A 72,089-nucleotide genomic window follows, 5' to 3' on the forward strand; every position below is an offset into this window, starting at 1 on the left:
AATAATGTACAAAAACTCTTACTTTCAGGACATGAATCAGTATTCATTAATAACAGGAATCAGTATTCAGAAATCAGAACTTCAAATTTAACAAGCAAGTACTGAGCACGTTCGTGAGTTTCATGGCTAAACTGATATCAGTCCCCTGTATGTTCTTTCCTCTAAGGGGTGAGGCCAGTAATCAGGAATCAGTAATGTTTCAGAATATATATTCTTACCATTAGTTTACTAGGTTTCAGTGCTGCAAAAATCAGATATCAGAACTCAAAAATACATATAATTTGCTTCAAAAAAGGAATTATCAAACTGATTTCAGGATATTTATACATAAGCCCACTTACTGTAATTTTCTAGGGAGTTTCGGTTGAAGTCTGAAAATTGACTTGTTCTCGCTATTGGATTTTTTTGCTCGAAAAAGACACTCTCCTAGCTCGAATTTCAAGTGTTAACTCAAGATTTGTGTAACACCAATTCAGAGATTTGAGGGTGTTATTTATAGGCAAAATTCTGACTGTTAGCTTCCCAATTAATAGTCATAATCTGTCATTAACAGCCTTTATTCCATGTTAAATGCTTCAGTTACAAGTCATAAGCAGAATCAGTAGTTATTTGCTGGAATCTCGCTACTGAACTCTTCTGTTGCTGGAAAAATATCATCTTCTGAAATATTAACTTTTTCTGAAAATTTTTCAATGCTGTCGAATATTGTTAGCTTCCAAATGATAGCTAGTTACCTGCTGGAATTTTAGGTTCGGTATGTTAGGTATAAAATCCGGAGTTTGTACATTAATTAAGTAATAATGTGATTTGATGCAGACAGCAATGCTGAAAATGACATGTGAGCTTTAATTTGTTTCTTACAATTAATTGTGGAATTTAATTATTTCACATAGCTACAACTAGGATTGCAGCTGCAATCAAGATTTATGTGGGTGAGCCTCCCTAGAATAATTGTTGCTCTAAGGTTGTTCATAAAACATGATTTTTTTTATATGTTGTCATCTTCATCTGGTCCGTTTCAGTCTAAGTACTGAATCATAGCTAACTCGGAACAGATTTTAAACATAATTTAATTTCTACTAAAGAAATTGTAAAATTCTTCGTATAGTTCCAGTCTTAATTCAATAAACTTAATTTTTTAGAATTTTAGTTATTTTGTCAACTATAATTGTATCAGCACTTCGGTAAAAAAAATTTGTTAAAAAAGAAAAATTATTCGACCAATATTGAAAATTGAAATTGACTAGTTAGACGACTGAAATCGCAATTATATCCAATTAATTATACGTCCAATTTTTGTTATTTTCCTGAATATTTGTATTTAGTTTAATGAATAAGAATGAAATACATTTATAATTATTTATGTGTTAGAAACCATTAATCCAGACGTTACAACACATGGGAGCTATAAGTGGAGCAGATGATTTCGCCCCGAGAGCTGAGAGGTTGGATGATAATAAAAATGTTTAGGAATTGTATTGCAAGGGTGAGATCTAGCGTGTTGGTACCAACGAGATACTGAAAACATTTTTAACAAAGCTTTCAGGTCATCGGAGATTCCTCAATTTATGATATTTATAAATTTATCACGCTCCTATCTGTATAATAATTATCATATTCACTTAATAATTTGGAATAATCAAATATTCTAACTACATGAAATAATGAAATATGTTGGAGATAGTCATTCAAATATTATAATTTTGGTCTTGTAACTCAATCGTTTTTTTTGTTTTTAGTCTTGTAAATCGTCGTAGTTTAGTCTTAATCTAATAAATAGCTTCTTGTTTTCATTAATTTAGTCCCTTATATGGGAGTGACAGCGTGGTTTTCAAAATTGATGAAGTAACATCGAAAATTGATTATGTGATATAGGAACATTGTTGATCTGTTCGACACCATACATGTACTCCAAAGAAAGAGTAAAATTTGAAACTATGACAATTTATTAGACTAAGATGAACTTTGACAACATATCTTGTGATACCCTTGTCCCACATCTTAAAAATGAAAGATTTAAAATGAGTTTATAATGGCTTACAGTGGACTTCTATAGCAACTTGGGTTAATCATTTTCGTAAAGCGAGGACGAATACGAAGTAGTTGCTATAGGGGCTCATTTTGCAGTCACACAGCCGCGGGCCCGGACATGGGGCGTGACAGATATGTATTACTCATATCAAAAAAGTGCATCGCTCATCACATAAGAACTCCAAAAATTAAGGGAGCTTGACTTGAGACAATTTTGGGATGGGTGACCTCCTGGGAAGTTTCCCAGGATGCGTGTGAGTGAGGACATAAGCATGCTGGAAAGACCCGTTTTGATACAGTGTGGAGTCGTCAAATCTGGGGCGTTATTAAACCAAAAATGGCGAGATCGTATGACCAAAATTATAACTTTTTCACATGTACGAACAGTGTGATTATTTAGATTTAAAAAACTTTTATAGATTATTTTGTTAAAATAAAAAAAGGTACCAAGAATAATTTTCAAAAGTAAACTTTCCTTCTAACGTCGTGTTTCGTTCTAATTGCCCGTATAATTCTCCATCTTTATGGAACATATTCCTTTGGTTGATTATTTATTGATTATATTTATATTATTTCTAAAGATTAAGCGCTTAATCTATGATTAAATAATTTATAATAAGCTAAGAATCGTGCACGCGACACCTCATAATTGATCCTTTATGTAAAGATTCATTCTCAAATCTCAACGATCTCCTCCAATCTGTATCATTAATACATAAACAAATAAATAATGATGTACCAAAATAAGTTAAACTTCGTTGCAAAACGCCATTCTTTATCCTTCCCACTTTCAAAAATTAATCATTAATATTTAAAAAATCACAAACATATTTACATCTTTGGTTTAGTTGAGGAATGAGTATGTCTCGAGCTCGATCGAGATCTCATCTCAAACGTTGGATCTATATGTCAGATGAGTTATAACTCGTAAGTCATTGGTTGATTGATGTTAGTATATGTTAGCAGTAGCAGAGCCAGGAATCTGATTTTATCCGGGCTAGAATTTTAAACTCTAAAATTCTTTAATATTTTAAATTGGTCAACCTGAGCTAATATCAAATTTATCCAAAATTATACAAAAAATTTGCATATAAATTTTTTAAAAAAAATTTGGACCAAACAAGCTAAGTACGGTGGCTCCGCCCCTGTATGCTAGATCGATAAAATTAAACTAATACAGTATCAAAGTTAGATATAAGAAATCAATTGCCCAACCACACCATGCCAACCCATGATATATAATAATTAAAATCAAGAACATAATAATGCTAATAATATTAATAATGATCAGCATCATCATATATAATAATGATGACAAAAAGGGAAAATGGCACTAATTAAATTAAAATAATGAAATTCGAAGGCGGCGCAACACGATTCAATATGTACTTGAAGATATATTGATGATTTTGGGATATTATACTTCAAATGTGAATGTATGAAAAGTTAGAATAATACACGTCTTCGCACAACTCGGCCTTAATCAATTATTTATTTATAGATTCTTAGTATAACTGTATTAAAATATAATATAAAAAAGTACGTCTAATATACTTGAAATAAAAAATTCAAAAACAAACTGTTAAAATTGAAAGTTGGATCTAACTCAACCTCAAAAATTAGCTTAAGGGAGGAGGATTATCCAAAACCATATATACAACTCTCAGGTGAGCGTGAAGTTTACAAATGACTTAAATATGGGTAGAACGGGTGACTCAACTATGGGCAGTCCAACACATAACGGTGGAACTTGAGCTCTTATACTATGTTAGTATTGGAACTTGAACCTAACTCAACCCCAAAAACTAGCTCAATGGAGGAGGATTGTCCAAGACCATATATACAACTCTCAGGTATTTTATCCAATTGATGTGGTACAACTAACAATATTGTTGGTTTGTTTCCAAAATTCGAAATTATATATAAAATGTAAATGATTATATAATATATATGAATTCATCATTTCCGATCGCATGGACAAATTTGTATTTCCATATTTATGCTTGTCCACGACACCACATGCCTTCGACAATTTAAGCACATATTTTATCAACATTAATATTTTCTAGATATATTTTATCCTTATTAAAAGAAATATATATATTTTGCAATTATTTTGTCGTTTAATTCCTCGAAATTAAATTTTGAAAAGGCAAAACAATTCGCTCCTAAATTTTTTTCAGTATTCATTAAATTCTAGCAGCGCCGAAATTAATGTCGGGATATCAATTAAATGTTTCTAATTTTATCCATTTTCAATTCAAGAATCAAATAGGATGTGATAGTATTTTTTTGTCTCGCAATTAATATATTTCGCATATCAAAATTTATTGCCACATTAATTTACTGGTATTAAGTGAATTGCATATCTAATTAAAGTTTACTTTGTTTATTTTTCTTGCTAAATTAAACAATGGTCATGTAAGAGCTAGCTCCAAATTAAATTTCCAATTTTGTCTAACCAAAAGCACAAAGAACAATAATATATGAACAACATATGCGGTTGAGACAAGTTGAGAAGGTGGAGACGATCTACGTGATGGAGAAAAAAATTACGTTGAAGGATCGAACCAACGACGAACATGGAAAAAAAATGGAAACGATAGAAAATATCATATAATCGCGGCGGCGGAGGGGGGAACCACCAGAGATGAAATCACATAATGACTAAGATGTCGCCACAAGCTCACCGCGAAGGAACACATATATCCGTCAAGGACAATTTAAGCTAAAGAAATGTTAATTTGTCATAAGAAAAGCCGGATATTGACTCTATGAATATAATACCCCATGACAAAACCCTAATATACCAATTCTTGTTTTTGGTTTGTATCATATTTCAATTTTTCACGCGATCCGCGAGACTGTCTCATATGAATTTTTGTATTAAATATATAATGTAACTTTCCACTAACCCTTGAATGATAAATTCTATACATGTTATCTTTCTCGCATCACAACACACACACAGATATATATACATATATGAGTAGATCTATTATAAGACGGTCTCACGAATCTTTATCTGTGAGACATGTCAACACTATCGATATTCACGATAAAAAGTAATAATCTATCATAAAAATAATATTTTTTTATGGATGAGCCAAATAAGATATATATCTCACAAAATACGACCCGTGTGACAGTCTCACACAAATTTTTGCGTATATATATAAAATTAAGTTTGTGTAATGTAATGTATTCATGTTGACCCTAGCTGTACACAGATAGGAAACCCTAATATCTGCCTCTGGTGTGTGTGTGTATATATATATAATATAAATCGTGGTCCTTGGAAACAGTAACAGTGTTGACAGAAAGGGGTGATAGGCCTCAGCCAGCTAGCTGATTTATTATTATGATTATATGTTATAATTATAGCTTGTAGAGTGGTCCTCTGCACGTTATATGTTGCTGTGCGATCGAGCTCTAAATTAATGTACGATTAATGCTACTTTTAAATATTGTACAATATTATGTTTTGTTATTTGGTTTATATATGTAATTAATTACTCATTTTTCTTATATTTGCAGGCAACATTGGGCTTCAAACCCTCTTGCCTTGATATTTTGGAAAAACTAATTTATTGTTGGATATGGTAAAAATTCTAGATTTCTACCACAAAATTATAAAATGCAACGATTGTAATTTTATGATACAACTCAGATCTTTAAAATAAGACGATATACTTAGTTCATTTTTCTATCATTCTCTTAGTTAATATTAATTATTCTTCTTCGACAATTTCTTACTAAAACTTCTAATTTGCGTCAACGGTGAGGTGTAGTCATATAATTCAATGAAAAATTTTGATCATTTTCCGTCTCCACCATTCATCTCCTAATAATTTCACAAACTTATAATTTACAGAAAAATTTGACATTGATTATTGCAAAAATAAATAAATAAATAAATAAAAATTCTTGATATGACCCGTGTGTAAAACTATATCCCATTTGTCATTTCTTTTTCTTTTTTTTTTCTACTTTTATAAAACCTCTTCTGTGTTTGATTAGTAGGAAAATAGGCTATTATTACAACAATTTAATAAAGGTAGTTGGGGAATAAAATTTCAATAATGAAGCAACATTTTGGCAGTTACTGTTAACACTGAAAGACTTTTATGATGGTGGTGAAAATAAGGGCATCAATATGCCTATCTACCGACAATTTTAATTTTGTTCGATTTATTGACTTTAATTTTAGAGTTTTTTTTTTTTAAGTATTCATCTTTGTAAAATGTTCGTATACAATTTTTTTCATAGTTGTCCAATATATTACATTAGATATTTAAAAAAAAAACACAATGACAACTTTCGTAATCATTGAATTTATCATTAGAGTAATATCACAAAAGTGGGGTCGAACTAATCTCCATACATAGTGTTAAGATTGGAATTTGAATCTAACTCAACCTCAAAAGCTAGCTCAAGGGGGAGGATTGTCCAAAACCATATATACAACTCTCAGATATTTTATCCAACCGATGTGGGACAACTAACACACCTCCTGGAACGTGAAGTTTACAAATGACCCAATTATGGACAGAACGGGTGACCCAAATATGGGTATTCTAACACATAACGGTGAAACCTGAGCTTTGATAACATGTTAAGATTGGAACTTAGAGCTAACTAAACCCTAAAAGCTAGCTCAAGGGGAGAGGATTGTTCAAGAACATATATACAACTCTCAAGTATTTTATCCAACTAATGTGGGACAACTAACACACAGAGCCACAACTTTGTTTTATATAACATTTTCATGTCAAAAATGTGTCGATTATGATTTTGACAGCAAAGGAGTGCGAGAAACCACCTGACCTTGATCAAGATCAGTCTTGGTCTTCTCGTACAAACTCCCGAGTCAACCCCCATATTTCATCTTTTATTATATATTACAAAGATAAGTAAATGTTATGTATATTAAGTGTTTGCGTTCTGAGAAAGAAAGAAACTAGACAAGAAAAAATAAATTGGAGAATGATTTGGGATATAGAAGAACAAAAATTTAGGTTTGGTCACGGAAGTCATTGTCTAAAATTCAGTTTAATAAGCTTGAATTTTCTTAAATATTGTAATAAATAAATAATGTAACAAATAAATAAAAAAGATTTTAATGTTCGGATGCACTGGCTAGTTAAAAACCCGAAACCACATTTTTCGGCTTAAGAAAAAGGTGTGCAATAGAATAGGTGAATTATGTTATTATTTAATGTTCGGATGCACTAGGCAGTCTACTTAGAGTGTGTGGCAACCTCTAAAAAATTGATTATTTACTTTTAAAAAATTTAGTCTTTTTTGTGTTTCTTAACCCTAAATTTGGTGAAAAGATTTTTCTTTTATTATTTTATTTAGTTTTTAATCAGTATAAATAAATTTTGTTTATAATTCTCTCACTTGCATTTTTTCCAACCAATTGAACGCACCGGGACGTACGAGCAACAAGCTTTCCAAATTGGAACATTATTGATCGATCAACTGCAGTTTATCTACCGGCGTTGAATTTCTTTGGGACTAGAAGAAGCAAACGTTGGGCTTTGGACTCAAGCACACCGGAGGATCGCTCCGTCGACGGACGAGCAAGTATCCGGGGCTGGGCATTCATGCTTGGATGACTTGTTCAAATATCGATTTCTCCATTTTCATGTAAAAATATATTACAGATTTGCAATCAAGAGATACATTAACTCAAAGACATTATATATATTTTTACTTCATTAATCTCCATTATAATGATTTCGAGACTTGTATACACTTCCCTCCATGCAAACATTATATTTTTAAAAGAAAATAAAACCATTTTCAAAACTACGCCCGATTTTCAAATTCATAAAGAAGTTCATTTCATCCGAACACATAGGAATTGATTTATTACAATTAGATCTCTCTATCTTAAACCTTTTAAGTCGGATGGACTACAAATGATAAAAAAAAACAACCCTTTGCTGGTTCATGAACATTATGAAATCAAGGATCCAACAAAATAAATTGAAACCCCAACCCGATGAATTTGTAATTTAACATTCATATTTCAAGAATAAATTGCATTAATCACTGAATGGCACAGTACAATACGTTCAGACACCTAACCCTGTGCAAGAATGAAATAACGAATTCTTGTACTCTGTATTTTGCAATAAAGATAAATATTCGTCATTTTCACGTGTGTGGCCTAGTTAAAAAATCAAACATATACTAAACCTAATGTCACAGTGAGAACTTTCAATGTCCCAAATTTCTTGAATCAAAGTGTATAAATACCAGCAGGAAAGAATACTACTCTTGTTCTGGGTTTCTTGATCTAATTGAGCTTATGCGATCGAGTAACATATTATAGATGTCCTCAGCTGATGGACGATCAGCTGGATCATTTTTGGTGCATCGGCGGTACAGTTTCACAAGAAACCAAAGGGTTTGAGACTTGGTCTCGAGTTCCTTATCAGATGGAGCCAATTCCTCGAGTTCATCTGTTAATCTAGGCCGTTCTCCCATCTGCACATGATAACCGATGCAAACTATTTGGTCAGTCAAGGGAAACTGTTGCGGGAAAGAAATGTGCCCGGTCTCATAGAGATAGAGATGTATTGGTGGTGCAGGCCTGCAGCCAGCCAGCCAGCCACCGCCCACCGATACAAAACGAAAAAGAATTGGAAAAAAATTCACTATATATCTGTTTCCCCTGCCAAAAGTGTTTTCATTTCCAAGAATATATCCAAGAATACCCCAATATTAATTTGAAATTTTTTTCCAAAATTATTTCCTAACATGCCTTTCATACACCCTCGTATAATCTTCATTTTAAATTAACTTTTCCTTCGCTAAAAAAAAAATTGCGTTATCATGGCGCCTCTTGGCTCGTGGCATGAGGGAGAGACCAGGGACCGGAGAAAAGAATATTCCTCCCCAAATTGTAATAAAAAAGTTACATTATTACATTATATACGAAATAACGAATAATATTTCAAAATTTTAAAATACATATTTACTTCTGAAATGACATGGCACAACATGGTTTAATAATTTACCGTTCTTTCTGCCATGTGTCGCGAAAGATAAGGACGTCTCTAAGACTAGTCAAGTTCTAAATAAATAAAGATTTAAAAAGCTTTACATATTCATCAAGAAGGTTTCTACTTTCTAGTAAGCGCTAAAATGGATTAAGCATAAAAAATTAGTTTTATAAGTTTTATAATGGTACTTGGCAAACTTTCGAAATCAAGTGGAAGCAAGTGTAGTTATCACGACAATTTTCACCCCCTTGAATATACATGCATCAATTGAACATAAAAACAGCAATTTACCTGCAGAAAATTATGAATTTCAGATTCTGATAATCCAGAATACGGGACCTGTAATGTTAACAATTCCAGAAGCAGACAGCCAAATGACCAGATATCCACCTCCTGTCAAGATACGAGGGAAAAAATTGTAAAGACAAAGAACAAACTTGAGTGACTGATAGAAGATAACAAGATACTTAATCAACTTGGTCTGACCAAGTAAATAATATGTGATGCGTGTGAATGACTGCAGTGAGAAACAGCAATACTAACGTTCCGACTTACGGGAGACCAAGAGAACGGGAATAAATTATAGTGGTAAACGACTATGTTTTAGTGACGCAATTGTGCATCTGAAAAGAAGTTCGGGATTAATGTTCTAGCACCCTCCTGTCCCAAGACTAGCCAAACAACATAGATATTTTCGCATGTGCAAATAGTTTATGGAGACATAAAAACCAATTCAATCCATTCAGGTAAATTTTCATAATACCTCTACAAAGCCAACAAGTAGAGAACAATGACAATGTACACCGACTGACAATTCAATAAAGCAAGAATTACAACTTATATATGCTTCAATTCAATCACCACAAGCCAGACATCAAAACCATGTCATGAACAGTAACTCACCAATCCATACATGTTTTGTTCATGCATCGAGCGTAACACCTCAGGAGCCATCCACCGAGGAGTACCAACACAGATATTAGGTCGAGGTACTCCAACATGAGCAATGCAGCATGTATGCAGGTAAGAATGAAGAGGAATTGCCATGTCAAAATCACATATCTTCACAATAGGTGAGCCATCATGCTTCCTTTGCTCAAGATCAACCAATACATTCTCACTTTTTATGTCACGGTGAATAATGTGTTTAGAATGAAGTTCAGTTAGTGCAAAAGCGACATCCCTGGCAATAGACAATGCCAAGTCGACAGCAACATGCTTCTCACCAGAACTTGATAGTTTCCCCAGATAGCTCTGTGATTTCAGACAGCACAGAAGATTAGGAATAAAAATGCATGAAAACAAGCAACGGCTGTGCGCAAAAATGATTCGACTAAAACAGTCACCTTCAAGGAGCCTCCTTTTATGTACTCCGTCAATATAGCAGACTGTAATGAACGATCTACAGAATTTTCTGCTGTCACGGACCACTTGGAAGATATCTGATGACCATAAAATTCTACTATGCAAGAATGCTTCAAGACACGCAACAATCTGACTTCCCCTAAACAAGAAAGCTCAAAATTTCTGACTTCGTCAGCAGAAGCCCCACTTACTTCCATGGTCCGTACCTGCATAATGAATAACTTAAGAAATGCCATATGCCCAAAAGACATTTGTTTTTATAAATCAGGTCATATTCTCATCGCCAAAAACATATTGAAGATATTCAAATCATGCAAAAGGCTACCGTCAAGTGCAAAACCTGATAAAAGTCACTGGCAAAAAAAAGAACAATATGCTAAAACCTTGTAGGTTAATAAATACCACATAAAGACCAAAAAGATGAAGTTTCTGAAATGTATGTAGTCAAGATAATGAAAATCCGTCATAAGAACAAATAGAAAAATATACCTTCATTGCAGCCTCAAGTGATCCAAAATTACAGCGCATCAAAGTAGTGGATGGCAGTTTCCCAATTTCATCAGATACAGATACAGATGGAAATGAATTATCAGGGCTAGCACCTTCGTCAGCAACAAGAGGAGTATAGACATGGTTTAAAGGAATATACCTAAAATGAAAAGCATGTTAATTTTAACTTCAAATATTTCGTTCGACAGAGAAATTGAATACTTTAAAAGTACAATGCCACAAAACTCAAAGTCCTTTATGCATACCTAGTACCACAAATAGATAATTTCACATGTATCACCAAACTATTCAAAGATGCTATTGCAGACTGAAACATTTGAAACAAAATCAAGCATGTATATGGAAAATATCTGAACTACTCAGAATAAGTGACAAGCTAAAATATCATCTAAAATTGGCTTCGGAGTTAGAGTTTGCTTTAAAAATCATTATCTTCTAAAAGTATGAAACAGGTAGAGTATTTCAAGGTGAACCACTCATCTAGTTACATAATTCCATGTCACTACGACTTTAATCAAATTAACAAAATCTCACCATGGCTTGAACCCAACGAAAACATTAGTGAAATTCTTTTAGTGAAATTTTTCCCTCAATCACATCTTAAACAAAGAAGTCATTTCAGGTGGGCATTTCTATAACTACCACACTAATATACATATGCAGGCTAATAAAACTATAGAAAACTCAATTGCATACCTGCAGGTATACTCTGGGTCACTTTCTATACGGATGTCATGTGGATGGCATGCATCGACTATCATGCGAACCAGTGACTTGCCCTTTTTTACGACAACTACATTCCAGGCATGCGGTAAAAAATCCAAGTAGCCCCTGACAAGTTCACAAGGGATTTGAGGCTTCATCCGATCACATAGATACTACAGCAGATGACAAAGACATCCTTTCAGTTATTATACTTCAAGGTGTTGACGCGTGCATTCGTTCTTTTTAAAAAAAAAAAAAAAAAAACAAGCTCTAAGAATTACCTTCAGGAGCAACGCCCTATGTCTACAAACACCAAATTGTAGATCCCCAATAGGAACTACAGAAGAATCACGTCTTCCTTTAATAAATTGAAGAGATTTTTCACAGATATCATGGAAAACAATATCATCTACAGAGTCCGCACATTGCCTGGAGGTTTTATTGCTGGCGTCACACATTCCAGTTGCGCAGGTACAAATAAAAGGTTTCTTGTAGTTTGAACCAGAAACAGCTTTTCGTGTCCTCTGAACAACAGCACGTTTGTCACTTCCACCAAAATGATCGGATACAAAAAGAGCAAGCAATGACGCAATTTGCATACTATCAATTACAACTCCTCTATGTTCGTCGATGGAATGGTTCATCTGCTTAAATTTATACACCAATTGTCGAGCACGAAACAATATGCAATCTAACTCCTCATCCCTTTCCCTGGATCAGCAATTTAACATTATTACAACATTAAGAGCTACTAACCTAATATGAATCTGCTTTAAATCAGATTAGATGAGAACATCCAATAAGTGACAGGTTGATATTATTCAAAACAAATCACGATTATAGAGGACAGAAAAATAAAAATTAAGTTCAATAACTACCTATCAAGAAGAATCACTTCCCGAGAGTTCACATGGAGATTTTTTTCATAGCTATCAAGCGGCATAAATGGTCGATCTCGCCCTGCATCATAAAATCCATCAGGTAGGTAGTCCCCAACCCCACAAAATGATCTTTCACTGTATTGGCAAGATACGAAAGAAGGATCATTGGTTGGTCTACGTGATTTAGTGGGCTTGGGATTGTCAATATCCTTCTCATAATGCCTTTTTGACTTCTTTACACAATTAGATGTTTCAGAAGAGGAATCTTCACCCACCACCTTAGCAGCATCTGAAACAGGGTCCAAAATTGTATCATATCTCAAACAATCAGGTTCCGCTTCCTTATGCATCCCATCAGAGTCAACTGCTGAACATAAACATCCATCTGCAGACTCTTTCGTAACACTTAAATCCTCATCTCTTAAACATCCATCTGCAGGCTCTTTTGTAACACTTAAATCCTCATCCCTTAAACAACCATCTGCAGACTCTTTTGTAACAATTAGATCCTCATCCCCAGTAATGATAAGTGAACCTCCATGCATTTCACCATTTATTATTAGATCTTTGCAATCAAGCTCTGCATCTGCGACAACAGATAAATCTTTTGACAACGCATCATCGCCATGAACAGAGACTCTGCACATCATGCATTTCTCTGACGATCTTTGAATTGTAGCATCAAATTTCCACTTCTTGCAGTTGTCCAATCTCTCTTGTCGAGCTTTTGTTTGCAAATTATACCTACGCTTCCATCCTTTGGACCTTCGAGCAGCTAAACATCTATTATTAGGAGATAATCCAACTGATTGACTTGATGGCACAGTAGAAGAGCCTGCAACAAGTCAAACTACTAACATTAACCTAATACAAGATTAAATGAAAACCAACATACAAGCACTTTTTTTTGTGTGTTTGACGGGGTGGGGCAGCACACAAACACCCACACAATGAGAGAGATAGAGATGCCTCTTCATTACAAGGACTATTATGAATCTCCTGGATGACACCTTCATATACATCCATCTCAGCAGATTCATCAGTGGATAGGTCTTTGACATTCCCTTCCAACTTGCAGCATATCCAAGAAGGTATTTGACAACCATAGAGTCGATTGTGCTTTAATAAGTATTGAGAAAAAAATTAACCAATTTTGTAAAACATTAGGAATTAAGGCTAAAAAGAAAGGCAGTTTAACATCTGGAAATGTGGAATTGACAAGGATTTCTCCACGGAAGATTGAGATCACATGAAGAAAAATATATGTATCCACTGTTCATATATGGGTACGTACCTGAAGATTTAGAATTTTAAGGGTACACATTGATTCAAGTTCAAGGGACCCCAAAGATGTCAACCGGTTATTTGATAGGTCAAGGTTTTCCAATCTATGCAGATATGAAAGTCCTGATGGAAGCTGGGTTAATTTATTATGAGCGACTTTAAGTGATACCAATAGGTTCAAGGAAGCAATTTCATCCGGTAAATTCCTCATCTTGTTAAACGAGGTATCCAAGTACTCTAAATTCTTAAGGTAGCCAATTTCTGGAGGAAGGTATCTGCAGGAAAATGACATGCGCATGAAACATAAAACATCACCAGCATTAGCACAACTGACAGCACAGCTTAAAGAACTTTTGATGCATAATGATGAATTTACAATTATAATAATCACCCATCGTCAAAATACATAAATATAATCTATATAGACGAGGTTGCACGTATCGACCAACAACATAAGAAACAAAACTATCATATGAGATTTTAAAGCTTCCATCTGTTGCAAGCTATTTACCAACAAAAGCTTAATTGACAGCATGACTTCGTTAAATATTTGTTCATCCACAGGAATAATCACTGATATTACACTTACAAAGGGAAACTACATAAATAGCAAGTCTATCTATTGAAAGTTTTAAAGATTGTATCAGCTGTAAACTATATATGTCCAAAAAACAGTGGTTCAAGCCTCAAGGAAGTAAAAGAAAGAGGAGAAAGGGGGAAGAGGGAAGAGGGAAAAAGAGGAGAAAGGGGGAAGAGGGAAGAGGGAAATGAAGAATACATTGTGATCACCAAGATGCTAAAGATTTTTCTACAGAAAGAGGAATGAAAATAATTGTCGATACACAGAGAACATGGAATTTTGTGGAACATGGCAGACATAGAAATTAAATCTCCTCTGTAAATCACCCAAATTATCAGTCTAAAACCTTATAAATTATGCAAACCATGATTGATCCCTCGAGTGTTGTAAAATATGTGAAATAGATACTGATAATCCTCATTAGGATGTTATAAAATCGAAAAAGCACTTGGATATTCCCTACCCCTGTCCAAGCCTCCTATTCCCAACAACTGCATATGAAATTTGCATTAGGCGTCATACCACATAGTCACATAGAATTCCATGTTCGTGTTTGATTAATTAGACATGGCAGTAATTAAAAAACAAGAACATAAATTGTACCCCACTAGAACTGAGGTACCTAGCAACTCAGATATGCATGCTTAATAAAAGCCACCTACAGGGTTTACACAAAGCTAAAATTAAAATGCAGTAAAGGTGATCTCAATTCTCAAGTAACATACTTTTTCACGTATTTTATCACTATCAACTTGCCTTAAAGTTCATTGCACCTATTGAAGGCAAAATCGCTCACTTTCTCTTGCACGTGTACTATATAATTGAGTGGCAATAAGCCATTGTTTAATTCTTTTTCAAAGAACTAGCAGGTATTAATCACAAAGTTCTATCATATAAGGGTTTAAATCAAAATGAATTTTACAGGCATACAGCAACCAACTTAGTCACTTATATGGAATACAGTTGGTATATAAATATAAAACACATCAAAATTTGAAATTGGCAGAAAAAAACATAAAGTTCACATACAAAACATCCTTTCAACAATAATGAGGATCTTTATTACCTTATCGAAAAATGACAAACAGAGAGCCTGGTCAAGCACTTAAGCCCGGCAATCTCGCTCAAAATTGGATAAGCTGACGGCCTAGGTGGCACTCTACAAAGCTCCAATTCTTTCAAGTTCTTCAATTTACTCAACTCAAACCCACTCAATCCCGGAATAGAAACTTTCACTTGCAAGCGTTCCAGCTCAACCAAGTTCTTAAACTCCCGGGGAAACAAACTCATCTCATTCGCGAAAAACTTCAGAGTCTTCAACCCCTGAAGACTCCCCACAGCTCTAGGTATTAAATTCAACTCATTCTTATACATAAACACCTCCTCCACCTCATTTTCGCCGACATTAATAAAGGGAAAATCCAATATTTTCCCAGAAACATCTATAGCTGAACCCACAATCAAATCACTCTTGCCACAATCTTCTTCCAGGGTCTCCGTTTCCTTTACTATTCGGGAATTCTCATGCCCCTCCAAAGCGGGAGTTTCAATCGTATCCAATTCATTAACCTGCATTATTCCTCCACACAAATACTTCAATAGAAATGCATCAATTCAGACAAAAACTGCTCAAAATTGGTGGCTCTTCCCGGAAGAAAGGAAACAAAACTATACACTAAGCTACGAAAGGAAGAAAAGGGACAGATTGAAATATCAGTTAAGACTGATACGCCCATACACGTAAGTAGAGGTGCTTGTATAGGCGTAAGGGTACAAAATTTCCGTAGTTTGTGGAGGAGCGGGAAGAGGAGTGCAGAGCAGAAGGAAACCCTAGAATCTAGTCTAGATGAAGGATGGCCATGTAAAGGAAGGATATTTAAAGGTGGTGATTATTTTGAAATTTTGGGGTAATCTGGGGGGTGAAGGATAATTTTTCAAATCCCGTGTTCTTGAATTCCCAAAGGGTCACATTGATTATATTCCCACGAAAAATAAAAAGATAAGTGAAGATCATAACTAATATTCATATTAACAAACGAAGAAATATATTAAATACTAGTGCAGCGACGCATACATTGCGTGCTTGTATAATATTTTTTATAATTTATTTGATTTATATTTAAATGAGGATCAAAATATAATTATAAGAAATAGTGATGGAATACACTGTAATTTTGATATATAAATTAAAAAATAAATTGAAAAATAAAAGAATAAAAAAATGACCTCAATTAGAATTGAACCTATAACCTAAACCCAAAAAACAATGACTCTATACGCTGAACTATATATAACTTGCATTAAAATTTTAACATTTTATTAATATATATAATTATTAAAACAGACTATGACACCAAAGTTAGTTACTCTAAATGTCTCAAACTTAATAAAATAATATAGATAGATGAGTAACTCAGTCGACCTCAATAAAAAGACAAGTATGTTGTTGTAGATTAAAATGAGTTAATATAAGGGGAAAATATAAATTTGTTTGGAGTATATTTGAGAAATTGAATCTAATGCAAGGACGGAACATGTTATAATCTGAGATCAGGGTTAGTCGACACCGACGTTGTTTAGTAATCCACACAATTGAAAAACAATCAAACTCGTAGTACAGTATAAACCAAAGCCAGTTTATATCATAAATTCCAAAGAAATAACATTATCTTTACTACCCAATAACTGAAAATGACAGAATTCATATGGAAGCGTTACAATTAAAATTGAATTTCAACTCAAACTAAAATTTCGAAATTTCACTAGCCTCAATACTGGTCCGACTCCTCTTCCTCGAGTTGTTCATCGGGTTTATCTGGGAAATGATGGTAAGGGGTGGGTAATATAGTCGTCACTCAGCAAGTGGTGGCAGTTCGAGCACAACATAACAACATGCATATAATTTCGAAACACAAATCGTGTACAACAAGACTCATATTGTCACGCCCCGAAACTCGGGATTGACACCGACGTCGTTTAGCAATCACATAATTGAAAACAACAAGCCTTTCGTAGCACAGTATAAACCGAACCAGTTTATATATCATAATTTCCACGAAATAAACATTGTCTTTACAATAACGAAATCCAACGAAATAGTAAATAATGCGGAAGCGTCTTACAATTATTAAATCATAAATTTGAATATAACTACTACTGGTCTCGTGAATCACCATCCCCGGAACTGTTCGGACTCCTCTTCCTCAACCTGTTCTTCGGACTTATCTGGGAAGGGTTGTAAGGGGGGTGAGTATTTTGGGAATACTCAGTAAATGGGGGACTTTGAACACAACATAACCAATTTAATAACATTTTCAAAACATATCATAAACGTACATCATGCTTTTCATAAACGTAACGTTAATAACACTGCGATTTTTCACCTTTAACGGTTTACTTACGTCAGTCCCTAAGTTTTAATCCTCTAAGGGGGCGAGGCCATAAAACAGTTCTATCCCACTGTTAAGGACCATATGTTGGAATTCCACCCATTTTCAGGGAATCCTCACAGTGTCAAACATAAACGTAATAACTTTTGTAAAAACGTATAGACAAAACGACGGTACTCGACCGTATTTTTAAACCACAAAACCGAAATTTTCATGTGCATAAAACAAAATTTAAAACAGCCCACTTACAGTGTTTGGATGTACTTAAAAAAACGTGGAGTGAACGGCTTGGTTTGGATCACTTCGCGCTCCTCGTCCGGGTAGCGCTCCGGCTCGATTTCTTTGACGATTTTCGAGACGATTTTTGTGCAGTATTTTGTCTAGGGAGAGTTGCTGAATTTTCGAGTTTTTCAGCTCTAGGATTTTGAAATTATGTGTGTTGAATGAGTGGGGTTGATGCACTATTTATAGGGGAGGAGGGTGAAGCTAAATTTGGCACTAAAATCATACCAAAAATTCATGTCAAATCTCCTAATATTGACTCCAAATATCCTTGTCATTGCTGATGATTTCTCTTCCTAATTCGTGAGATATAAATCCTTGATTTATATGAATATCCGAGATTTTCTTTATCTTGTTTCCTTGCATCTTGTATGATATACTAATTTGTAATATTTCATACCCCAAAATTCGAAATTTGCTTGGCAATAATGATTTCAACATGGCCATCTTATTCTAATACAATAAAAAGAATCTTATGCTAATAAAATTTCCTTCCAAATTTTAATTACATTATTGCAAGATTTTCGGTTCTCACACATATCACATGGATAACATTGACCAGACACTGAGATTCTTCTACTTTCTATGGTTTACTGATATCAATCCCTAATTTTTACTCCTCTAAGGGGGCGATGTCGTATAACGATTATAATGCCACCGCATAAGGGCCATAAACATGTCATATTGGGATTCTCACTCATATACAGTCGATTACTCACAGTGCCCAAAACCATATGACAACAAACACAAGAACAGAGTAGAAGAAGAATTTGCACTCGACCGATTTTTTTTTAAAAAAGAAAAATGTATAACCGAAATTTAATCTTTAAAACAAGCTCACTTACAGTATTTCTTGAAGGAAACGAAAAGGTTCGAAAAAACTCGGATGACTTCTTACTTCTTGCTCGGACGAAACTTCGGCTCACGTTCTAACCTATTCTTGGACGATTTTTAAGCAAAGTTTCGGCTAGGATATGCTGCTGAAATTTTCGAATTTTGCAGCTATAGATTTCGAAAATTTGGGTGTAGGGAAAGCTAGGAATGATGGACTATTTATAAGTGAGGGGATGAAGCTAAATTAGCTACTCAAATCATGCCTAATTTGTATCAAATCTCTCAAGTTTTCACTCCAACCATTCCCTTCCATGGCTGATGATTTGCTACTTAATTTAAGCTATTTATTCCCTAATCTAATACCATGATTGGCTCGAAAAATTGGTGGGAGGATTTGCTTCCATTCTTTTAACTCAAGTTACATATAATTCAATATTTAAGCACCCCCATAATTAGGCAAAATTCTAGCAGAATTCGAATTTTAGCAATATCTATGCCTTAATTCCTTATATGATATCTTCCAATCTTACAATATTTTCTACCTAATTTCGAAAATATGCCTGCATAAGTGTATATATTATTAACTTGACATTAAGGATTTCTAATATATAAAAATCTCCAATATATCTCATTCTAATACAAGAATCCAAAATCCCAAGCTCTTAATATTTCCTTGGAGTAATACCAATATTTATTTACAAAGATTTACATATATTTTAGTTTTTTTCCCCCGGATGAATTGAGCAACAGAGCTGAAGAGCAGAGCCAGCTGCAGCTCGTCCAAAGGAAAAGAAATCGATGATGAAGAATATCTGTTTGAAGCAATCAACAATAAATTTATAGGTTGTTTTGTTTATGAAAATAATAATTTGATGAAAATTTTATTGAAAATTTATCTATTATATTATATTATATTATATTATATATATATATAAATACGTGACTTTAAATGTGAATTTCCATTTATGTCCTTATTAATTACTTGTTTTACATTAATTTTTTAATTTAAATATGTCTTTTTTAAATTAAATGTGTCTTTTTTTATCTCCTTATTAATTATTTGTTTTACATTAATTTAAATGTGTCTTTTTTTAATTAAATGTGTCTTTTTTTATCTTCTTATTAATTACTTGTTTTACATTAATTTAAATGTGTCTTTTTCTATCTCCTTATTAATTACTTGTTTTACATTAATTAATTTTTTTTTAAATGTGTCTTTTTCACCTTTTTATTCATATTTTAAATATGTGTGATTATTAGTATTTAATTTTTTTATGTCTACACACATTATAATATATTATTTTTTTTATGTAAATTAGTATTTGGTTTTTTTGTGTCTACCCACATTATAATATGTTATTTTTAATCCAATGATTTAGATTTTTTATTTATCTTTTCGTTATGTAAATTAAATTAATTAAAGTCTAGAAATAATCCATTATCGAATCGTGGATTTTCTTTGGTGTATTATTAATTTTTTTTTGCATATCCTCGTTAATTTGTCTTTGTGACGTGAATTATAACATATGTGTTTAAAAAAATATTTTTTGCAAAGGTTTATATTAAAAAATACTTTAATAAAATATGATCAAAAAATTTATTGTAATATAATTATTTTACAAAAATATTTTTAAATTTTTAAATCTATTTACTTGTGACCGTTTGCTAGAATTTATGTGTTTAAATTAAAGTTTTTTGCAACCGAAATTTTTTTGCGGTTTATATTTATAAATTATTTAAATAAAACACGGTAAAAGATCGTTGTGATTTGAGCCGTCGATTTGGGTTGGGTCTGTCGATTTGGCCTGCATCGCCGAACATTTTAAGTGAGTTGGGTTGAAATTTTGTCAACTCATTTAAAGGTGAGCCTAAATGAGCTCGCACGAATTTATATTAAATATCTATATATCTAATATTATCTATTTTCGATCATGAATTCTTGATATAAAATGAAAAATATTATTTTGATTTTAAAATTGTGATTTTACTGTATTGTCCAAAAATTGTGGGTTGTTGAGACATTTTGGCAGTCACTCAAAATTGAGTGCCAAAGTTGACATTTGAGTTGTATTTTTGGATTCCTGACAATATGTTCGTCAACATATTATTTTTAAGTTAGTTTTATCAGTATCGTTGGGGTAAATTTGTTTATTAAAATATATAAATATTATCATCTCTTTAAATTAATATTCACTTTCATGTTTGACATGTTATGAGTCTTGGTAAAATGAGGAACAATAAATTCAAGCAAACGAATACACAAAAATCTGGGGCGAAACCAGAATTATATGGTAGCGGGAACTAATATATAAATTTTTTGTGAATTTCTCGATGTTAAGATGCATAACAAATCTTATATCATAATATATAAAATTTCAACCTTATAAATGAAATAAATCAAACATATATGAAATATACAAAATTTCATCACATATACAATCAAATAATTTATTATAATTGTATTTTATTATACAATAATTCTTGTCAAACTCAGTGATTGTGGATCTAACATCTATTAAATCAGCAAACTAAAGAGCGTGTCAATGAAACTAATTGAGTAACCATATATTCTTGAATTTCCTAATTAATTTTTTATCTTGATAATTTGTTTCATTTAATATTTTAAATTATAAGACAACGTTACTATAACTAAAGATACATTTTTTTAAAATATTCATAAGGACTCAACCACTAACTCATATGGAAAAACATTTATCTACATACTATATTGAAAATTCTAATTAATTCAGCGCATGTGCCGAAAATTTTATAATTAATTAAGAAAAATTCATTTACAATAATCATATTTAATCCTTTTGGACTAACATAATTTATTTCATAAGATATTCATCGTAATTATTTATTTGTATGTTAATATTTCAATCTGAATTATGGTGTATATAGTTTTTCTAAAAGTTCTTAAATAATGACTTAATACATTTATTCGATACTTCAATAGTAACATTTTAAAATATATTAATTTTATTGTATGTGTGCAACACTTCTAATCATGATTATAAAATTTCAATAAAAATTCTAAAAATGAATTAGGTAGAAGATAAAAAATTACACAATTAATCAAAAGACAGAAATTAAAAACTAATATAAACTACTAATATCGACTTCTAAAGATTGAAGTCGGTGAGAGTGGAGGCACTATGTACTAAAAAAATAAAAAGATAATGCTTGAATGAGTTATACTGCAAAGTTAGTGAAGTAAAAACGAAGGACAAAATGTGTTAATAAAAATATTATAACGGGCTAAGTTGAATGAGGCCCATATATATAAATATCTCACTTGGTCTCACCTTATGTTTTGTCACTGTACAAAACGAAATTTAATGCACTGTAGTGTTCTACATTTTCTTAATTTTCCTCTTGATTTCAAATTTAATTTCATCTTCTATTGATCTTTAAAGATATATTAGAATTTTTTCTAAACATCTAATCTTAAATGTGATCAATTAAACAAATAATTATTATACTTTGTATACAATAATAAATAGATTAATATATTTTAAGATAGAAAAAGTAATGTATTGAGAAGAATAAAAAAAGAATGTTAGAATTAATACTATAATTATCTAATGTCAATATTAAATTTAACATCCGACATTCGAAAATGTGTTTATTGAGGTAAAGACTATGATGATAAAATAAAAATAATAATTTATTTATCATTGTAACATAATCATAATGTGATCGTTATTCGGAATCAGAAACTGATGTACTTTGACTTTTTAATTAAATTGTATAAACAATTATTTCGTTATTTTATTGGATAAACATGTTAAATTTATTAAAATTAAATAGTAGAATTTAATGATGAATATGAATGAATTAATTCAACTTTCAATTTGGGTTTCAGGATTTTGTCAACATGCTATATATTTTTTTCTGATTTTTCTTTTATTTTAAAATATAAATTTTCAAATAGATGAAAAATGATTTTTTTCTCTACTACTTATGTAGAATATCAAGTATATATTCTACTCAAATGTCTTATAAATTCATATGATTTAGTAAAAGGTTATTTGCATAAACTTATTTGTTGGGTACAATAATTGATCATGTTGGGTAGAGTAATTGAAATGTTGCGCTTGAGCTGTTGTACTATTTAAATGATTTGATTTGCACCGTTACCATAATCTATAGGTTTTGATAAAACAGTAAACACTTGAGCCTACAATTGATATGAGAGCGAAGATCGCGACTTTGATTTTCATTGATTGCAATTGGTGCAATTATTAGGAGATAGATTGTTGGGTACGATAATTGTCCACGATGGATAGGCGCTTGAGCTGTTGTACGATTTAAAGATTTGACTTGCATCGATAGTATCAGTTATAACTTTTGGTAAAGCGACAAACGCTCGATTCTACATTATTCGATTGTAAAGCTAGAAGAAACATGTTGCATCAACTTTTAGTTTTGAATTGGTCCCTTACATGTTACTCGATTTTTAAATTTAGAAGCATTCTATAGTTTTCAAATATTATTATAGATTGAATTATAATTAATCCATTTCAAATTGGATAAATATAGAATAAAAGTCATGTAAAATATTAACAAAAACATTTAAATGAAATATTGGATTTGTCGATAATCAAAATAAGAAATAAACAAATTTTGATCCTTGAGTGAGAAATAAAATATTTAAAGAAAGTTATAATTGACACAATGAAATAGTGCACCTACATGCATTTATCACTGTATTTTGCAACAAAAAATCAAAAAAAGTTTCCACATATTATTTTTATATCATATTTAAAATAATAATGAATCTTAATTTTTATTATTTTGAGTTGGCCTTTGTTATGAAAAATCATTGTGAATAAATTGAATTTGAAAATTCTTATATCTATGCATATCATATATTAATATATCAACCTAAGTTCAGATAATAAAAAACTACAAAATGAACTTATATGTACACAAATTATATAGTAAATATATATGACAATTAAGTCAATGAAGTAGAATATATGTTCACATATAACAAGATATATAGAAAAGAAAAACAATAATTAAAAATATTTTTCTAGATATAAATATTTTTTTAATAACTTTTTACAGTGAGTTGGAGAAGATAAAAGAGAATTTTTTTTTAATTCTTTTGGGTTACACAAAAAGTAGAAATGAAAGAAGCGTTTGTCATACAATGAATTCATTTTCCACATTACTATAAAGTTATATTTAATATTCAAACTTTATAAATGCAATGAATTTTTCTCAAGATAAGGGTACAGAAATGATCTCGTGAAGATATTTAAACAATTAGAAAAATTAAATATATTATTTTTCTGGAGGTAATACCAATATGACATTAGTAATTTAATTGTGCTAATTATAATTATGAGTTAAAATGAAATATTAAAATAAGTATAATAAGAGTTAGTAAAAAGATGATTTATTGTCAAAAATATTATTATTATAAATTACAAATAAATGACAACATTTAATCAATATTTTTTTAAATCAGTCCATCAGTACTTTTTATGTGATGATAGATTGTTATAATAATGTGTAGTTTATATGTTATCAAGTATAATCGTCTAATAAATTAAAGGTAACTAGGAAAGTAAAAGCATCCGGTAGAAATTGTTGTCAATTTACATGAAAGAGAATAATAATCAAATAACATTGTAAATAAAAATTACAGATCATTGATTGTCAAAAAAGATTGTAATAATTGAATATTGTAATAAAATATATGTATTATTGAGAGAATATGGCAAATAACAGAAGAAAACAATATGATAAAAAATATATGAGAAAAATTTTAGTAGTCCAAATCTTTTTTTAAATTAAAAATATATGTTTTTTTCCTAAATAGTTATATATGCTAATTAACACGAATTGTAAAAATTTACAATACTATTATCATTATCTTTTGTTGAGTAAACTAATTTTATTTCAAATTCTAATTACTTTAACATATGTTTCCCACGTGCAACGCACGTACATTATTTCTAGTTAATTTAAAAAAGCAAAGATCGAACTTTAAGCTATAAAACATTACCAAATAAAAACAAAAAAATTAAAAAGAAATACCAATTTGGTTTTTAAAGCCAAAATTTTAAAATATAACGATAGACCAAATTGCCATTTAAAACAAAAACTTATAAAAATAAAATAAAATAAAAGATGGTCAACTGCTTCTGGCATGGGGAGACATTTTGAGGGTATTTTTTTAACTTGATATATTCAAGGATGTCATTTTTTTTAAAAAAAATAGTTGATCGAGAATACTAAGTTCAAAATAAGATTCTGGAAACACACCCACAATATGTTTGGTTTTTTCTATTACTGAGTATATCACATGTATGATACATAAAAATATTATTATATATAACTAACGTTCGACACATACGCAACATGTGTTATGCATGGTTTATGTGTTAAACACATTTTTACTTTAAAAATGTTTGGCTTAGAATATTTCATGTGTCGTTGACATTTTCATACACAAATAGATGACAAATTTTTCATAGCAAACACTTGTATAAGACGGTCTCACAGGTCGTGAGACGGATCTCTTATTTGAATATATCATCCATAAAAAATTTAATTTTTATACTAAGAGTATTATTTTTTATTGTGAATATCGGTAGGGTTGACCCGTCTCACAGATAAAGATTCGTGAGACCGTCTCATAAAAGACCTACTCATTTTTCATAAGATGATTATTGAATGAATTAATTTCATTTCTATTGTGCAAACACAAAAATAAAAGTTCAATTAAAAAACCATTGAAGTACTCTACTTTCCCTTTCCTATCTGCCATCAAATACATGCACACGGTTTGAGGGTTTTGAATAACTAGATTTAAGTGAAAACATTTGATCCCAGATTGAATATCTAAATAAACGAAGAACAAACAAACTGTATTCAAATAATTTGTTAATTGATGTTGTTGGATTTGAGTTTCTAAAAAATTATTAAATGGCCATACTTGACCACATAAGTAAACAGTCGAGAAATTTCAATCAATTTTAACGAAATAAGAATTTCATTAAATTGGGTAAAAAGTACGTGTTACAAATACATTGGGCATCCCCAGGAGATAGACAAATGACATATCACAAACTAAGGATTACAGCAAATAAAGAAAACAAGAACTACCACTACACATACACTAGATCGTTGGAGTTCTGTATGCACCTGAAAGTGTGAATCTGAATCTTCTTGATTATATCATCCGTCGTCCTGTCGATATGGTCAAACATGACTCTGTTACGCAGGTTCCAAATGTGATAGACCGTAGCTGCAAGTGCAGTAATTTTCATCCTCGCTATCGTCGAGTTACCATCCATTGTGCCGATTGCTGTGTATGTAAGCGAATTTTAAGATACTTACATATTGTACCCTGTTTTAGTCAAGTTTTCATGCCCCTAAACAACTTGGGCAACCAAAAATGAGAACCCTTTGTTCACAGGTTGTTGCATGGACCTACTTCACCGTATCACCTTTTTACCGACCTCGATAAAAACATGAGCAGCTAGAACATGTCGATTTAAGCCATATACCGTGCGAGAAACTCAAAAGTACTTTACCTTGTTCGATTAGATTAAGGATCTTTAGTGACCAATTCAAGTCATCAAGGATGAAATCGAGGAGATGGTCCGGACCTTAACAAAATCAAGAAGATTGCTAATTGAAGGAAGATCATACTTTCTGAAACCGAATACAAACTTTCAAAATGAGAAAATAATAAAGTACTATAAAAAAAATTTCTAATTAGCGACGAAACTTAAAACCGTCCGCAAAGTCTTAATTTTTTTTAAAAAAATTAGTTTTATAATTTAATTAAAAAATTTTAGTTTTATAATTATTTGTATATGTTTTTAAATAATCTTCTCAACTCATCTAAATTAATCAGTGTCAAATTTGTAAATAATCTATAAAACGATTAAACATTACGATAAAATAAGCGAACAACAAAATTAAATAATGTCATAAAACTAAAAAAACAAATCATTCATAAGCCTGAATAAATACAGAAGTAGCTAAAATAAAAAAAACTAGGGAGACTGAGTTTCATCATTGTCGCATGCATCGTTGCTATCGCCATCACCGTCGTCGTGATCAGAGTCTTGTGATGGTGGAATGTACTCAGGTGAGTACCTCAGGACCTTGCCCGAACGTCGATGATGTGATGATCCAGCTGCGTATGGGTCATCAAAATATGATGACCCTGATAAAGCGCGTCCTCTGCTAGATGAGCCTCGACCATACAGAAATCGTCGGGGCGTATGTGGTTGTGGCTGTGGCTGCGGTAATCCAGCGATGAGTCGACGGACCTGGTCCTCCAGACTCGTCATCCTATCCTTCAACGACGCATTCTCCTGCTGGGTCGCCTCCAAAGTGGTCTGCGTCGCCTGCAGGTCGATACGGAGATGCTCATTAATGCTTTTTTGTGCCTCCCACTCTGCTCGCACCTTCTCTGTATCCTGCGACCCTCTGCTGGAACTGCTCGAACCTCCACGTGGACGTCGAGCCATCTCATCCGGATAGATCGTGGAGGCCATGGAACCACAGCCATACATTCGTCCCTTTTTCGGTCCACCAACAACCATGCTGAACATGCTGTTGACCTCTCCCGAAGTAGGCGGACTAGGAATCGTCCCATCGTCGAGAGGTGTCAAAGACTCGTTCATGTAAGCCTGCATGGCTTGCTGTTTAAAAAAAAATAAAGTTATATAGAAACAATATTTCCCAACACATTTTAAAATGATATATTTATAATTAAACATAATACTTACATCAACAAGTCGTGAACGCTCGTCGACAAACGATCCGTCGTCGTGTCGATGTGTGTGAACATGTAACTCCCACGATGTCGGATCTCTATGATGCTGTTTTCGCTGCATTATTAATTCGATTGTATGTAATTAGAGACGCTAAAATCATATATTTTAATAATAACCACAATGTTTAATAATGAAATATTAACATACTTACCCATTTCTGACAATGTCCGCTGTAAGTCTTCGAGCCAGCAATGTGCTTTGAAGTCCCAGTCCCAGGTCCTGCTGGCTCGCTATTCCTGTTATCCTTGTTTTTGGCTGCCCTAGCCAGCCACCTCTCGTCACTCCATGCCAACATCCATGAAGCCCAGCGTTCGTTGCTGACTGTTTGCGGATAACGATCAGCACTCCTCCACAAGTGAATAGTGCGACGATACTGTGTAGCTATGTTCTTGTACCATAGCTGTCTGATGGTATCGTCGAGATGATCTGGCCACCTATATTTTTTCTGTCAATAAAATGCAAGACAATAGTAATGAGATTTATTGTTACTATGACATAAAATTAATTTTAAAACCATAAATCAAAATGTTAAGCAATTATAATAAAAATCTATATACCAAAACTTACAATGAAATTCTCCCAATACCACTGTCGCTGGTCTTTAGTAACATGCTTCCATGAATAGCCTTCGTCGCATGTCTGTAACGAAAATTGAGCAGTAATGAACCGGATAACCTTGTTGTGATCCGGCTGAAATCTGTTATCAAAATTTTTAAAATTAGTGACAACAATTATATATTTTTTTACCAAAAAATGAGACTAAATAAACAAAAAATAATTTTATAACTTACATGCCATCTGCGACCCATATCGGAGTACGACCATCATCCGGAGGTGATCCGTGTTGCTGCTCTGCCATATATACGTACAAAATCTATGTATGCAAACGATTCAATAATTATGTGCACAACATAAAATATATTTTATCCAAATTACAATTCAATCATAAATAAATTCAACCCTATTGTTATCCATTTTATCATACAAAAGAATAAATAATATGTATTTTACTGAATCGCTATCATTTATTCATCAATTAAAAAGATTAATATATGAACTCCTTAGTTCTCATTCAACAACATAAGTAGGCAGATTTAATAATTTTAATGTTGACAATTAATTGAACATTTAAATTATATAATATTTTAATAACAAACATGTAATATATATTATTTAATTTCTAAATAACATGCAATAATAACAAACTTACAATCTGACCGTAGAAGACGCCAGAGCACCGTGCACGCGCAAAAAAATCACCATGAAAAACGACCTGCACTACAAGCTAACAAAATTCATAATCTTAAACACACTAAGAAATTTATCAAGAATTGAAGCTAAAAAAAAACTTACCCCAAATCGAAATTTTATCACAGATGAGAAGCAGTGTGGAGAAAAATGGACCGAGTATGCGTATATTTATAGACAATTTGCGATAGTTTAACTTAAACTGTCACTATAATACAACCGTCGCCAATCTAGATACAATCGTCGCTAATTATCAAAACCGTCGCCAAGTGTGGTGACGGTTTAAACAAAAAATCATCGCAAAATTTCGAATTTTTTTGTAGTAAAGAGCACCTGACACAATAGAGTTCAGTAATGATATCGAGAGAAACGAAATTTTGATAATCAGCAGTGCATGGAGCCACATGAATTGAACAAAATTAGAACGAATAGGAGGGGTTCTAATCTCATGAGTAGTGGGGTCATGTCCTACATTTTGCAAATCCTTTACCATGGATGGACCTCCATATTCCGATAACTCTTCTTCAAAGCCTAAGTCAATCAATGCTTGATACAAACTCTCATGGAACGAGGAAAGAGTGACAATATCGAATGGGGAAATAATTCGATAACAAATACTACAATATCTTCTTCAAAAGAAAAGAAATGATACAATATTTGAAAGAGTGACAACTTTTCCAATTTACAAATCTGCTGGATACGGCCTTATGGAGAGACAACTTAAAAAATAAAGAGAGCTATTCAAATATTACCAAAATTTTGGTGCTTAATAATATTTTATATGTTATATTAACTAATAAATAAAATGTTGACTAAATATTCATTACACATCATATATTGAAATAAGTAACTATCATCCTCCAAGAATGCAACACGAACTGTCATGTCTTTTATGGATTAAAAAAACTCACTTTAGATCTATGTATATAAAAATTCTGTTATCCAATTGAAGCACAAAGTCTATAGACAATTTATACCATTTTAAAATCAATTGAAATCTTTAATTCTAGAGTTCACATTTGAAAAACATTAAAAATATATATATTTCATATTTCATAAAAAAAAACATTAAATCAAACCATCTTGGAAAACATGGACCATTTACAAATTCTTTAAATACAAATAAAGAGAGCAATTCAAATCTTTCCGAATGTTTGATGCTCCATTCAAAACATCCTTGCAACTACGTACGTTTCGAAATCCAAGTAAGAACATCAAAATTTTAAAGAAAAATTTCTTCAAACTTGTACTGATCAAAGAAAAAGGCAATTGTTTTTCAATAACTTTCATAAAAAAAAAATGCAGGCCCTTTTCAAACTAGCAATAATTTATCCGTACCTAGAAAATCCAGTAAAGATGTGACCAAAAAATAAAGCTTAATCTCGTTATCTTGCGGAAAAAACTCAAAATTTTCGTTCATAATAAGATATATTACTGGTAAACAATTATCTAAATTGGTGCCTCGGGAAGAAGATGTCACTGGATTTGCAATACCTTAATAGTCTAAAATCAACAACATAAAATCATTACCAACTGAACATAAAAAAAGAAAAGAAATAATGAAATACCTGCAGTGTTCTTCAGCCTTGCAATATTCAAGTAAAAGCAGTCTATATTGAGATTGAAACCTCGGTTTAGCTCTTGAAATATAAATGAAGTTAATTCCATAAATTTTGAGAGGAAATTTCTATAAAAACCAATGAATAAATATATTTTCTCAAACTCTAATTGAAAGCATAAACTTGAAGACCAAAACACACACCGAAATCGATTGGGATATTGGATGGAATTCGTCATTTTTTGATGATTTTGAAGGAGAAATCAGAGAACAATGGTTGACGAGGAGAACGTGGTAGAAAGAGTTATGGATTAAAAGAACAAACAAATTTGTATAACAATATTTATAACACAAAAAATTTAATATAAAAATTTTATTTATCAAAATTTAATGAGATGATAATAAAATTTTACGATATAATGACAATCTCACGATATAATTGTTATAAATATTATTGTACAATATATTTGTTGTACCTTTAGCATTTTTTAAGAATTTTAATGAGAGACTGATTTGAGGAGATAGTTCTGTGTTTGTTGGGTTAAGTGTGCATGAGCGGAGACCTCGGACCTCCTATGAAATTCTTTTAATTACAAATAAAGGAAGCAATTCAAATCTTTCCATACATTTGATGCTCAATCATGTGCTATATTAACAAATAAAATATGTTGACTAAATATAATTCATAACAAATCATATATTGAAATGGGTGATTATCACCCAAAAAATGCAGCATGAACTGTCAAACAGTACCTACCACTTAACTACATATACTTGGTACATGTTTTTATCTACTTCAGTCTTCATATACATAGTTTTCCCAATACTTGGTTATACCTGTCATGACTTATGAGGATCAGAAAAACTATTTTGCTCTAACATGCAAATCACTCTTCGTGTATATTAAAATTTCTGTTATCCTGGATTTAAAAAAACCTGTTATTCAATTTCACGAGAAGCCAATTAAATTCAAACCATCCTTTCAAATATGGACCATTTACAGGCATTTGGTTTGAAGATCGCAATCAAGTTGGTTGTATGCTTATGGGATTTGAAATCCACGATAATTTGCATTACCTTAGAAACTTAAATATATGACTAAAAGGCCGTATTTATATACTAAGAACTCACCAATTATCCTCAAGTCTTTGTAAATCTTAACCATATTAATTCAAAAATAAACAAACTCAAATATGAATACCACAATTAGCATAAATTAACTGAATATTTCTAGTCAATTCCACCACAAAAAGAGGGCATTAATAAATCAAACCATTTCCAACAATGTTTCAGAATTTGAAAGCAAAAAACTCAATAGGAAAGCGTCATGGAACATTTATTCTGGATCCAAAGCAAATTGTGTCAAAGCAACCGAAAAAAAAAAGAATTTCAATCTAAAAGAAGCCTAATGAAGATTGCATTAAAGGCCATTCCTACACACCTTATTCTCTCTTTTTTTTTCTTGTCCCTCTTTCTACCCATTGAAAAACAGAACCGATCCTTCTGGAGATCTAAACAGGGAAGAACAGTTGATCATATTGAACACTGTATATTTAGCTAATGATTAATCAAATGTAACATAACCCAAATGTATTTAACGCCATTAAAATACAATAACAAAATGGGTTTTGGAAAATTTTGAAGTTCGTTCTTAGAGGGGAGAGCTATACTACTAATTCAAAGCAAAGCGTCTAATTCTCTCCCCATTTGACACCTAAGTTATTTTCTCATACCAACTTCTCAATTATGGCAAATCCTCAACTTGATTAAGTTCTAAAAATCTAGGCACATAAATTCTAACACCTATAAGACAAGATTCAAAACCTAAAAATTCAAACGTACACTGTACTTAGCATATAGAAAAATAAAAACACATATACAAACCAACAACGCTTACCTTAATTTGCAAGTGGGAAGCAGTATAAATTTCTTGAGAATTACCCTAGCCCCGTGAACCCGGAAAAGCGGCACTTCAGAGTTCGTCGTTTGGCGATAGGATTCAAACAAGAAGACGAGAGAACGGGAAAAAGAAGGGAAAGGATATTTTTAAAAAATTGTTTTTGACATTTTTTGATATTCTAACTAATTTCTTATTTTCATTTTTGAGCTTTATGTTTCATTTATTTTTTGGTATTTTGTTTTTTTTTAACACTCGTGACTAAAATGCATAATTAGTGCGGAAGCTTTAAAATATAATTTGGAGAAAATGTGTAATTTAAAAAAATTTGGGCAGCTTCTCCCCGTAAATAGGACATGTCACCTGCCTCAAACAACACATAAACACATGCAAAAGATTTTCATAATAATCAGATACCATTTGGAGAAAATGTCTCCTTTGATTTTATGCCTTAAATCACCAAAAACACGCTTTTACACTTTGCTGGGCGCCCGGGCGGACGTCTTATACCGCCCTAGCGCAAACCTCTCGGCCAGAAACAAAAAAATTTCGAACTAGGCCCGCCTGGTCGGACATCTTTTTCCGCTCGGGCGCGCTCTGCGCACAGCTACGTCAAAGATTGCTTCCGAAACGCCTCTTTCCTTCATAATTAGGAAAGGTGGTAAACAGGAAAGTTGTAGCTCTATGTCTTGGCTTGCATTTCCAATTGGTCTCATGTCATTTGAAGGTCTGAGTAAAAAGTTATGCTCAATCTCCCAACATGTGTCACTGGAGGAACGACGATACACACGACACACTTCGGGGCGCTTTTGGCTAGTCTTCCACAATGATTTGGACAAAACTCAAAACATGAAAATTATAGTCTTATGTCTTATCTTTCTAATGAAAGTGGCCTATCATTCGGATCAATATATAAAACATTATGCTAAAAACCACAACTACTGCTACATTTTCATACCGTTTCAGCACTTCCATTACCTATTTGGCTAAGGATCAACTTTCTATTCTACCCATATATTCTCTATTTCATTCCATATCATTCAATACCATTCATATCATATCTTGAAATCATAAACCATCACCATTACATCACATATCCCGAAAAGATCATCATAATAAACCATAAAAGGAATAATGACCATACTTAATCATAATCATTACCTTACATCATATGCATACGAATGTCTGGGCGTTAGAATTCTCCCCTCCTTAAGAAATTTCGTCCCCGAAATTGCCATTACTGTGCGAATAACTCAGGATATCGTTGTTTCATTTCTTCCTCTGGTTCCCACGTTGCTTCTTCAACCAACTGATTACGCCAAAGAATCTTTATAATGCCGATCTCCTTATTCCTCAATACTTTAACCTTGCGATCTAAAATCTGGATTGGTACTTCTTGATAAGTCAAGTTTGGCATCAGATCCAATGGTTCATGTCTGAGAACATGGGAAGGGTTCGAGATGTACTTCCTGAGCATTGAGACGTGAAATACATTGTGGACTCTATCCAAGTCCGGTGGTAATGCTAGACGATATGCTCTTTCTCCTATCATGTCCATAATTTCAAATGGACCGATAAATCTTGGGCTGAGCTTTCATTTCCTACCAAATCTCATAATGCCTTTGAGAGGAGCAATTTTGATAAAAACATGATCTCCAACTTCAAACTCCAAAGGCATTCTTCGGTTATCGGCATAAATTTTCTGTCTGGTTTGGGACGTCTTCATTATGTCCTGGATTAAAGTAATTACATCAGCTGTCTGTTGGACCAATTCTGGTCCTAACATCTTTCTTTCACCAACTTCATCCCAGTTCAACGGTGACCTACATTTCCTGCCGTACAATGCCTCGTATGTTGCCATGCCAATTGTTGCTTGATAACTATTGTTATACGTAATTCAACAAGTGGCAATTTAGAATCCCAGCTACCAGGAAAATCAATTGTACAGGCTCGTAGCATATCTTCAAGAACCTGAATCACCCTCTCTGACTGCCCGTCACTCTGAGGATGATATGTTGTGCTAAAAGCCAATCTGGTGCCCAAGGCTCTGTGCAAGCTCTTCCAGAATTCAGAAGTAAACCTCGGGTCATGATCAGATACAATTGACACAAGAATACCATGAAGTCTCACAATCTCAGCTACATAGACTTCAGCATACTGGTTCATTGTAAACGTTGTCTTGACCGGAAAAAAATGAGCAGACTTGGTTAATCTATCAACAATCACCCAGATGGAGTTGTAACCCTTTGGTGTTCTTGGAAGTCCCGTTACGAAGTCCATAGTGATGTGATCCCACTTCCACTGAGGTATTGGGAGGGATTGCAAAGGTCCAGCAGGTCTTTGATGCTCAATCTTTACTTGCTGACATGTTAGACATTCGGATATAAACTTTGCAATATCACTTTTCATACCTGGCCACCAATATAGACGTCGGAGATCCTGATACATCTTGGTGCTACCTGGATGTATCGAGTATGGCGCAGTATGAGCCTCTGTCAAAACATCCCGTCGAATGTCATCACCATTGGGAACACATATCCGACCTCTAAACGTTAACAAATCATCAGTGTTCATCGCAAACTCTATATTTCCTTTCTCATCGGCTTTAGATTGCAATTTCATCAATTGATTGTCATTAGGTTGCTCCCGTCGTATCCTATCTGTCAACATAGGTCGAATAACCAAAGCTGAAAGTCTAGCGATGGTTCCTTGCTCTACCATAGCGATCTCGCTCCTATGAAGATCCAATAACAACGGCTTCTGAATCAATGAACTCAAAGAAGAAGCTGACTTACGGCTCAAAGCATCTGCAACGACGTTTGCTTTACCTGGGTGGTAGCTAATGGTCACATCATAATCTTTAACAAGTTCTAACCACCTCCTCTGCCGCATATTGAGTTTCTTTTGAGAGAATAAATATTTCAAGCTCTTATGGTCTGTGAAAACTTCACATTTCTCGCCATACAGATAATGTCTCCATATTTTCAATGCGAAGACCACTGCAGCCAACTCAAGATCGTGGGTGGGATAATTCTTCTCGTAATCTTTCAACTAACGAGAAGCATAAGCGATTACTTTCCCACGCTGCATCAGTACAGCTCCAAGTCCCATCTTTGACGCATCAGTGTAAACAATAAAATCTTCAGTGTCGCACGGAAGTGCTAGGATAGGGGCTGATGTCAACTTGTCTTTCAACACTTGAAATCCGTGTTGGCACTCGTTTTTCCACTCAAACTTCACCGCTTTCCTCGTCAGATTGGTTAATGGCATGGCTATTTTGGAGAAATTGGCAATAAAACGTCGATAATAACCTGCCAAACCAAGAAAACTACGCACCTCGGAGACTGTCGTAGGAATAGGCCATTGTTTAATCGCTTCAATCTTCATGGGATCCACCGCAATGCCGTCTCTCGAAACGATATGGCCCAGAAATGATACTTGCTCTAACCAGAATTCACACTTTTTCAACTTTGCATATAACTGCTTTTCCCTTAATAACTGCAATACAGTTCTGAGATGCTCGGCATGGAGTTCCCGAGTCTTGCAATAAATCAGGATATCATCAATGAAAACGATAACGAAGCTATCCAGATATGGCTTGAAGACCCGGTTCATTAGATCCATGAAGACAGAAGGAGCGTTCGTCAACCCAAATGACATGACTAAGAACTCATAATGGCCATACCTGGTTCTGAATGCAGTTTTAGGTATGTCGGCTTCCCTAACTTTCAGCTGATAATAACCAGAACGCAGATCGATCTTTGAAAACATTGTCGCTCCCTGTAGTTGATCAAAGAGATCGTCAATCCTCGGCAATGGATATTTATTCTTGATCGTGGCTTTGTTGACATCTCTATAATCAATGCACAACTGCAAAGATCCATCTTTCTTTTTGACAAATAAAACTGGAGCTCCCCACGGAGAAGAACTCGGACGAATAAAGCCTTTGTCTAATAGATCCTGCAACTGATTCTTCAGCTCCTTCATTTCAGTCGGGGCCATTCGGTAAGGAGCTTTCGAAATCGGAGCAGTACTTGAAACCACGTCAATCACAAACTCAACTTCACGGTCAGGTGGTAATCCATGCACATCATCTGCAAATACGTCAGGAAAATCCCGAACTACCTCAATCTCATTCAACTTCATCGTTATTTCAGTATTCACATCTATCACATCAGCTAAAAACCCCTGACACCCCTTTGATAACATTTCCTGAGCTTTCAAACAAGAAATATAAAGAGTGTCAAGCGAAATACCTGAAATCTGGAAAATCCCGCTATCATCATCTTTTGAAGGAAATCGCACCGTCTTAGCCACGCAGTCAATAACTGCACGATATGACGATAGCCAGTCCATTCCCAAAATAACATCAAACGCCACCATGGGAATAATAATAAGATCAGCAAAATAGATTTTCTCATTCACTTGTACTGTACAACCTTTAAGAATACTAGAAGGCCATAATTCGTCTCCCGATGGCAACAAAATACTATAGTGGAGGGTTTCATAAGATGGAACAACATTCAAGGAGCGCAAGAAAATTTCAGACATAAAAGAATGCGTAGCACCAGTGTCAATCAATGTAATAGCGGTCTTGCCTGAAATTAAGATAGTACCTGATATAACAGAAGAATCAGGATTTGCGCCTTCTTTGGTCATTGCAAAGATTCTGCCTTGAACCCTATCATTCCCTTTCTCACCCTTTACTGGACAATTTTTGACGACATGTCAACACCTCCACAATGAAAGCATCGATTACTTCCAACCAAACACTCACCTATATGCATTTTGCCACATTTTGGACATACAGGTCGATCATATGCAGGCGGTGGCATAGGAGCTTTGGGTCGATGCTCCTCTTTCTCTTTGCCTCTGAACTTGCTCTTACCTTTCTATCCGGATCCTTGGCCCTTAGTAGAAAAATCTTGGAGCTTCAACTGTCTTTCTCTTTCAATTTCCTTTTCGTCCTGCTCAGCCATCCTTTCTTTTTCAACAATCTCTTTATATGAAACAGCTTTAGACATTCGAACATCTTTTTTAATTTCAGCCCGAACACCTCTAAGAAAATGCTCACCCTTTTCAATGTCATTAATGGCCAGATATGGGGCAAACTGACACCCCTCTTCGAATTTGAGAATATACTCTTGCATTGTCATATTTCCTTGCCTCAGTTCTAGAAATTCCTTCACTTTCTGACTTTGAACATCTCGAGGAAAATATTTGTCATAGAATAAATCTTTAAACTCCTGTCACTTTAGTGCCGAGACATTAACTGATATCTTTGTGGCGTCCCACCAAATCCTCGCCGTCTTGGTCAGTAGAAAAATGGCACAGCTGACTCGATCTTTATCGTCAAACTGCAGATAATCATAAATAGCCTCTACAGCTTTGACCCATTCCAAAGAAACCATGGGATCAGTGCTTCCCTCAAATTCTGGTGGCTTTATCTTACGAAATCTTTCGTATGCGCCTTCACTACTGGGCTCGGGCCTCACTTGCTCTCTCTCTCTCCCTTGCCCTGCATTCTGCATCTGTAAGAGCTGCTGAATTTGCTCGCCATGTACCTTGGCCTGTTCTTTCAGTAACTTGCTAAATTCATCAACCACTCTAGATGATGAACTATCCTCCCCTTCTGGTGCTTTACGCTTAGGCGGCATGATCCTATGATACATATTAATTTAAAACCATTTCACACATAACATATCATAATTATTGACGCTACGCATCCATATTATATCAAATGATGCAGGTACATACATACCGAATTGTCGACAGCAGAGGAAGTCATATGCCAAATCATTGGTCCGAAAATCTTTGCTCTGATACCACTAAATGTAACACTCGTGACTAAAATGCATAATTAGTGCGGAAGCTTTAAAATATAATTTGGAGAAAATGTGTAATTTAAAAAAATTTGGGCAGCTTCTCCCCGTAAATAGGACATGTCACCTGCCTCAAACAACACATAAACACATGCAAAAGATTTTCATAATAATCAGATACCATTTAATATAGTATCTACACATATGTCTAATTGTAACGTACCGTACTTTTACTACTTCAAAATTTGCGGAAAAATTAAAAATTTTCTTAAACATAAAATTTCATACGGTCGTCACTTGTCATTTAACTTAATAATATTAAAATCAACATTCCCAACTAATATTTTCCAACAAAGTACTTATTTCAAATCATCTCACATCCAACATAAAAACATAATATTTTAAAGTTTTCATAAAACATAAACATAGTGGTCCTCGGGTTTAGCCTTCCGCTCAGTCCAAGCCTGCCCCTTGGTCGCCACCTCCTGTCTCCTCCTCAACGTACTCACCTGCATCGATCAAGTCTAGTGAGTCTAAAGACCCAACACGTATAAACTGGGAATAACGAGTATTACATAATAAAACCACATACAACTTCAAAATATAACATATATACTTGAAACTTAAACTTTCATAATAACTTTGAACTCTCATAAACTTCTTTGAACTTGAACATACATACTTTGAAACTTGAACTTTCATAAACTTGAGCTTTGCATAAACTTTGAACATACATGCATACATAATATGACGTGTCATCACATAAACTTTTCTTTAAACATGCTTTCATACTTCAACATACTTAACTTCATCATTTTGCGTAGAGGATGTTTCAAAGCAAGTGACCCATAACATAGTAAATGCCTGATCAGACAAACCACAGTACTGGGCTGACAGGGATGTATCCACTGCCACATACATGAGATCCCTGTTCATAATTTAACAGGCCAGTTGATCCACGTTCATAATTTAACGCTTCACAACCACGATCTAACCCGTTCATAATTTAACGGGCGGATTGGTCCCCGTTCATAATTTAACGCTTTCCAATCTTAACTTCAAACCCGTTCATAATTTAACGGGGTGGAGAGGTCCTCGGCCACGTTCACCGACTTCCAAACCCATTCACTTTTGGTCACAAGACATTTAGCATACCTCAAAAACTTCAAATATTTTCTTTGCACGTCATACATACTTACTTTGCATTGAGGGATTCGTTGGATGTCAATCGGGTCGTTGCTGCAACATACTAATATGAATACATAAACTTAACTTGTACAACTTAAACGTAAATGTCATGCTTAATCCCAAGCTAAATAAATTCTTAGAACATTCTATAATTTCCCATGACATAACCCTGTAAAACATCATATTAAACCATGGTATAAAACCTCAAATCAAACCTTAAATAATAAAAGAATATACCTAAAATCTGAAGGTACACGGACCCCGTCCCTAGGTCCGTATCATGGTCCGTGTCCGTGCGCTTAAAAATTGTTGTGATGAAATAAGAAGGCACGGACACCGTACCTACCTCCGTGTCCGGGTCCGTGTCCGCTCTGTTCGACGAATTATTTTATGAAAATTTTGCGACATGTCTATTCTCCAAATTAACACATATGGCATCAAGATTCATCACTATGAGACCATTCTAGGACACCATAACAATGAACTAAACTTTTATAATCACCCTACAATCCATACGACCCAAAATATTGTCATTTATATTAAAGTTTATTTCTTACGACATCTTAATAATTCAAGCTCTTAACGACATGAATCAAAACCTCAAAAATACTCTAAACATCATTACTAACTTTCTTATATGCAGCAACGATCACCCGTCGATTCCCAACAAAGCCTGCAACATAAAAACTTCAAGAACATATTAAAATTCATAACTTTCTTGAAACACGATTTGAGCAGTCATACTAAAAACTCCATAACTCACTCGTTTTTAATCCAAATAACTCGAATTTTATATTAAATCGAACGTATCGAAAAGATCTACGTTTTTGTAATTAAAAGTTTTCTCAAAATATGTACCGAAAAATCGCAGTTTTCGAAAGAACAGCGAAACATGAGTTTTCGGATCTAAAAATAGCAGTCATACTAAAAACACCATAACTCACTCGTTTTTAATCCAAATAACTCGAATTTTATATCAAATCGAAGCCATCAAAATGTTCTACGATTTTCACGTTGAAAGTTTTCTCAAAATCAATACCGAAAAATCGCAGTATTTTACAGAACAACAAAAACGTGAATTTGGTGATCCAAAATTGTTTCAAACTTGATCTAGACGTGATTGCTCAAACTTCTACGCATCACACATATAATTTTTGCATAAATAACAACACAACGCATAATATGACAAGATTGATGCATCAAGAACAGAATATACGTGCCTTTTGATACTTAAAAATACCGAAACGACGATACCGAAGCGGAGATGATACGGGAGACGATCCGGGACGAACTTAGCTCAATTTCTTCAAAGAAAACTTACTAAATATATGCTGGAAATTTTTAGAGGAGATGTGCTCGTTGAATGAAAAAAAAGAAGGAAGAAAATGAAATAAATAAATTGAAAGAGGAGTGTTTTAAAAACACAACCTTCTCTTTAGTCAAAAAATTTAATAGCATGTTTTGTTTTGTGTTTTGTGTTGTGTGTGTGTACGTGTATATGTGTGTGTAAATGTGTGAGTGTGTGTGTGTGAGTCAAAGTGTGTGTGCTTGTGTGTTGATATATATATGTGTATATATATATATACCTATATATATATAAACAATTGTAACATATGTATTTAATATACTAAAAAATCTATTTAAAAACATTTAACATACTAATTTAAAATAAATCTCATATTAACCCCATTATAAATTTTAAATTTAAATAAGATGCACAAATACTACAACTTTAAAATTTTAAAATCAATTAATCATTTAAATAATTAAGCTCTTAAATTACTAAAATTAATTAAATTATTTAAAATACTCCATCCTTATCTTAAATAAAATACTGCATTAAAATTTACTAAAAAAAAATCGTCCCTATCTCTTTTCCTCGATCTCGCCTCGAATAATCGTCTGAAACATAAAACTCTAGAAAACATTTTAACATACATTAAATAAACATAAATAATTAAAATAATAAATTTCATAAATTAAATATATGCATGGATTTTACGTATACTGATTTTGGACTTTACAATATCTCCCCCCCTTATAAAAATTTCGTCCTCGAAATTAAGTCTTACCGAACAACTCTGGGTAGCGGATTCTCATATCTGCTTCAGCTTCTCAAGTGGCCTCCTCCACTGATTGATTCAGCCACTGGACTTTGACTAACTTAGTCGTCTTATTTCGAAGTCTACGCTCTTGTCTGTCTAAAATTTTAATCGGTCTTTCCTCATAAGACAAGTCTGGAGTCAACTGCAATGGCTCATGGCTCAAAACATGCGAAGGATTTGCTAGATACTTCCTCAACATCGAAACGTGAAATACATTGTGCACTCCGGCCAAATTCGGCGGTAGGGCTACACGATAAGCTAGTGTTCCAACTCTGTCAAGAATCTCGAACGGTCCAATAAATCTCGGACTCAGCTTACCTCTCTTCCCAAATCTCATAACACCCTTCATAGGTGCTATCTTAACAAATACATGATCACCTACAGCAAATTCAAGATCTCTCCTTCTCTTATCAGCATAACTCTTCTGACGACCCTGGGCGGTCTTCATTCTGTCACGAATCTTAACCACCACATGTGCAGTCTGCTGAACTATTTCTGGACCAAGTTCTGCTCTCTCACCAACTTCATCCCAATGAACTGGCGATCTGCACTTTCGTCCATACAAAGCTTCATAAGGAGCCATATCTATTGATGATTGAAAACTGTTATTGTAGGTAAACTCCACAAGTGGTAGTTTAGACTCCCAAGTCCCATGAAAATCAATCATACAAGCTCTCAACAAATCCTCTAATATCTGAATCACTCGCTCAGACTGGCCATCTGTCTGAGGGTGAAATGCAGTACTGAATAACAATTTCGTCCCCATGGCTGCATGTAAACTTTTCCAGAAGGACGATGTAAACCTCGGATCCCTGTCTGACACAATAGAAACTGGAATCCCATGCAAACGAATTATCTCCCTTATATAAAGCTCCGCATACTGCGTCATGGAGAAAGTCGTCTTCACTGGTAAGAAATGTGCTGACTTAGTTAGTCGATCCACTATAACCCAAATGACATTGGATCCTCTGATTGACCTCGGCAAACCAACAACAAAATCCATGGTGATATTCTCCCATTTCCACTCTGGAATGGGAAGTGACTTAAGCATCTCTGCTGGTCTCTGATGCTCTGCTTTCACCTGCTGACAAGTGAGACATTCTGATACATATCTGCGGATATCTCGTTTCATCACTGGCCACCAATACAAAATTTGCAAGTCTTTGTACATCTTGGTACCTCCTGGGTGAATAGAATACGGAGATGCATGTGCCTCTGACAAAATATCATGTCTGATTGAATCACCACTAGGCACCCACATTCTATCTTTGTATCTCACAATACCATCTGACACTGTGTAGAGAACACTGCCCTTCGCTTCATCTTTTAGTCTCCATTTCTATAGTTGCTCATCTGAAGACTGTCCTGCTCGAATACGATCTAGCAAGGAAGATTTGACTATCAGATTAGACAGCTTAGGAGCTTTGCCCTTGCGATAAACTTCCAAGTCAAACCTTTGAATCTCATACTGAAGAGATCTCTGAGCTGATAAATGAGCTATGACTGCAACTTTTCTGCTCAATGCGTCTGCGACAACATTAGCTTTTCCCGGATGATAGCTAATTTCACAGTCGTAATCCTTAACAAGTTCTAACCAACGTCTCTGTCTCATATTTAATTCTTTCTGTGTGAAGAAATATTTGAGACTCTTGTGATCAGTGAAAATCTGACATTTCTCACCGTATAGATAGTGTCTCCAAATTTTCAATGCAAAAACAACGGCTGCTAACTCAAGATCATGTGTCGGGTAGTTTTTCTCATGTACCTTCAACTGTCTGGAAGCATAAGCTATGACCCGACCTTGTTGCATCATTACTGCTCCTAAACCGAGCTTAGATGCATCAGTGTATAACACAAAATCTCCTTGCCCTGATGGCATGGCTAACACTGGTGCTGAAATAAGAGCTTGCTTCAAAGTATCGAAGTTCTTCTGACATTCATCGCTCCACACAAACTTAGCATTCTTCTTAGTAAGTGAAGTGAGTGGCACTGCTATCGACGAGAATCCTTGAATGAACTTACGGTAGTAACCAGCTAAACCCAGAAAACTTCGGATCTCAGATGCATTCTTTGGTTCAACCCATTCCTTGACAGTTGCTACTTTCGCTGGATCCACCTCGATACCACTACTAGATACTATATGACCCAAAAACGCTACCTTTTCCAACCAAAATTCGCACTTACTGAATTTCGCAAATAACTTGCGACTCTGAAGAATATGTAAGACTATCCTCAAATGCTGGTTATGTTCTTCATGGCTCTTCGAGTATATGAGGATGTCGTCAATAAATACTATGACGAACTGATCAAGATACTGATGGAATACTCGGTTCATTAGATCCATGAAAATAGCTGGAGCATTCGTTACTCCAAAGGGCATCACTAAGAACTCGTAATGCCCATACCGGGTCCTGAAAGCTGTCTTGTGGACATCTGCATCCTTCACTTTCAATTGATGATATCCTGATCGAAGATCTATCTTAGAAAATATAGTAGCTCCTTGCAATTGATCAAACAAATCTTCTATTCTAGGCAATGGATACTTATTCTTGATCGTCACCTTATTTAACTCACGGTAATCGATGCAAAGCCTCATGCTCCCATCTTTCTTTTTCACAAATAGTACCGGTGCTCCCCAAGGTGAGAAACTTGGGCGAATAAATTCCTTGTCCAGAAGCTCCTGTATCTGTTGCTTGAGTTCTAACATCTCAGCTGGAGCTAATCTGTATGGTGCCTTAGAGATTGGCACGGTACCTGGCATGAGATCGATGGCAAACTCCACTTCTCTATCCGGTGGAAGTCCTGCAACATCATCTGGAAAGACGTCTGGAAAATCTCTGACTACTGGAACATCTGATATAGATGGAGTGGTTACATCAGGTGCTGACACAATACTGGCCAAGAAAGCCTGACACCCTTTGGAAATCAATCTCCTCGCCTGTATACAGGAGATCATGCGAGGAAAATTCCTCCATCTAGCTGGCTCGAATAGAAACTGCTCCATGCCTAATGGTCTGACCAACACTGATCTCTTCTGAAAATCAATAAGAACTCGATTCTTTGTCAACCAATCCATTCCCAAAATGATATCAAACTCTGGCATTAGCAATATAATCAAATCTGCATACACCAAGTGACCCTGCAGTTCTAGATCAATATCTCTGACCACACTGGTGGCTAACAACTCTTCCCCTGATGGAAGTGTCACTGAAAAGTTCACGTCTAGGCCAATGGACTTGATGTCCAAATGATTAGCAAAGGTCTCCGATATAAAGGAGTGAGTGGCTCCTGAATCTATCAGTGCAGTTGTGGCTAATCTCTTTATAAAAATATTTCCTGAGAGATGTTAGCACAACACCAAACTTATATCCCAAAATACTAGCAATTAACTTTAAGCATAGTTGAAATCAATATATTCCAAGTCAATCTAAAATTTTACTAGTACACTAATAATCTCAAATAAAATTTCCACATGCAAGGCAAATAATACCGAGCTTAAATAGAAATGATTACCGGCCAGTAGTGTAGTGTCTGGGTTCGCCTCCTGTGCGTGCATGGCGAATACCCTCCCTTGGGTTGGCTGCTTCCACTGAGGACACTGCTTCAGCATGTGATCCGTAGATCCACATTTAAAACACTTGCCTGATCCATACAAGCATGGTCCTGGATGCTGGCGGTTACACTTCGGGCACATTGGGAAAACAACGGGCCTCTGAGGCGCCCCCTGCTGCTGGATAGGACCCTTGCCCCTAGGTGGTCCTTGGTAAGGCTTCTTCCCAGGCTGCCCCTGAAAAGGTTTCTTGTATTGGGGTCGCTGATGCTGATGCTGTGGCTGCGGTGGTGCCTGGTAGGGCCTCTTGCCCAACCTATCAGTCTCAATGTCTCTCTGGTCTTGCTCCGCCGCCAGAGCTCCAGAAACGGCAGCTGCATATGTAGTAAGGCCAGTTACTCTCACATCACGGCGCAAGACTGGCCGCAAACCACCCATGAAATGCCTCAGTTTTGCTCGAGCATCATTAGCTATGAGTGGCACAAAGTAGCAACCCTGTTCAAACTTTCTCACAAACTCAGCCACACTACTATCTCCCTGTCGTAGTGTCATAAATTCCGTAGTCAAACGGGCCTGTACCTCCTCAGTGAAGTACTTAGCGAAGAACATCTCTTTGAATCCATCCCAAGACAACATCGGCAAATTAACTGCCACCGATGCACTGTCCCACCATCGTCTTGCATCCCCTGCTAGGAGAAAAATGGCACATCGGACTCGATCCACATCCTGCAATTCCATATACTCAAAGATCACCTCTATAGACTTAACCCACTCTTCCGCCACCATAGGATTCGTAGTCCCTGAGAACTTCTGAGGATTCATCTTCTGAAATCTCTCGTACACTGCCTCCGGTTGAGTCCTCGGTCCTGTACCTCCTGCTGCTGGAGCTGGATTCCCCGCAACCTGTGCGAAGAACTGCGTCATAGCTGCAAGCATCTGCGCCTGCATATCTGGAGGTGGAGGAGGAGGAGTGGCTCTTTCCCCATCACGAGACTCTCGGTCCTCATCCCTAGCTCCACGGGCAATCAAACGTCTAGGAGCCATACTGTTCTAAAATTACCCAATACGTAAACCCAACATGCATATGAACATGATATAAATAACATAGGATTCACGTAACTGAACTTAAAAGTATGGACACGCTGAAAATAATAACTTAATGCATACTACACTAACATAAATCTTTGAAAACTTAAAACTTACAGACTTGAGGTGTGACCTTATGAGCTTCTTGCGACTGAAAGTAGGCATAACCCTTTACAAGAACACCGCTCTGATACCAACTGTAACGTACCGTACTTTTACTACTTCAAAATTTGCGGAAAAATTAAAAATTTTCTTAAACATAAAATTTCATACGGTCGTCACTTGTCATTTAACTTAATAATATTAAAATCAACATTCCCAACTAATATTTTCCAACAAAGTACTTATTTCAAATCATCTCACATCCAACATAAAAACATAATATTTTAAAGTTTTCATAAAACATAAACATAGTGGTCCTCGGGTTTAGCCTTCCGCTCAGTCCAAGCCTGCCCCTTGGTCGCCACCTCCTGTCTCCTCCTCAACGTACTCACCTGCATCGATCAAGTCTAGTGAGTCTAAAGACTCAACACGTATAAACTGGGAATAACGAGTATTACATAATAAAACCACATACAACTTCAAAATATAACATATATACTTGAAACTTAAACTTTCATAATAACTTTGAACTCTCATAAACTTCTTTGAACTTGAACATACATACTTTGAAACTTGAACTTGCATAATAACTTGAACTTTCATAAACTTGAGCTTTGCATAAACTTTGAACATACATGCATACATAATATGACGTGCCATCACATAAACTTTTCTTTAAACATGCTTTCATACTTCAACATACTTAACTTCATCATTTTGCGTAGAGGATGTTTCAAAGCAAGTGACCCATAACATAATAAATGTCTGATCAGACAAACCACAGTACTGGGCTGACAGAGACGTATCCACTGCCACATACATGAGATCCCTGTTCATAATTTAACAGGCCAGTTGATCCACGTTCATAATTTAACGCTTCACAACCACGATCTAACCCGTTCATAATTTAACGGGCGGATTGGTCCCCGTTCATAATTTAACGCTTTCCAATCTTAACTTCAAACCCGTTCATAATTTAACGGGGTGGAGAGGTCCTCGGCCACGTTCACCGACTTCCAAACCCATTCACATTTGGTCACAAGACATTTAGCATACCTCAAAAACTTCAAATATTTTCTTTGCACGTCATACATACTTACTTTGCATTGAGGGATTCGTTGGATGTCAATCGGGTCGTTGCTGCAACATACTAATATGAATACATAAACTTAACTTGTACAACTTAAACGTAAATGTCATGCTTAATCCCAAACTAAATAAATTCTTAGAACATTCTATAATTTCCCATGACATAACCCTGTAAAACATCATATTAAACCGTGGTATAAAACCTCAAATCAAACCTTAAATAATAAAAGAATATACCTAAAATCTGAAGGTACACAGACCCCGTCCCTAGGTCCGTATCATGGTCCGTGTCCGTGCGCTTAAAAATTGTTGTGATGAAATAAGAAGGCACGGACACCGTACCTACCTCCGTGTCCGGGTCCGTGTCCGCTCTGTTCGACGAATTATTTTATGAAAATTTTGCGACATGTCTATTCTCCCAATTAACACATAAGGCATCAAGATTCATCACTATGAGACCATTCTAGGACACCATAACAATGAACTAAACTTTTATAATCACCATACAATTCATACGACCCAAAATATTGTCATTTATATTAAAGTTTATTTCTTACGACATCTTAATAATTCAAGCTCTTAACGACATGAATCAAAACCTCAAAAATACTCTAAACATCATTACTAACTTTCTTATATGCAGCAACGATCACCCGTCGATTCCCAACAAAGCCTGCAACATAAAAACTTCAAGAACATATTAAAATTCATAACTTTCTTGAAACACGATTTGAGCAGTCATACTAAAAACTCCATAACTCACTCGTTTTTAATCCAAATAACTCGAATTTTATATCAAATCGAACGTATCAAAAAGATCTACGTTTTTGTAATTAAAAGTTTTCTCAAAATATGTACCAAAAAATCGCAGTTTTCGAAAGAACAGTGAAACATGAGTTTTCGGATCTAAAAATAGCAGCCATACTAAAAACACCATAACTCACTCGTTTTTAATCCAAATAACTCGAATTTTATATCAAATCGAAGGCATCGAAAAGTTCTACGATTTTCACGTTGAAAGTTTTCTCAAAATCAATACCAAAAAATCGAAGTATTTTACAGAACAGCAAAAACGTGAATTTGGTGATCCAAAATTGTTTCAAACTTGATCTAGACGTGATTGCTCAAACTTCTACGCATCACACATATAATTTTTGCATAAATAACAACACAACGCATAATATGACAAGATCGATGCATCAAGAACAGAATATACGTGCCTTTTGATATTTAAAAATACCGAAACGACGATACCGAAGCGGAGATGATACGGGAGACGATCCGGGACGAACTTAGCTCAATTTCTTCAAAGAAAACTTACTAAATATATGCTGGAAATTTTTAGAGGAGATGTGCTCGTTGAATGAAAAAAAAGAAGGAAGAAAATGAAATAAATAAATTGAGAGAGAAGTGTTTTAAAAACACAACCTTCTCTTTAGTCAAAAAGTTTAATAGCATGTTTTGTTTTGTGTTTTGTGTTGTGTGTGTGTACGTGTATATGTGTGTGTAAATGTGTGAGTGTGTGTGTGTGAGTCAAAGTGTGTGTGCTTGTGTGTTGATATATATATGTGTATATATATATATACCTACATATATATAAACAATTGTAACATATGTATTTAATATACTAAAAAATCTATTTAAAAACATTTAACATACTAATTTAAAATAAATCTCATATTAACCCCATTATAAATTTTAAATTTAAATAAGATGCACAAATACTACAACTTTAAAATTTTAAAATCAATTAATCATTTAAATAATTAAGCTCTTAAATTACTAAAATTAATTAAATTATTTAAAATACTCCATCCTTATCTTAAATAAAATACTGCATTAAAATTTACTAAAAAAAAATCGTCCCTATCTCATTTCCTCGATCTCGCCTCGAATAATCGCCTGAAACATAAAACTCTAGAAAACATTTTAACATACATTAAATAAACATAAATAATTAAAATAATAAATTTCATAAATTAAATATATGCATGGATTTTACGTATACTGATTTTGGGCTTTACACTAATTCAAATACCAAAACAAGGTTTTCAATATTTTCCAAAATAACCAAAAGCTTAACATATCAAAATAACATCCAATCGAAATCTCCAAAGTTTGGCATATGTCCTTCACTCGCTTCGACAACTCAGGGATGATCAATCTTTCTTACATGTGCCTGCATCACATGAACATAACTGGAATGAGTATAAAACTCAGCAAATGGAATCAATACTAACAAGATACGTATATGTCATTTTCTTGAAAAACATAAAATGTATAGCCTCAACTTCATTTTCTTGAAAACATTATCCATCTCATTTCATAAACGTAGAATCATCATTAATATCATCCGTCAATAATCATAATACAACAATACATAAGGATGATATTCATTTCATTGATCAACTGAAGAATTGATAGTTCTTATAAGATAATCATTCATTGCTAACCCTCTTCGTAAAAACGAATCTTATAGGAGGGACACATACCTCTGCATAAAATGCATCTTATAAGAAAACACATGTTTTCATCGTTAATTGGCCAATTACATTGCGGATTTAGAATTGCCAGAGGCAACACCGCTACTATCACTATCAATCCAATCATTCAATCATATAAAACTTCATTCAAACATTTTATCGAACATCTTTGAAGCATCAAATAAAGTTTAACTCCTTTCATTTAAAAATGCATATAATTGCACTACCATATATACATATTTACATATATATATCATGCATGGAATTTGAAAGGAGTTAACATCATAAAAGCATCAAAACACATACATATAGGATCATGTGATGCATTGAAGAAATGATTCCACTTACTACACTTGGAGAAATTGTTTTCCTAAACCTTGACGATGATCCTACAACAATAAACCCAAATAATAATCTTAAATGACCATTTAATCCAATACATCAATCACAACTATCATCCCCCAACTTCACCATCTACAAAAACTCAAGAACAAGAAGAGAAACCACTTACCTTTGCACCTTTCACTAAAAAAATGAAGTTCCAACTCCGGATTGAAGATTAATTGCTCTAATGAATGAGAGAAGAAGAAGATGATGAAAAACCCTAGCCTTACACGATGGAGAAGAGAAAGGAAGAGAAGAGAAATGAGAAAAATGAAAGTCTCCTTTGATTTTATGCCTTAAATCACCAAAAACACGCTTTTACACTTTGCTGGGCGCCCGGGCGGACGTCTTTTACCGCCCTAGCGCAGACCTCTCGGCCAGAAACAAAAAAATTTCGAACTAGGCCTGCCCGGGCGGACGTCTTTTTCCGCTCGGGCGCGCTCTGCGTACAGCTACGTCAAAGATTGCTTCCGAAACGCCTCTTCCCTTCATAATTAGGAAAGGTGGTAAACAGGAAAGTTGTAGCTCTATGTCTTGGCTTACATCTTCAATTAGCCTCATGTCATTTGAAGGTCTGAGTAAAAATTTATGCTCAATCTCCCAACATGTGTCACTGGAGGAACGACGACACACACGACACACTTCGGGGCGCTTTTGGCTAGTCTTCCACAATGATTTGGACAAAACTCAAAACATGTAAATTATAGCCTTATGTCTTATATTTCTAATGAAAGTGGCCTCACATCATTCGGATCAATATATAAAACATTATGCTAAAAACCACAATTACTGCCACATTTTCATACCGTTTCAGCACTTCCATTACCTATTTGGCTAAGGATCAACTTTCTATTCTACCCATACATTCTTTATTTCATTCCATATCATTCAATACCATTCATATCATATCTTGAAACCATAAACCATCACCATTACATCTCATATCCCGAAACGATCATCATAATAAACCATAAAAGGAATAATGACCATACTTAATCATAATCATTACCTTACATCATATGCATACGAATGTCTGGGCGTTACATTTTTGGTGGGAGGTTGTCACAATCAATTTTTTATATATATAAATTTTCTGACTCTTTTTATATTCTAAAATTTTTATTAAAAAAACTGGCGTTTTATATTCTAATTCTTTATTTTCTTTTAAAAAATCTATTTTCATTTTTTTATCTTGTCAAATTTTCTTGAATCAGTTTTTCTTGTTATAACTAATATTTTTATGGTAAAAATTTGTGTGAACGGTCTCATTGGTCATATTTTATGAGACAGATCTCTTATTTAAATCATCCATGAAAAAGTATTACTTTTTATGCTAAGATTATTCCTTTTTATTGTGAATATCGATAGGGTTGACCCGTCTAACAGATAATTTCGTGAGAGCGTCTTACAAGATATCTACTCTATTTTTATACTATATTCTTGTATCCATTTTTCAGTATATTCAACCCAAAACTTCCAGCCTCATCTAGTATATCAAATTTCATATCAATCTTAGTTTTGAATTCAATATTTGAAAAAGACTCCATCAAAATATCGGATTATCAATAAGTTTTTTGCTTGTTTCAATCTCGCTTTCAAAGACATTGACAAAAAATACAGTAAATTAATTTTTCTTTTCTTGTGCGATGATGGGTTCAATGGTCTTTGCAAAGCTAACGCATATTTTCTAAATAACAAAATAAAAAAAAAACAAAACAAACAAAATAAAAAAAAAATTTGGCACCAAACGGTTAGAAGAAAATTAGATATATATAGATCAAGAAAATCGAACCTTGTATATTCGAGTATTTCGCTACGCTATTTTAAATTATAAATTAAATGGAAAAAAAGTAAAAAACGGACGAGTTGAACTGGAAAGAGAAAAAAGAAAAAGAAAAAAGAGTAAAAATGAAGAGTAGGTCTCTTATGAAACGGTCTCACGAATCATTATCTGTGAGACAGGTCAGCCCTATCGATATTCACAATAAAAAGTAATACTCTTAGCATAAAAGTAATACTTTTTCATAAATGACCAAATAAGATATTCATCTCACAAAATACGACCCGTGAGACCGTCTCACACAAGTTTTTTCAAAAAATGAAACATAAAAAATATTATATTTCCACAACAAAATATAGAAACAAAAGAGAAAAAAAACGAATGAACCAAAAAGCAAAAAAAATGAAAAATAAAGAATTAGTTAGTGTATAAAAAAGCCAAAATAAAATTTTAAAAAAATTGATTGTACTATGGCTCCACAGCACCCCTGCTGTGAAGGGACCCGTTCCCAAAAAATAACCTAGTCAAATATATTTTTGTTCGATACCCTTATTTGGAAGTTAATTCAGCTACTTTTGCATTTAACTCCTTTGTATTTTAGACAAAAACGCACGTGAGATGATTTAACTCATGTGAGATGATTTTACGGGTCGTATTTTATGAGACAGGTCTCTTATTTAGGTCATCCATGAAAAATTATTACTTTTTATACTAACAATATTATTTTTTATTGTGAATATCGATATAATTGACCCGTCTCACAGATAAAAATTCGTGAGACCGTCTCACAAGAGACCTATTCTATATTTTATGTACTTAATATATGTTTTTTTATTTTCAAGCATATTAACCAAAATGACCGTCAATTTATTATATTTTGTTAAAAAAAAATACAATTATTTATAAAAGATTTTTTAGAAGCCGATGTTAGAAGAGTAATGGAAATATAAAATTTGACATGTTAAAAATTAAAATTTTAAATCACATTGCCACCAACTACAATTATGTCTAGATGATATATACTCTATCCGCAAAATTATTGAGAAATAGAATTACAAATATTGTAAATGAACATATTATTTTATGTTTCACATATATACACTTAAATAAATCAGTAAAAGTCACATAACAAATTTTTTTTATACATTTTTACTTTTTAAACCAATCGAATTGGTCACACGGGAGAGTATGAGTATGGATTTCTGAACGAATAATATATAATTAATGTTGATATTTGAAGTCATCGGTACCGTATCCGGTTAATGAGATCATACCTATGTGGGCACTACCCTTACTTCATTTCAACGGGTAAGATCTTGCCACACATACAATTTCAAAAAAAAAAGTGGATCCTACATATGCATGGGCAAATCTTGACCATCCATCCTATCATGGGGACAATGCCCACATGGGTAGGATGAAATAAATCACCGTATCCGTGTTGGGTCAACAACTTGAAGTGCATGCCAAAAGTTGACCTGTCAGACAAGCATATACAAAAATATCACGAATTTTTATCTGTGAGACAAATCAATCTTATCGATATTCACAATAAAAATAATACTTCTTAGGATGAAAAGTAATATTTTTTCATGGATAAAAAAATAAAAAATATGTCTCACAAAATACGATCTGTGAGACCGTCTCATACACGATTTTGCCAAATTATAAAGGTTCAAAATCAAGAATCTTGGAACAGCAGCCTACATGTTACATAAGCCACTCCAAGAAATATAAATTCCATGTATAATTTTCCAGGCTACAGTTAATAAATCATAATATAGTAAGTTGGCCCCGCATCAAATTCTTTTGCATTCACTAGGGTCACATGAAAAGTTCATATGCGGCAATTTCCAATACAACAAAGACCTGCAAACACAGGGTTTGTGATGCTCCAACGAGTGTGATCGCCCATGAGCAAATCTACCCCTCCATTCTGGTCACGGCTACAACACTAAGCAAAGATCACCCATGTAGCAGACTTGTTCATACATAAAACACAACTTTTAGCTTACGCGACACGTTTTTATGTCATGTCCATAGATTCTGCTTGTGATGGACGTGGCGGTAAAACTTGAGTAATGGTCTCTACAAGCTCATCGATTCTATCTTCCACACGCATATCACATTCTTCTATAATCTGCACAACGGTAACATATATTGTTTTTCAAAATGTCCAAGCACACAAAAAGGAGGGATAAAGTTAGAATCCTGATTATATACATCCATGCTTGCTTTTATTCTATAAGGTGCACATACGCAAACATGTATTGGAGGTTATTCTCACCAACATGAATATGGATTTTCATGATGTATAAATACAGGTTTGCTTCTTATAGTTTGTGAAGATGCAGATAGGTAAATCAATAATTATGATTAGTTAGCAAGAGAACACAATTAGGAAATCGGCCTTCAGGTTCAGAGAACAAGAATAGAAAATCGGCTTTCAGGTAAAGATTACATCACATCCATCCTACACCGGTTCAAATATCTCTAATGGTGAGATAAAGAATGTTATTTTGATCAGTTTTTCAAACAAAGACGATGTTCTAGGCTTCTAGCAACTCCACGTTGTTATGGCCCTAAATGAGTACTATTTTTTTAAGTGCCTGAGGAGCACCCAACCATGTCTTGAACTTTAAGGTCCAAATAGCAATTATTTCATTTCACCGAATATAAATACGACATTTACCGTGTAAACTTCAACTGCAGATGACGGTCTTATATTTGCAATATTAAGAATCTCAGCCTTGGCAAGGTCATATTTCTTACACTCGTCCACCAACTTATTGATAGCGTCCCTTGTTTGATTACAAGCTGCTGTTTCCTCTAAATAATCAAAGACCTACTCACAAAAAATAAAAATAGTTGGGGATGAAGAAACCCCTTCACATGGCACGGTGATAAAAGAACACCAATCTGCAATATAAACTTTTAACCTTAAACTCAGATGGCAACACTGAAGCAATAATTCTGGAGGGATCTTTTCCAGCCCCTCTTGATCTTAAAAGATCAAGAACTTCAAAATTAGTAAGCGCGCTAGCACTGGATTTAATTCTGCAATAAACCAAATAAAAATTTTAAGCATTCACCAAATAAGAAAAATACATAAAAGACACTTTCACAACACAAGAACACGTTTAAATTTCCATTTAAATATGAAAAAAGATCAGTAAATCTGCATACATCTTCATTGCCAGACTTCTCAATTCTTTAACTTTATAACTTTACTTCTTCAAGTACTTTGAATTGCCACTTCCGACAGAAATTCCAAGAATTATTTCTACCTGTAATTCCCAATAATATTTTATCACAATTGATAAATAACATAAACCCGACATGAAATTCTAACACGTATAACTACCAAAAAAGATCCAAATTTCATAAATATTTTTTAAAAATAAAATAAGCTTGATCCAAAATAGGCTACATCGTCCCAATCAAAGTTCATGGTCACCCAGATGCGAAAATTACGCTCCTTAACAGTGTGAGTGGATAAAAAGCAGCAAAAGGGGCAAAAAAATTAACGAAATTCCAACTTAAAACAAGATATTAAGCAAACACATAACAATAAATTATTCAAAAATAAACCATCGAAAGAAAGGACGTAAACCAAATTTGAAAAACATAGATTTTGCTTGGGATGAACATAAAGGAGCACATACTCTTCTCCAGGGACGAAATCGAGGCTTTTTACACTTGTTTGACCACTATTTTTACTATAGAAATGATGAAGATTTAACCTTAATTTTGTTATATGGTATTTGGTAATTTTATGACTAAAATTACTAGAACAATGAGATAGTAAAATGAAAATTCAGAATTCTAAATTTCTAATTTCATACACAAACTTGAAACCAAATAAGGATGTCCACAAGTATAAATTACAACTAAAATACTATCAATAAAAAATTGAACAAAGCCATTACATTACAGTTCAACCTCCAAAACAATAGAGATCAATTTTAGCATGAAATCGAGCCATCAAAGAATTGTCTAAAAATTTGCACCTAATTATCCTATCTAGACATTAATAATACCCAATTTCAAATATTATCTTCCTCATCCTCTTACTTAGAGCTTTATAATAATTTTAACCACATCCAATATAATGTTTTTGCAACAAAAAACATCCACCTCGTTACAATTAAACATTGCAAAGAATAAACTAGGGTTGGGCGTCGGGTCGGGTAGTCAAAATGACTGCCATCTAAACTGCTTGGGTTGCATCCTAAAAATCTACAAAAGAAATACAAATTAGCCGGAAAAAAAAAAGCTACATAATCAGAATTGCACATGTGGGAACAGTAGATTAAACGGTTGAAACAATGTTTCCACTCAACCAAAGACACCTCAACTTAGTGGCATTCGAATTTCAACTCTTAAAGCACGAAAACTGCAATTTCTTTGCTGGTTTTTTCCTGCCAAATTGTATAAAAAAATTAACAAAATAATGGATTTATATTATCAAATGGAATTGCTTGAATACCATAAAGAAAATCTAATTTTAAACCCAAAAAACGAAAGAAAAAAGGAGAACACTGCAGAGGAAGCAGGAGCATTAAAGACCGTTTCTACACACCGTATTCTCTCAAAAAACATTTCTTGTACCCTCTTTCTACCAGTTCCAAAACAGAACTGATCCATCTGGAGTTCTAAACAGGGAAGAACAGTTGATCATATTGAACAGTGTATATTTAACAAATGATCAATCAAAGGTAACATAACCCAAATGTATTTGACGCCATTAAAATACAATAACAAAATGGGTTTTGGAAAAGTTTGAATTTCTTTCTCAGATGGAAAGCTATACTTACTGCTTCAAAGCAAAGCGTCTAAAACTCTCCCCAATTGTGGCAAATCCTCAACTTGATTGAGTTCTAAAATCTAGGCACATAAATTCTAACACCTATAAGACAAGTTTCAAAACCTAACAATTTAAACGTACACTGTACTTAGCATATAGAGAAACAAAAACACATTTACAAACCAACAACGTTTACGCAAGTGGAAAGCAGAATAAAATTCTTGAGAATTAGCCTAGCCTGGTGAATCCGGAAAAGCGGCACTTCTGAGTTTGCAATTTGGGGGTCGAGAATCGAACTAGAAGCCGAGAGAAGGGAAAGAATATGGGAACGGAATATTTTTTAGCGAGGTGAATGCAAATAACCAAAGAAATTTTAATATTCATATTTATATAATATTTTTTTATAATTTATTTGATTTTATATTAGATGAAGATCAAAATATAATTATAAAAAATAATGAACAAATACATTGTAATTTTGATATATAAATTAAAAATAAATTGAAAAATAAAAAAATAAAAAAATGATCTCAATAAAAATTGAACCTATAACATAAATATCAAGACACAATGACTCTATCCGCTGAACTACATATAACTTACTTTCAAATTTTAACATTTTATTAATATATATAATTATTAAAACAGACCATGACACCAAAATTAGTTACTCTAAGTGTCTCAAATATAATAAAATATTATAGATTCTCAATTAATAGATAATACTCAATAATCGTGAGTAATTATAACTATATTCCGTGTATACAATAATTGTTTTTAATAGCTAGACCAATCAAAACGTGGTGGATTTCAACTATTTGAATTGCGTTAATGCTGGTTATAGTTTTTTATAAAATAACAAACATTAGATCTTATAATTGATATCAGAACCAATAACAAAAAAGAAAATGACGTACATGCATGTATGTACTCTATCTCAGATGCAGCAGATGGATATGGGCCAGATCCCAAAACCGTCAAATAATCTGAATGCATGTTTTCGTTTCAAAATTTTCTTTCGTTTTGACAAAATTTTAACACGTATCAACCATTTAAAAGACGCAAGAATACGTAAAATCCATAAAAGCTTCCACCATTTGAAGAAAGGATCCGACGATTGAAAAGGCAAATGTGTCAAAGCATGTATTTCCTTGGGGTATCCGAGTTTGACAGAAAATTTGCCATTTGAGCTTCCCATCCAAAATGGAATGTCATCACCTCCTCTCCTATCCAATGGGATATCAAGAATAACTTCAGCTTCAACAGGAGAAAAATTCTGTCGCACTAATCCTTCACTTTCTCATTCGGATCCACCTGTGAATTATAGTAACATATATATTTCGGCACACACAGAATCCAAGGATCTGTCTTGACTGAAATATTGCGCCGCTCCCCCATTCTCCAACAAATTCTTTTTTCAATCAAATCACGACCCCAAAGTAAAGATCGTCGCATAAACGACAGATTAGACATCAATCTCAGAATGTCTAAATTATCGAGCTTTTAGTACCCTATCCATCTGGGAATTAGGTTTTTGGATTATATTCAACACCTATTTAACCAAAAGAGCTCTATTGAATGCATTCAGCTTCCTGAAACCCATACCACCACTTTTTTTTTTTTTTTTGAGCCACTAAATGTGTGATTTTTATTATTAACTGAACCAAATATATATGATATAAACTAGTGCACCGACGCACGCAACATAATATTTTTTATAATTCATTTGATTTATATTTAAATAAAGATAAAAATATAATATATACTATTTTATTAAATTTGAGACGTTTAGAGTAATTAACTTTGGTGTCATGGTCTGTTTTAAAAATTATATATATTAGTAAAATGTTAAAATTTTAATGCAATTTATACGTAGTTCAGCGGTTAGAATCATTGTTTTTTAGGGTTTAGGTTATAGGTTTAATTCTTATTGATGTCATTTTTTTATTCTTTTATTTTTTAATTTATTTTTTATTTATATGTAAAAAATACAATGTAGTCATTTATTATTTCTTATAATTATATTTTGATCCTCTTTTAAATATAAATCAAATTAATTATAAAAAATATTATACAAGCACGCAACGCGTTCGCTGTACTAGTTATAAGAAATAGTGATGGATTACACTGTATTTTTGATATATAAATTAAAAAATAAATTGAAAAATAAAATAATAAAAAACTGACTTCAGTAAGAATTGAACATATAACCTAAACCCCAAGAAACAATAACTCTATTCGCTGAACTACATATTACTTGCATTAAAATTTTAACATTTTATTATTATATAAAAATATTAAAACAGACCATGATACCAAAGTTAATTATTCCAAGTATCAATAAAATAATAAAGATATAAAAAAGGGATCAGATCCATCGAATCTCGAGCGGGGTTGATGACCGTAACCCGTTTAGTTGGCCCACCCACCCGCAGATTCATGACATGTACATTTATTGAATGGCCCGACTCCCCCTCAGTATGTCCCCTCTGCCCCCTATAAATGTCATGTGGTTTGAGTCTACGAGTCATCCTAATTTGGAGGACTCGTATTGCCTTTCCGACTTCTCTTTTTGTTCTTCCAACTACATTTTTTCTAAATATAGATATCCAACATACATGTGAACAACCTTGCCCCAAGAGCATAGGTTAGTTAGTAAGATTTCGAGTGATGTTTCTCGACGTCGTATGATTGATTTTCGTGTTGGACATATACTCACTAAAAATATTGTGAGTATATGATCCGGGGGCTATGTTTGCTGTCATCTTCTTTAAGTTTCTACCTACTTATGAATATATCTTGATTTATCTTCATGTGTGGGTAAAGAGACTCGTATAGATGAATATACTAATATCGATGAATCTTTTTTTAAAAAAAATAGTCAAAATTGGAGTTTTTCCAAAATATGAGAAGGAAACAGGGGCCAATTATATATAATACATAATTGATAGATATCCTTAACATTGAATTTCAATTCAAAGTTCTTCTTGGGATGTCAATGTGTCGGGTTTTACCTAGACCCGCAATGGACTCGCACGTATGGGGTGGGTTTTGGCATACTAAATGGATCATGGGGCGGGTCTCAGATCCAATTTTTCAGACCCATCCAGATATGGGGTGGATCATGGATCCTATAATACCCGTCCCATTTAAGTAGATATAAATATTCTAGAGTTTTAGTTTTATTAATTTTCATTTTTTTAAGTAGCTCACCTCAATCATAACGGTCTTAGTTATTCTTATGTCAATTGTTGCATTTGAATATACTTTTAGTAATAATGGAAGAATAGTTAGTCTAGTAGTTAATTCTTCAAGTAGTTTACCAACTTGTCTCACCATTCTTGATAAAGAGGAAGATGATCCCCAAGAATGTGTCTGAAATATTGTCTACTCGCTTATTTTATATTGATCTGTTTAAGTTATGTTATGACTTATTTTTGGGGATATCAAGATTTTTTTGGAGAGCTAGTAACTTTTTTTTTTGTAATTTTTTATGTTATGAAAATAATTTGTTTGTTATTATTAAGTGTGTTCGAAGACATGAATTAATTTTTTTATTGTATTGTATTTAGAGACTTGTTTGTTTCATAATTCAGTCATGTGAGAAGAAAGATTATTGTTTTTATTTTTAAAAAATCGGGTCTCACGGGTCTACCCGGCCCCATTTCGTATTTGAGGTGGGACGAGTTCGAAGAAGATTTAACCGGGGTGGGGCGAATAATGGGTCAAATTTTTCTTCATGGGACAGGTCTTGGGTTTAGCCATACCCGCTCCATTGACATATCTATCTTCTTGTACAAGAGAAGCAACCCCACAAGTCCCAAACCTTTGGCGATCTTATAATCGAACCCCATACTTTTTTTTTGAACACCTCGGTCGATTATTAATTTCCTCGTATCATATTTCTATTTCAAATTTGTAAGAGTGTCGGTATTTTTTCTATTCGAAAATAAGAACCTTGTGAAATAGTATCTGTAAAACAAATAGGACAGTCCTGCACCTGCGTATAACAATCAATTCGGACTAATTTATGGGCCCATTTCCCCCTATTTTTCTCCAAAATATTTTATAAAACAAAATAAAATATCTATCCAAATCTCGCTTTTTATTTTTCTTCACTCTAGTATATTGGTTTTTTTACTGAGAAAATTTTGAAAATTTACGACAACTAAACTGAACCATATTCAAACCGACACATCTAAAAAAAATCCCTTAAATTTAATTATATACAACTAATACACTATGTATTTTAATTATTTATTATTAATTGTCCTACATCGATTCGATAAATTTTATGAGTTTTATATATATATATATATATATATATATTTATTTGGACAATCAATTTAGAATGCCCCTTTGACTTGGAACTGAGTCGCACGCTTACTATCGTCAATATTAGCCATAACTTGCAATCAATTTCTTTCCCATTTTCTCATTCCACAACTTTCTTTTTCTTTTTTTTCCCAATCCCGACATTTCCATACTAAATTCCAATTCATACGTGCAACACCACCAACACCAATGGACTTATTGCACCACCCACGCCGCCGCTGCCGGCGGCAAATCCCTCTCTCCCTCTCCACCGTAGCATTTCTCCTTCTACTCTCTTCCGTCTCAGTTCTTGGCTCCAACCCATCTCCCCAGTTGATCAGTAATCTCATTCAAAATTAAATACCTGTAAATTTTAAGCATATATCCAAGTAATTCTTCACTAGCTACTCGACTAATTCCCGCCACTCTCTTTTTGCAATGTAGGTGTTGGATCAAGAAAATTCAGAGAGGAGGAAATCATACCACAGCAGAGATTCAGCGGCCCGGGATCATCTCCGCCGTCTTGCAGATTCAAGTGTGGGAAGTGCATGCCATGTATACCGGTTCATGTTCCGATTCAACGAGGCTTTAGCATCCCATTGGAGTACTATCCAGAAGCTTGGAGATGCAAGTGTGGCAACAAACTTTTCACTGCCTTAGAAAAAAAGAAGAAAAAAATCAATCGGTTAAAGCAAGATTCATTCAAATCAATTGTATTTGTACTGTTTGGCAATGGCTTTCTTGTCATATAGCATAGTTTGTGTTGCACAAACACAGTGTTGTACAGTATTATTGGATATATAAGAAACTTTTCAAGACTTCGTGGGAAGATTTTTTCCTAATAATTTTGGTTTTATTTATAAATTAATTATTGAATTTTCATAATATGATGATTCTTGGTTTGACTATAGATTTTTAATGTAAGATGAGACGATTTCACGAATCTTTATCTGTCGACGAATCATCTCTACCGATACAAAGAGTAACACTCTTAGCATAAAAAATAATATTTTTTCATGGATGACTCAAATAAGATATCTATCTCATAAAATACGATTCGTGAGACCGTCTCACACAAATTTTTTACTTGGAATTTTGGGAATGTAATTTTTGCATCATCTCTATCTGTCTTTTACTCATTTGATTGATATATTAATTTCATTTATTTGAATTTAATTTTAGTTTCAAAGTTTATTATTTATTTTCCTCTTTTGGCTGAGGAATTTTTGGGACATGCTTAAATGCATGTGATGTGGGACTGAATGAAAGTAATAGTTGTATTTAAGTTATTCTTCTTCAAATTTAATAATTAAATTAAATTAAACTATTGTGGTACGTCTAGTGATGCTAATTGATTAAACTAGGTAGATGAAGGACCATTTATAACTCGAGGTTGGTCAATTGCCATAAAAAAAAATAAATAAATAATTCTTGAAATTTTCCATATGTGATTATAATTTTTTGGCCTATTTATTTATTTTTAATAATAAATATACGTAGATTTATATCAAAACTTATAATCTATTATATAATTAAAATCATAACTATTTCCTCTCTGATTTGAACAGCACTCCTCATAGAACCCTTTTTACCAGAGATATCATTTGATGTGAAATAATTGTAATATGTCAATTATTATTTTTTAAAGTATCTCAATTATTGTGCATGCGAGAATTTCACTTGGTATTTCTATTTCAGTGTAATCACTATTTATTTCTTCGCCAAACAATCATTTTTTTGGTATATATCTATCTTTTTTGTCCATAAAAATATTCACAAGAATTCTTATTAGATAGTCTTGCAGTGAAATGAATCTTCTCTTAGACTCGATCCGTGAAAACTTATTATTTTTTATATAGACTGAGTCAACGCATCACAATATATATACATATATATATATATATTGTATGTATCGTAGTTCGATTCATCAATTTTATTATATTTTAGCCATATAATGTCTAGGTACTACTTTTTGTTAATATTTTCATTTAATAGAAATCACTCAGGGATTTCAAATTGGGAGATACAAAACCTATATTTACACGTCTCACATAGTGTTGACGGTTAATTGTCCCACATCGGTTGGATAAAATACATGAGAGTTGTATATATGGTCTTGGACAATACTTCCCCCTTGAGCTAGCTTTTGAGGTTGAGTTATATACAAGTTCCAATCTTAACATGGTATCAGAAGTTCAGGTTCCACCGTTATGTTTTGGATTGCCCATAGTTAGGTCACCCATTCTACCCATAATTGGGTCATTTGTAAACTTCATGCTCCAAATGTTCATTTCTGGACGTGAGGAGGTGTGTTAGTTGTTCTACATCGGTTGGATAAAATACATGGGAGTTGTATATTTAGTCTTGGACAATCCTCCCCACTGGAGCTAGCTTTTGGGATTGAGTTAGGTCCAAGTTCCAATCTAGCATAGTATTAGAGGGAGTTAGGTCCAAGTTCCAATCTAGCATAATATCAGAGCTCAGGTTCCACCGTTATGTGTTGGACTGCCTATAGTTTGGTCACCCGTTCTGCCCATAATTGAGTCATTTGTAATTTCACGTTCCAGATGTTCATTCTTGGGCGTGAGGGGGTGTGTTATTTGTCTCACATCGGTTGAATAAAATACCTGGGAGTTGTATATATGGTTTCGGACAATCCTCCCCCCTTGAGCTAGCTTTTGTGGTTGAGTTAGGTTCAAGTTCCAAACTTAACATTGACCATTTCTTGATCTCGGTAGAGATCAAGTTAATTAAATTTTTTTATGATACCAAAAAAATGTAAATTGGATTCGGTTTGATGAGCCCAAGGGGAACAGAAGTTAAAGGACATCAGAAGTCAGAAGTATTTATGATGTAGTTCTCTGATGCTTAAGTTAGTATTGAGACACAACTTAAACGAATGATAAAAGTAATTATAGTGATAATAATTATTGAATATATAAAAATCAAGAGAAATATTTGATATTTATAGAGTTAGGAAGAAGTACATACATTGTAGGAGAATAAATCTTAGTAAGACAAGTCGATAAAATATTAATTTATCGTAAGATTCGTACCGATCTAACCTTACATTATTACAACTTTTGGATGTCTCTTGATATCTATAATCTTCATTTTACATTAGTAGGACTTCATCCATATTGACGACATATTTATTTGTCCTCAGCTCGATAACATCTGCCACTTCCCTGGGCTGCTTGGGCCTAATCATTGTGCGAGGCCTTTTTTCAGTATGTTACCGAACTTTAGGCTCTCATGGGCCATTCATTTCTGTAGAGGGGCCCATCAGTTTCGCCAATACGCTTGGACACTTGTCAGATCCAAAATTATTCGGGTCTGGTCTGATACAGTTCAAGTCGGATTTGAGTCGAATCGGCTATACGGGTATTTTAGCTATACAAAAAATGAGGGAAAAATAAGTAATCTTTAAATGTTGTGAAAAAGTAAAAATTTATGGTAAAAAGTAAAAATCTCAAACTCTCAAAATTTACCAAACTACACACTTTATAATATTTTTCTCTCTACTCAATTGTGATTTTCTTCACAAATGAGAGATCTATTTATAGGAAATCTTTACAAATAATCCAAAAATAAAATACATCATTACCTACATCATCACACACTAATTTTCAATATTTGCAACTCTTATTTTCAACATTCAAATATTCAACATTCAAATATTCAATACACACATTTTAAATATATTTTTCAACACTCCCCCTTGTGATGATGATCATAATGATTGTCTTCATTACGTGTTTTTATACTGCCTCGTTAAAAACCTTACTAGGAAAAACCCAGTGGGATAAAAACCATAGCAAGGGAAAAAGAGTGCAGTCACGTAAACTCCCCCTCATGTTGACACGAACAATTCTTCACGAATTTCGTAGATTGCGCATCCCAATATTATATATATGCTTTCGAAATATTGACGTAGGAAGCGCCTTTGTGAAGAGATCTGATGAATTTTCACTTGATTGAATGTGACGAACATCAATACATTTATTCTTCTCAAGCTCCTTGGTGAATGCGAAGAACTTAGGAGGAATATGTTTAGTTCTGTCGCTTTTTATGTATCCTTCTTTCATTTGAGCAACACATGCAGCATTATATTCATATAGTATCACAGGCTTCTCGTCGAATGATAATCCGCATGAGATTTGGATATGTTGGGTCATTGATTTTAACCACACACATTCACGACTTGCTTCATGTAGTGCAATAATCTCGGCATGATTTGATGAAGTTGTTACGAGCGTTTGTTTCTGTGAACGCCAAGAAATTGCAGTGCCTCCACGAGTAAAAACATATCCAGTTTGAGAACGTGTCTTGTGTGGATCAGATAAGTATCCAGCATCGGCATAACCAATTATACTTGGATTAGCATCTTTTGAATACAAAAGTCCCAAGTCTGTCGTTCCTCGTAGATAACGGAATATATGTTTAATTCCGTTCCAGTGTCTCTTTGTTGGATATGTGCTAAATCTTGCCAACAAATTTACGGCAAAAGATATATCAGGCCTTGTACAATTTGTAAGATACATAAGGGCACCGATAGCACTTAGATATGGTACTTCTGGACCAAGAATATCTTCATCTTCTTCACATGGTCGGAATGGATCCTTTTCTATGTTTAATGATCTAACAACCATTGGAGTACTTAAAGGATTTGATTTATCCATATTAAAACGTTTAAGGATCTTTTCTGTATAATTTGTCTGGTGAACAAACATTCCACATTCTTTTTGTTCAATTTGTAAACCCAGACAATACTTGGTTTTTCCAAGATCCTTCATTTCAAATTCTTCCTTCAAGTATGACACAACTTCTTGAATTTCCTTATTCGTTCCAATGATGTTTAAATCATCAACATATACAGCAATAATTATGCATCCGGATGTTATTTTCTTAATGAAAACACAAGGGCATATTGAATTATTTACATATCCCTTTTTCATCAAGTGATCACTTAGTCGATTATACCACATTCGACCAGATTGCTTTAACCCATATAATGATCTTTGTAATTTTACAGAATAACATTCTCTGGGTTTTGAACTTTGTGCTTCAGGCATCTTAAATCCTTCGGGGATTTTCATATATATATATATATTACTACCAAGTGATCCATATAAGTAAGCTGTAACAACATCCATAAGACGCATTTCTAAATTTTCAGATACCTCCAAGCTAATCAAATACCGAAACGTAATTGCATCCATCAGGGAGAATACGTTTCTTCATAATCAATTCCAGGCCTTTGAGAAAAACCTTGTGCAACAAGTCGAGCTTTATATCTCACTATTTCATTTTTCTCATTTCGCTTTCGAATAAAAACTCATTTGTATCCAACAGGTTTTACACCTTCAGGTGTAAGGACTATAGGTCCAAAAACATTACGTTTATTTAGCGAATCCAATTCAACCTGGATGGCTTCTTTCCATTTTATCCAATCCTGCCGATTTTTACATTCACCAAAAGATTTTGGTTCATGATCTTCATTATCATTTATGATGTCGATTGCCACATTATAAGAAAATATAGCATCAATTTCTTCTATATCTTTTCGGTTCCATATTTTTCCAGTATTAATGTAATTGATAGAGATTTCATGATTCTCGTCAGTTTTTGGTTCTGACAGAATATTTTCATCATCATGTGTTTCTTCAGGAACACCATTCTCTATTTTGTGATCATCATGTGTTTCTTCAGGAACATCATTCTTTATTTTGTGATCATCATGTGTTTCTTCAGGAACATCATTCTTTATTTTGTGATCATCGTGTTTCTCTATAAATTTTCTTTTTCGAGGATTTTTATCCTTGGAACCAACTGGCCTTCCACGCTTCAGGCGTTTAATGACATCATGAGTATCTTCAATTTGTTTCTTTGGAATTTCAATTCGAGCAGGGGCATTTGCAGCATGTATATATGATTTAGTTACCCCTTTTGTGTCAGCAAATGCATCTGGTATTTGATTGGCTATTCTTTGCAAGTGTACAATTTGTTGTACATCTTTTTCACATTGTTTTGTTCTTGGATCCAGATGTAACAATGATGATACATGCCATGTAATTTCCTTTTCAGTATGTTTCTGTTCTCCCCCTAACATTGGGAAGATTTCCTCATTAAAATGACAATCAGCAAAACGTGCTGTGAACACGTCGCCTGTCCGAGGTTCAAGATATCGAATGATTGATGGACTATCATAACCGATATAAATTCCAACCTTTCTTTGAGGTCCCATTTTCTTTCATTGCGGTGGTGCAATAGGCACATACACCATACATCCAAAAATTCTCAGATGAGAAATGTCTGGTTCTTTACCAAATGCAAGCTGCAATGGGAAGTATTTATGATATGCACTTGGTCTGATGCGAATTAATGAAGCAGCGTGTAAAATTGCATGTCCCCATATAGAAATAGGGAGCTTTGTTTTCATAATCATTGGTCTAGCAATCATTTGCAGACGTTTAATCAATGATTCAGCCAATCCATTCTGTGTATGTACATGAGCAACATGATGCTCAAAAATGATTCCCATAGACATACAATAATCATTGAAAGTTTGGGAAGTAAATTCACCAGCATTATCAAGTCTAATTTTCTTGATTGTATAATCGAGAAATTGATTCCTCAATTTTATTATTTGAGCAAGTAATCTTGCAAATGGAACATTTTGAGTTGACAATAAACATACATGTGACCATCTGCTGGAGGCATCAATCAATACCATAAAGTATCTGAATGGTCCACATGGTGGATGGATTGGTCCACAAATATCACCCTGAATACGTTCAAGAAACATTGGTGATTCAGTTTGGATTTCGGCTGGTGATGGTCTTATAATAAGTTTTCCAAGAGAACATGCTTTACATTGAAACTTATTATTCTGAAAGATCTTCTTGTCTTTCAGCGGATGACCATGTGTATTTTCTATAATTCTTCGCATCATTGTTGAACCAGGATGTCCCAATCGATCATGTCAATTGGTTAATATTGAAGAATTATCAACTACCATGTTTGATTCAATCGGACTTATATGTGTATAATGCAATCCAGTAGGGAGCATTGGTAGTTTTTCAATCACATATTTCTTTCCTGATTTATATGTGATAAGACAATATATTTCTCATTCCCTTCATTCATTGTTTGAGTATCATACCCATGGGAATATATATCATTAAAACTCAACAAATTTCTTTTCGATTGTGGTGAATATAAAGCATCATTGATCAAAAATTTTGTACCATTAGGTAACAAAAATTGTGCTTTACCACATCCTTTAATCAAGTCTACAGGACCTGATATTGTATTCACCGTTGTTTTTGTTGGTTTTAGTTCCAAGAAATATCTTTTATCTCGGAGGATAGTGTGCGTTGTACCACTATCGGGTATGTAAACTTCAGCTTTGCTCATAGCATTTTCCATTTTTGAACTTCAAAAAAATATGCAATGAAATAAAATTACTGGCAATATATATTTAAATATAACACATACCATAATTATACAATAAAACATTATATGGATACATGAAAAATAAATTATTGTACATTTATATTCTACCACTATATTGTTCATTTTCAGAGAAATCATTGAGAAAATCTGCAGCATCAATATTGTTCATTTCTATCCCACCAACATATTGATCATTTCCAGAGAAATCATTCATAAAATCACCAGCATTAAAATGAGTAGAATCAATCAAATGGTCACTGCGTTCAGTGAGGTTGGTCTCCTTTTCTTTCCCCTTTAATGATTCTTTATAAAGTTTACAAAGGTGTTCAGGGGCTCGACAAATTTTGGACCAATGTCCTGGAGTACCACATCTGAAACAAGAACTTTCATATCTTTTTGAGTGATTCTCATTAACACTTGTATTCTCATGACGTCTTTTCTGTGGATGGTTTGGGACGCTCTTTTGAGATGAATTATAAAAATAACTATCTCTATTGTTTTCAAAACCACGGCCTCGACCACGACCACGGCCAATTCCACGTCCACGTCCACGTCCACGACCTCGACCAAAACCTTGTCTTTGAATTTGATTTTGGTTTTCAGGTTTAAATTCATTTTTACTTACAGCATTTACTTCTGGAAATGCTGTTGATCCAGTGGGTCGGGACTGATGATTTCTCATTAATAGCTCGTTGTTTTTTTCCGCCACAAGAAGACATGCGATGAGTTCAGAATATCTCGCAAATCCACGTACTCTATATTGTTGCTGTAGAGTAATATTTGATGCATGAAACGTGGAAAATGTTTTTTCAAGCATTTCCGATTCTGTGACCTCATGTCCACAAAATTTTAGCTGCGAGATTATTCGATACATCGCTGAATTATAATCGCTGACTTTCTTAAAATCTTGGAATCTTAACATATTTCATTCATCACGGGCGGTCGGAAGTATAACTTCCCTTATATGTTCAAATCTTTCTTTCAATCCTTTCCACAAAGCCATGGGATCTTTTTCAATTAAATATTCACATTTCAATCCCTCGTCGAGATGTCGACGCAAAAATATAATGGCTTTTGCCTTTTCTTGTGATGTCGATATGCCATTTTTTTTATTGTCTCACTTAGACCCAATGGCTCAAGATGCATTTCTACATCGAGAGTTCATGGCATATAATTTTTTCCCGTGATGTCGAGCGCAACAAATTCGAGCTTTGTCAAATTTGACATGGTGGTACTAAAAAAAATTACGATGCATTTTATTAGTTAATGAATATTGCAATACAAAATAATGGATAAACAACAAGTACAAGCATTTGTAAAAATAAAGAAAACACACGAGGAGGATATTCTCCGATAAATAAAAGACTCGTGAGTATGATAACCAAAATAATTAAAAATAACCTTGAGAAAGCCATCTTCTTCGAAAATTTAGTGAAGAATAATTTTTAGAGAAGAAGAGAAAGTTGGAGTGATTGAATGTGTTTATGAGATCATATTTATAGGGCAAAAACTAGCCGTTTTGTTACCGTTTATGACCGTTGGTGTATAAAAAAATAAAGGTATGTATTTGTATAATTTTATGATAATAATATGGTGTATATAATATTAGACATATTTAAATAATTATGTATATCATATCATATTATTATAATGATGTGTCATAAGATATTTTATTTAAAAATCTTATAGGCTTTTATACTTGTCGTATCCCTTACCGGGAGTGTGGGATGTCGTCTTAACATCATCCCAGGATTTATAGCAAGTTTTTGAAAAATTTATTTTTATTATTAATAATAACATTATATTATATATTAAATATATACACAATAAATAAATAACAATAAAATAAATATTATTACTTTTGTTACATTTTTCTTCTGTTTGGAGCTTGGAAAAGGATGGAGGACTTTTAGAGCTTTGTGCTGATAACGTGTTGTGAAAAAGTAAAAATTTATGGTAAAAAGTAAAAATCTCAAACTCTCAAAATTTACCAAACTACACACTTTATAATATTTTTCTCTCTAGTCAATTGTGATTTTCTTCACAAATGAGAGATCTATTTATAGGAAATCTTTACAAATAATCCAAAAATAAAATAAATCATTACCTACATCATCACACACTAATTTTCAATATTTACAACTCTTATTTTCAACATTCAAATATTCAACATTCAAATATTCAATACACACATTTTAAATATATTTTTCAACATTAAAGAATTAATCGACAACTTTTTATTTCTACATTCAAAAAATTAATTTAAAGTTTGATGTTTTAATAAATAGTACTTGTAAAAAAATTATTTAATATGTACATAAACCTGTTTTTTTTATATGAAATGATACATTTTACGGAATATAATGAATATAATTGGTTTAATTATATTGGATCGATTAAGTTTGATGATTTAACAATGGTAAAACTGAACTGATAATAAGTTAAATTAAACATGAGTTAAATTTAAAGTTTTATAAGACAAAATATGTTTGAAGTTTAATTGATAGCTGAAAATCAACTGGACTAAAAGATAGTTGTGTAAATGAAGAAACATTCTCTGAAGAATTAATTAAACTAAACTGAATTATTGAATAAAATCTTCCGTACCAACAATATCTGAATTGTCAGAAATCCGCGAGCACTATCTATAGTGTACGAATTGTCATAAAAGACGGTGACATGAAAAAGACGGGATTAACGACTATCATATTTTGAACATATTTAATATTTGATTTTACTGTCCATTGGATCCAAGTTACAAATAGAGGAACTTGTAAATCAGTTAGACTATCTTAAATCATCACATGAGTTCAAATATTTAACTTTTCAATAGCTCAACTGCTTTCAAGACTTCTTAGCACATAATTAAGTATTATATCATATCATTGAAAATCAATTCTATACTTAATACTTTTCATTTCGAAATATTTGACAGTTAATATATTGTTTAATGTTATTTAAGTAAGTAAGTAAGCTAAATTAAGAGTATCAGATAGGCAGTAATAAAGCCTTACTGAATCGGGTTGTTATAAAAATTGTAATCTCCAAAGTATTCCAGTGAATATCATCAACACAAGGAAGAAGATGTGACGTATGAATTATTCAAATCTCCGAACATCCAGAAATATTTTTGTGTTATTTACATTTCAGTCAGCATACTCTTGATAATCCAAATGTTTTTATTACTTAGTCATTTTTGAATAATCAATCTGTCAGTTTAGCATCCTTTCGCACAGAATTTATGTTCTTAGCTAATTAATATTGACTTGACGAAAAATTATTAAATTCAAAGTTGTTATCATAATCAAATTTTGAACAAACTATTGTGATTGTTTATGTAACCCTTTTCTAAACAATAAACAATCACCCGATCATAACACATTATTTTCCATATACTTTTTTGAAAAGTAAATATCACAGTGGACAGAGTCGTACCTGTGTTCGATCGGGCCTGAAGCAAAAATTTAAAAACGGGTCCTCTTGTTATGATAAATAATGCAAAAATTCAGTTGCAAAATAATAAATACA

General features: G+C 33.5%; 3 protein-coding genes and 1 long non-coding RNA gene across 15 annotated transcripts; all 4 read right to left on the reverse strand.

The window, feature by feature from the left end:
* Window positions 1-8,139: 8,139 nt before the first annotated feature.
* On the reverse strand, window positions 8,140-16,225 carry LOC142543443 (uncharacterized). 2 transcript variants are annotated; one of them, XM_075650698.1, is made up of 11 exons: window positions 15,439-16,225; window positions 13,803-14,067; window positions 13,489-13,627; window positions 12,506-13,343; window positions 11,909-12,338; window positions 11,619-11,800; window positions 10,902-11,061; window positions 10,394-10,618; window positions 9,951-10,301; window positions 9,339-9,440; window positions 8,140-8,529 (listed from the first exon to the last, which is right to left on the reverse strand). In XM_075650698.1, exons 1-11 carry the CDS (start codon window positions 15,945-15,947, stop codon window positions 8,314-8,316), a joined length of 3,417 nt encoding a protein of 1,138 aa, XP_075506813.1. In that variant the 5' UTR covers window positions 15,948-16,225; the 3' UTR covers window positions 8,140-8,313. The 2 variants fall into 2 exon arrangements, with proteins under 2 accessions (XP_075506813.1, XP_075506811.1); XM_075650696.1 differs by having other exon boundaries at window positions 13,456-13,627.
* Window positions 16,226-26,860: 10,635 nt separating this feature from the next.
* LOC142543444 (uncharacterized) lies at window positions 26,861-32,515 on the reverse strand. Of its 3 annotated transcripts, none has more exons than XM_075650700.1 (8): window positions 32,394-32,515; window positions 30,507-31,333; window positions 28,901-28,968; window positions 28,482-28,564; window positions 28,258-28,387; window positions 27,842-28,135; window positions 27,643-27,744; window positions 26,861-27,555 (listed from the first exon to the last, which is right to left on the reverse strand). In XM_075650700.1, the coding sequence occupies exons 2-8, from the start codon at window positions 30,733-30,735 to the stop codon at window positions 26,902-26,904; spliced, it is 1,560 nt and encodes a 519-aa protein (XP_075506815.1). In that variant the 5' UTR covers window positions 30,736-31,333; window positions 32,394-32,515; the 3' UTR covers window positions 26,861-26,901. The 3 variants fall into 3 exon arrangements, with proteins under 3 accessions (XP_075506815.1, XP_075506814.1, XP_075506816.1); XM_075650701.1 differs by having other exon boundaries at window positions 26,863-27,555; window positions 28,901-28,963; window positions 30,507-30,548; window positions 32,394-32,491; XM_075650699.1 differs by having other exon boundaries at window positions 30,507-32,506.
* Window positions 32,516-38,478: 5,963 nt separating this feature from the next.
* Window positions 38,479-48,211, reverse strand: LOC142543445 (uncharacterized). Its single transcript, XR_012819743.1, has 2 exons — window positions 46,753-48,211; window positions 38,479-38,875 (listed from the first exon to the last, which is right to left on the reverse strand). It is a non-coding gene; the product is annotated as an uncharacterized LOC142543445 (long non-coding RNA).
* Window positions 48,212-53,770: 5,559 nt separating this feature from the next.
* Window positions 53,771-57,137, reverse strand: LOC142543446 (uncharacterized). Of its 9 annotated transcripts, none has more exons than XM_075650710.1 (6): window positions 56,973-57,134; window positions 56,335-56,403; window positions 55,169-55,269; window positions 54,922-55,039; window positions 54,675-54,827; window positions 53,771-54,122 (listed from the first exon to the last, which is right to left on the reverse strand). In XM_075650710.1, the coding sequence occupies exons 3-6, from the start codon at window positions 55,174-55,176 to the stop codon at window positions 54,009-54,011; spliced, it is 393 nt and encodes a 130-aa protein (XP_075506825.1). In that variant the 5' UTR covers window positions 55,177-55,269; window positions 56,335-56,403; window positions 56,973-57,134; the 3' UTR covers window positions 53,771-54,008. The 9 variants fall into 9 exon arrangements, with proteins under 9 accessions (XP_075506825.1, XP_075506823.1, XP_075506822.1 ...); XM_075650708.1 differs by having other exon boundaries at window positions 56,279-56,403; XM_075650707.1 differs by lacking the exon at window positions 56,335-56,403 and having other exon boundaries at window positions 56,565-57,137.
* Between the last annotated feature and the right edge of the window lie 14,952 nt (window positions 57,138-72,089).

Source organism: Primulina tabacum, chromosome 4, assembly GCF_025594145.1.
Source record: "Primulina tabacum isolate GXHZ01 chromosome 4, ASM2559414v2, whole genome shotgun sequence".
In the NCBI taxonomy this organism is placed as follows: Eukaryota; Viridiplantae; Streptophyta; class Magnoliopsida; order Lamiales; family Gesneriaceae; genus Primulina; species Primulina tabacum.

Bases quoted from the DNA above. Each gene is read 5' to 3' on its own strand.
- LOC142543443 (XM_075650696.1), bottom strand. From the start codon at position 15,947: ATGCAGGTTAATGAATTGGATACGATTGAAACTCCCGCTTTGGAGGGG. The intron at 10,619-10,901 runs GTATATTTTTCT...TTCATTATGCAG, and splicing joins CACTTGAGGCTGCAATGAAG to GTACGGACCATGGAAGTAAG. The intron at 8,530-9,338 runs GTAAATTGCTGT...TATCATGTGCAG, and splicing joins AAATTCATAATTTTCTGCAG to ATGGGAGAACGGCCTAGATT.
- LOC142543446 (XM_075650707.1), bottom strand. The intron at 54,828-54,921 runs GTTAAAAGTTTA...TTTTGTGAGTAG, and splicing joins TGTTGCCATCTGAGTTTAAG to GTCTTTGATTATTTAGAGGA. The intron at 54,123-54,674 runs GTAAATGTCGTA...ACCGTTGTGCAG, and splicing joins CTGCAGTTGAAGTTTACACG to ATTATAGAAGAATGTGATAT.
- LOC142543444 (XM_075650700.1), bottom strand. From the start codon at position 30,735: ATGACGAATTCCATCCAATATCCCAATCGATTTCGGTGTGTGTTTTGG. The intron at 28,388-28,481 runs GTAAGTTATAAA...TTTTGATAACAG, and splicing joins ATATGGGTCGCAGATGGCAT to ATTTCAGCCGGATCACAACA. The intron at 28,136-28,257 runs GTAAGTTTTGGT...TTTTATTGACAG, and splicing joins GGTATTGGGAGAATTTCATT to AAAAAATATAGGTGGCCAGA.